General features: G+C 36.7%; 1 protein-coding gene across 1 annotated transcript; it reads left to right on the plus strand.

Annotated features, from left to right (window-relative positions):
• The first annotated feature begins 9083 nt into the window (after window positions 1–9083).
• Window positions 9084–46024, plus strand: Ostn (osteocrin). The gene is made up of 5 exons (XM_036203850.1): window positions 9084–9271; window positions 20805–20903; window positions 23875–24089; window positions 41121–41214; window positions 44873–46024. Exons 2-4 carry the CDS (start codon window positions 20805–20807, stop codon window positions 41200–41202), a joined length of 396 nt encoding a protein of 131 aa, XP_036059743.1. The 5' UTR covers window positions 9084–9271; the 3' UTR covers window positions 41203–41214; window positions 44873–46024.
• The last annotated feature ends 14924 nt before the right edge of the window (window positions 46025–60948 follow it).

Consider the following 60948-nt stretch of genomic DNA (forward strand, 5'->3'; position numbering starts at 1 on the left):
CTTGAGCTTTTGAAGAGGCCTAGGGGATGAAAGAAATACTGCTTATTTCACAAATAAGGAGTTGAGAACCTAGAAAATGAGACAATTGCATACAATTGGTTCTTCATCTGCACACTGGTGCTTATGACCACTGCTCCATTATGTTAGGATATTGTGTACTCAAATCTAATGATTTTAAAGTAGGAACCACTGAAGAGAGAGAACATGTGACATTTGTCTTCCTGGATTTGGGTAACCTCATGCAATACCTTTTTTTCTAGGTCAATCTAATTTACCGGCAAATTTTATTATTTCATTTTACTTTGCAGCTCTGTGTGTGTACATATTCATCATCTATTCATCAGTTGAGTAACGTTTAGATTGTTTCCACTTCCTGGCTATTGTGAATAAGATGTAAAGAACATTACCAAGCAAGCATTGTGGAATAGAATACTGAGTCCTCCAGATACATGCCAACGAATGGTGTAGCTCAGTTATATGGCAGATTTATTTTTATTTTCTTTGAAGATTCTCTGTAGTGATTTCCAGAATGATTGCACTAATATTTATTCCTACAACAGTGAAGGAAAGTTCCTCCCTAACAACCTTGCCAGCATTTGTTTTTAATGTGTTTTGTTGATCTTAGTCATTCTAGCTGGGGTGAGATGAAATCTTAAAGTTGTCTTAATTCGCATTGCCCTGTTTGCTAAGGATGATGAATACTTTTTGAGGTATTTAGCAGTCATTTTTATTTCTCTTACTGAAGACTACCAGGAACGTTCCTTAGCACATTTTTTATCTTGGGTCATTTGTTTCCCATCTCTTTTTTTTATTTAGTTCTTTGTATATTCTTGATATGAACGTTCTGTCGGAGACATAACTGGCAGATCTCTCACATGCTGGGGGTTTCTTTTTTTCACTGGATTGTTTGCTTAGCTGTGCAGAAGAATTTTTAGTCTTATGAGGTCCTAGTTGTCAATTGCTGATCTTAATTCCAGAGCAAATGGAGTCCAGTTAAGAAAATCCTTTCCTTCACCTATGTCTTGCTATGTCTTCTTACAGTTTTAATGTTTCAGGTTTCAAATTGAGGTCCCTGCTGCACTTGAATCTAATTTTTATTCAGGGTAACAGATGCAGGACTAATTTCATCTTTCTGCATGCAGACATCCGGTTTTCCCAGAACCAGTTGCTGGAGATGCTGTCTTTTCTCCAGGATCTATTTTTTGCCTCTTTGTCAATATCACATGGCTGTAGTTACAAGTGCTTGTGTTTGTATCTTCTATTTTATTTCATTGATCTACACGTCTGTTTTGCTCCAGTGTTATGCTGTTCTTTTCTTGCTATAGTGCAATAAAATATTTTGAAATCTCTAGCAGCAATTCTGTCAGTAATTTTTTTTTTTCTCAGCATTTCTTTGACTACCCGTGGTATTTTCTCTTTTGATACAAATTTTAGGATGGTTTTTATACTTCTGTGAAAATGCTGTGGGTATTTTGGTTATAATTGCCTTGAATAAATAAATTGCTCTTGGTAGACAGTCATTTTCAAAATATTAATTCTACCAATCCATGGGTATGGGGTTCTTCCATTTACCAGTGTCTTTCTTGATCTCTTATCTTGTGTTTCTTTTTCTTTTTTCTTTTCTTTTCTTTTTTTTTTTTTTTTTTTTTGAGCTGAGGATCGAACCCAGGGCCTTACGCTTGCTAGGCAAGCGCTCTACCTCTGAGCTAAATCTCCAACCCAAAACAACTTTTTGTTTGTTTGTTTGTTTGTTTGTTTTTTGTTTTTTGTTTTTCGAGACAGAGTTTCTCTGTGTAGCTTTGTGCCTTTCCTGGAACTTACTTGGTAGCCCAGGCTGGCCTCACAGAGATCCGCCTGGCTCTGCCTCCCAAGTGCTGGGATTAAAGGCATGTGCCACCACCACCCAGCCTTATATTGTGTTTTATTGTATTTGATGCTATTGTAAATGGATGCTTGCTCATAATTTTTCTCTTTTCAGTGTGTTTGCTGGTAGTGTACAGAAAAAAGCTACCAATTTTTGTAGGTTGATTTTTGTATGCTGACACTTATATTATCATTTCTTCTGCAAATAGGAATAATTTGACTATTTTATTTTCCTATTTGTGTGCCCCTCTTCTTGTCCCTAAATGCCTGCCCTATGTGACGTTACTAATGCTCGGCATGGTAAGTCTTGACAAAGACCCATTGGTAGGCATGTCACGGACCCTGGAGAGGAATCTACAATAGTTGTTTTACTAAATGGAATGCTGTCTAAATGCCTTCTAAATATTCATTCACATTTTCAATAGGCTAGTGCTTCTATCAGCCTTGTTCGGAGAAGCTCCTTTTTGTGGTGGGTAGTGGGTATGAAAAGACTTGATCAAAGTGCTGATAATAAGTCACAGTTGAGTGCTAATCTCTGTACAGAACATCTATATCATGCCTTTTGATGCACAATGAACATTGCTGAAGAGGGATCAGAAAAAAATGTACATGTTAGAATGTGGGGAGGAATACACTCATGGGTGCACACATGCACTCATGCACACAACCACTAAATTAAATGAAATGTTTTAAAATAATGAGAATTGTGAGGCCAGAAGATGTAAAATTAAAATGTAAAACAATATTGGAAAGGGTACATGAGAGATAATGAATAATATATCCTATGGAATATAGGTGGAGGAAATAGTTATTATTTGAAGGAAGCTTATAGAGATAGACATGCAATAAAGTAAAATATTAACTTATCATAATGTCTGTAAGTTGTAAAATGGGGCTTTTGGAGAGGTGGTTCATTGATTACGAGCACATATTGCTCTTGCAGAGAACCCGAATTTGTTTATCAGTTGCTGGGCAGCATCCTACTGCCTATAACATGAGTTCCAGGGGAACTGATACCTTCTTCTGAACTCTTTAGGTACCTGCATTCACATGCACAAAAACACACAAATATACACATAATCAAAACTAAAATGAAACTTTAAAAAAAAAGTTAAACACATTTGAATAATAATCCAAAGGCAGAATGGGAGCAAAAGAAACATAAAGCAGCTACGATAAAAAGAAACCAATTTTCTATATAGTGGTTATAAAGCCAAGTCAACTATAACACCACTAATGACTAATAGTTAAAATTGAGGTTGAAGAGTTATTGTCATGTTCGGGATATAAGCATGAATCAATTCTATCATTTTATAGGAATCTTTTTTCCAAATAATACATAAATTATTTAAAAGGAACAGGAAAGAAAGTTGTAACATGCTGACAATAAGGGGGGAGAAAGCCACAGGATGAGGTAGGTGGTTTAGCCACTAAAGTGCTCACCTCACAGGTGTGATGATATAAGCTTGACCCCAAGAATTCAAGGCAGGGTACACTTGTAATCCCAGCATTGGGGAGGTAGAGACAGAGTGTTCCTGGGGCTCACTGCTCAAGGGCAGTGTGTGAGACTCTATATTAAGGAAACAGATGGCACTTTTGAGTTTGACACATGAATGCACACACTCACACATGCATACATAACTGCAGACACACACACACACACACACACACACACACACACACACACAGAGTCAAAATGAACAACTTAACTTCAGACAAACTGAGTTTCAAAGGACTGACTCTCAGAGATTAAAAAAAAAAGCAAATTTCATCACAATAAAAAGAAATGTACCTGATCATTAAAAGGCTTAAAAATGTATAAATCAAAATGGAACCAAAAAAGGAAATAGAATTGCAACTTTGCTTATATACATCAGCAGTCTTTTTTCAGTAATTGGGGAAATTAAGTAGATAAAAGTCATTAAAATATAGATTAAAACATACTGGTCTACTAAGTTAAGACTTGTATAACTCTCTATTCAGTGATAATGAGTGAGCACTGTTTTTTAAATCTGCAGGAAATACCACAAAGTATAGCATTGTTAGCTATAAAATGTTTAAAATTATAGAAGAATTAAAATAATAGAAAACATGCTTGACAACAACAAAACAAACTAGAAATCAATAATAAACATGATGAAAAATCACCAAACATTTAAAAAATGAAGGAGATGTTTAAGCAACCAATAATTATTTACTAAAAATTGTTAAACTACATAAGAGTTTTAAACTATATCAAAGGATTTAGAATACCGCTAAAGTGATGATGAGAACTTAAAATGTTTATATTAAGAAAAGAAGAAATGTATAATTAACCATTTCAGCTCCCACCTTAGGAAAATTAAAAATAATATACAAGTTAAATCTGCATATCAAAAGGTAGTAAATTAAGAGTCCACTGAGCCAAGCTCATAGGAACTTAAGAACTTTAGACCGACAGCTGTGGAACCTGCATGGGACTGGACTAGGCCCTCTGCATATGGGAGACAGTTGTGTAGCTGGGTCTGTTTGAGGGGCCCCCTGGCAGTGGGATGGGGATCCATCCCTGGTGCATGAGCTGGATTTCTGGAGCACCTTACCTATGATCAAACAGTGTGCTCACCTTTGATGTAAGGGGAGGCGTTTGGTCCTGCCTCAGCTAAATGTACCAGGCTTAGCTGTCCTCCCTTATGGGAGTACTTACCCTTTTGGAGGAGGGGATGGGGAGTTGGCCAGAGGGGAAGGCAGGGGTGGGGCAGTAGGAGGAGGGATGAGAGGGGGATCTGTGGTTGGTATGCAAAATGAATTTTTAAAAATTTAAATAAAAAATAAATAGATACAAAAAGAAAAAGGAAGTAATATCATAAATAAAGCAGATGTCATCTAATTAAATGATGAAGTAGCAGACAGAAACAAGTGACACCCAAGATTAACTATCCAAATTAATAAAAAGGATGCAACTCCAGATGGCATGATCAAGACCAAAAAAATGCACAAAATATTCCTAGATTCAGAAAGAAAATAGTGACACTGAAGTAGGCCCATAGATAACAAAAGAAAAGAAGTAATCGTATGAATAACATTAACTTGATGATTAAGGAAATGGATGGATATCAATGGCAAAACTGTGACAGTGCCCTAGGGAAAAATGTACAAATGATTGTCATAAATTAAAGAATTTCAAAGTTTAGCAAAATTTCCCCTCAAAGAAACAAATGGCTTAGATGGATTTACTGTTTGGATTTTGTAATTATTTACTGCTGGATTTTCCAAGTTTTTAAGAAAGAAACAATACAAATATTTTGAAGCATTTAAAAAAGTAGGTGAGATTATAACTTTCCCAATTCATTATTTATACCCCAATCATTATAAGACAGGTGTAACAATGACATCAAATTTTGAAATATCCAGTTAAAAAGTAATAAGCCTTCCTATGTCCCTTGTAAATAAACACTATTTGAAGTGTTTTAAAAACCAAGCATCTCTCCCCTCACCGAATGTGGCAGGTGGCAGAGCTGTGGCTACCCCTCACCAACTGCAGCATTCAGGAGAGTGGCCCCTGCACCTCACCTGGGCAACAGAGTAGAGCTGGCCCTGCTGGTCCAGTGCAGATGAGATTACCCTGGGAACTGGCCCTGCCCCTTGCTAATCGTAGAAGAGTTAACCTAGCCCGGGAAATGATGTTGAGGATGGGGTAGAGGTGGAGAGCTGGGAGACTGACCAAGCCTGCAACTACACATCTACGATCTGCAAGAGTGTGTGAAAGGGCTGGTCCTATAGGATCTCCACAACACAGGACAACAGGGTATATATCCAAGAGGAGTTCCAATAAGGGCCCAGCATTCATAGTGTAACAGAAACCAGAGACCTTGAACCAGACCAATGACTCTTTGCAGTGAATACTTACAAGTAAAGATATATGGACAAAAGGGTTTGCTACATGAATCACTGTCACACTACATCTTCCATGACAAGATCTTTCTTTGTTGTTGTTTTTCTTTTATTTTTTCTCTTAAATTTTATTTTATTTGGGTGGTGTTGCAAGGGTAGACAGTGGATATGAAGAAATGGAGAAATGAATGGGATCAAGATGCATTATGTGAAAGACACAAAGAATATATAAAAAGAAAGTTTTAAAAAACATGAGCATGCACAAAGAGCAACAGAAAGATGGCAACATAGCATGATCAAATAGAGCTCATCTCTGGAAACCAAATAGAAATCACTAGGTAAATTAAAAAGAAAACAATCTCAACTGTAAAGGAAAACATGAGAAATACTTAGCAACATGAATAAATCTCTAAAAGTATTGTTCTAAGTGAAAGGAGCCAGAAAATAGAAACATATCTTGTGTTAGTTATTCCTATAGCCTCTAGGAAAGGTATTTTTTCACAGCAGCGATCAGCTCAGTGGGGTCCATGAGTGGAGGTAGAGGTTGACTGAAGAGGGGCATCAGGGAATTTTGATGGGAAGTAGAAATGTGTATGTAAACTTGGCAGCAAAAGGAAGCAGAAGGAAGGATAGGATCTTCTGGTTGTGTTGCAAGTTCCCTTCCCTAGAGGTAGCACTTCACGGGCTTTCTCACTGGCTTTCTTCCTTTTAAAATTGTATTTGGAGTTTGTTTTGTTTTGTTTTTGGATTCCTGGAGATCAAATGCTAGATTTCATAAACACCAGCCAAATGATCTACCCTTGATCTTCATTTATATTCTAAAAGAATTTTTCTTTTAATTAGGGTGTATTAATCGTGCAAAGTAATTGCTTTTGTTGTAACATTTGCATTCATGGATATAATATATGTTGATTATACCATTTTCCTCTTGTATCTCTCCTCCTTTCTCACTGATCCCCTTCCCCTTCCTTAAGAGACCCACTTCTACTCTCATGCAATTTTTCTACACTCTGCGTATAGAAAGGAAACAGGTAAGACCTGTCCGAGTCTGGCTTATTTCACTTATTGTCATGGTCATCTGTGCCACTCATTCTCCTGCAACACTGTAACTTCATTCTTCTTGTGTCTAAATAATATTCCCAGACCTGTCCATGCCACATTGTGTTTACCATCATCCACAGATTTCAGAATTGCCTATTGTAAATAATAATGCATTTAATATGCCTTTGGCTTTTTAGATTTTTTTTTTAATGAAAGATCATAGCCAACTATCTCTACCTAGATTCTTCAGTTTTGGGGTTCCTATAATCAGTAGCATAGTCCTTCAGGACTAGAGGTGTTTGTCTTTTAGTGGATTGCTTATTGACTATCTCTTTTCATATGTGCACAATTCTCAAATCACATTATTCATATTCTTCATTTTCTCAGTTTGAATGTGCCTCCTCTTTACTGCCAGAATCCCAACTGATAAAAATAACAATAGACAATTTCTGATCCCATCACATTCAAGCTATGAGGACTTGGGCTATGTTTTTAAAAGATGTGCTGTGTTTGTTTGCTGTTACTTGTAAATAAATACCCCCTTGACAAGGCTGTTATCCGAATGAAATAAGGATCAGCTCACTGAAAATTTTTCAATAATGTTTCCTCTTTCTTGTCTTAATCCTCCCCAGCTATCACTGGATGCCTGTTTTCTTCATCTCTACATATCTTTGCATGTTCCCTCTCTCCTCTCTTTTGCAAGACAATGTAAAGCACAAAAGCGTGTCCCACAGAAATGTGCAATGTACAGAAGCCTGTACAAATGACTTAAATGTACCATGGCTGTGTTCCTGGAATAAACTGTTGCTATTTTTTCTGCTGCAGAACAGTTAAGTCAAATTTTTGAATTAGGTCAACACAATCCACAAATAGGCTAGAATCTTTGGACTGTGTAACAAGGACAGATCTGGAATAAATCAGCTGTAGATATCACTTGTCAGAATGCTGAGGCAGGTGGGACATGATAGATCCTGGCTGTGATAGCATCATGATGCATCTATTAAAACTATATTGAGAATTTTCCATCATGTGAATTCAAGCTTAACAAATTGTTTTATATTGGTAATGTCTAAACAAGGTTCCACAACTAGGCTGTATTTTTATATTGACTTGTGAACCACTGCTGCCGACTACTCAGATTTCAGGCTTGTTGAGACATATGTTGTCCCTGGAAGCCCTTCATGAAAACGAAGTATTTTACTGTCCCACCAATTCAGTGTGCTCTGGTCAGTTTGCCTGTGTAACTCCAAATTAACCATGCAATAGTTCCCATGCTAGTGAGTAGTATTTTAAATGGCTTGTAAGCAAAACCAAAAAGAACAAATTTATTTCTATTGGGGAAAAATATAATCTGGTTTAGATTCTCTTTGGTGGATTTTGAAATAGACAGAATGCAAGCATGAGCAAAGGACTGGATTTGAAAATAAAATCTGTATTTATAATCTAGTTCAGACAGGGTCCTTAGCTATGTGTCCTCTTTAAGACAGTGAATTTGACCCTTAGTTGCTGGATCTGTAAATGGAGGCCCACAGTGAACCAAACAAGCCCATGATGATCTAATAACATAGCATGCACCTATGAACCCATTCATTTGTTTTTAACAATGTCCATGTGCAGAAAAATGTGATTTCCAGAAGATGAAGCTAAATCAAACCTTCAAAAGAACAAGGAAAGCTTTGGTTGAAATGAAATTAAAATAAAAGAGAACAAGAGCAAGATAAGGGTGTCTATACCTCTCCATTTATAGCCACATGTCACAGTGTGGTATTTGTAGGTTTGTTAGTGACAGGTTTTCTAGTGTAGCCATGTCAATTAAGAATTACATGTCTGCTTCACTGACATATCACAGTGCACCTGAGGCTCAAATTACCCATCATTTGTCTAGAAAGTCAATTATATAAGGGTCTCAAACTACACCCCAAAAAATCAGTTTGTATCTGATTAAAATCTTTTAAAATCTTGCTGTGAAATGCCCTGGTGACTTTTACAAATCTTTGTGTATTTAATTTCCCAAATACAAATCTTAATATTCAAAGCTGTACTAAAACCTCTGGTAGAGATGATGTGTCTGAAGTCGAATGAGAAGCTAAGTGTGTACTTAAGTTTTCCATAGTTAAGCTACTCAAATGTCACAATCAAAGAAATAGATAGAACAAATGTGGAAAGGAAATGAGGAGAGGGAGAAGGGGAGAAGGGGAGTGGGGGTGTTGGAAAGAAAGGAGGGACCAAGGAGGAGGAGGGTGGGTAAAAGAGGAGGGGGGAGGGAGGGAGAGAGAGAGAGAGAGAGAGAGAGAGAGAGAAGAGAATGTGTGTGCTAGGGAAATGTTCCATGGAAAATCTGTAGAACTGATGTAAGAAAAAGCAGCGGCAGGGGTTGGAGCAAGTGAAGTAGAACTGAGACTATAAAAACACGGAAAGAAACTCACCATCAGGGCTAAGTTTGGGATAAACTGCAGACAGGACTCTAAAGTTAGGAGTTCCGTGGACTTCTCACAAGGTAAGCTAAATGTGAAAACTGATAAAAAAAAAAAAATCTCGAGTTTAGGTTTCTCTTTTAACTATTGCATTTATTTTCACATCCCTTTTAAGCTATTTCTTGCATGCCTTGATTCTGCTAAAATTAGAAGTGGTTTCTGATAAATTTTCCTCTCTAAGATGAGTAGTAGAAAACCTAGCATATTTTGTAAAACAAATTAGGGGAAGATAATTGTTAGACCCTTACATTGATCTGTGTTTAGTCTTTTTTGTTTGGCTTTTGTTTCTGTTTTGTTTTCACTTTAAAACCAATGAAAATGAACTCGGGAGAAATGGTCATGGTTTTATTTCTCTTTCATCAATATGTTCAGTATCAAGAAATGTTTTATTGTACAAGTGCTCATGTTTTCATAATTTGGATAGATGAGCAGGTTTTCCTTTTATCTGTATTTTAGAAAAGTAGAGCTTAAGAATAATTCTAAAGAAATCAAATTCTATGTCTGTAAATCCTGGAGCATCCTGTTTTTTCTTACTAGAAAAATTAAATATAATAATAGCAACAAAGTTACAGTAGACTTATGCAAATATTATTATTCAGTATTTGAAATGTTCTTGTATCGACTGAATTGTGTTAATAGTCTAATATATATATATATATATATATATATATATATATATATATATATTGTGCTCTCTTTGAGAGCACATTAAAAATTGTGCTTCGGGTTTTGATCTCTAAAGTAAAATATAAGTATATATTCAATACATTGAGCTCTAACAGTTAGAAGAATACTCTTCCTCTGACTGATATAAGTAGTTTACATACATGTGGGGATAAACTGTTATTTTTTCAGTGATATGAAGACTGTTTCTGGAGATATGACAATTTGGAGATTATGACAATTTAAATGTCCATATAGTTACTGAATTAACAGAATCATCTATAATGCTCTATCCCCAAATCAACAGCGCATTCTGTACTCTCACTTTACTTTGGTACAATTCTACAAACTCTTGAGAAACTCTCTCCAAGAAGACTGTCTGGAGGGATTTCCAGTCTCCCCTACGACTTAATTGCCCTATAGCTTCGTTCAAGCAGTTAAAGGATTGAAGTTCAGCATTTGCTTCCTCCTTTTTCTTTCACAAGGTTTGAAAGGATTGTTATAAAATGCATTATGATCAGCAGAGGAAAAGCCATCTTTGTGTGACTAGATATAGGAACCTCTAGGATATGATTTATTTTGATCTCTTCTTCAAATATTCTCAATGATTTTGTTATTTGTTGAATCAACTTAGATGAATTGGGTTTGTCTCAAAAGAAAATAAATCAAAAGTATCATTCTGCTTCTGTTCCATTTTATTTATATAAACTTCAGGTAAGCCTTGAGCATAAACTAGGACACAACAATATTTTGTTATTGAACAGACAAAATAAATACAAGTCACAAGAACATGGGATGACAGAATGACCAGAAAGCTCCTTTACTTTGCCCACATTAGAGAATAAAAGTCAGTACCACAAAATCTTGAGGCTAATCTTTAGATGTGATATAATTTAACTTCTGCTAATATTTCACCTACTGTATTCCTATATACCCTTAGTCAATTCTTACTTTGATTTATTGGTGCAGCCAAAGGAACACAAACCTTAGATTCTGGACACTGGACTTCTAACACCAGTCCCACCCAACAATTCTCTGAAGCATTCCAGTTCTCTGGGGCTTTCCATAGTAAAAATGAAGTTCATAGAGATGCCTTCAGGGAGCAGGAGTCCCCTCCTAACCCTGGGCCACCCTGTAAGGAGAACACACTTAAGCTGGACAGTTGCTTTCATGTAAGTCAGTCTTCAGATGATACACTCCCCATCCCCTGCTCCAAATAAATCCAGGGATGCACTCCAGAGCAGTGATGGGCATTGCTTGACAGCAGTTGCTCATTCCTTTGAACTGGTTTTTGCTCAGTATTGCCCCTTTCTTCCTCCCAGATATTCCATGAACCCAAGCCTTAGAGCCAAGAAGCCTGCCCTCCACCAACAGTTCCCTGCCTTCCCTCCCCTCCACCAACAGTGCCCTGCCTTCCCTCCCCTCCACCAACAGTGCCCTGCCTTCCCTCCCCTCCACCAACAGTGCCCTGCCTTCCCTCCCCTCCACCAACAGTGCCCTGCCTTCCCTCCCCTCCACCAACAGTGCCCTGCCTTTCCTTCTCCTGCTCACACAGGCATTACTTACCTCCACTCAGATCAAGCTCATTTCATTCTCTCCAAGCCACACTTTCCTAGCTATTGATCATTAAATTCAAGGCCTTCTAACATCTCCCTCTCCTTTTCTAGAATTCCATATTCCTATGAAACTTAAGGCCTTGAATATATGAAAATTCTGCTTTAAAAAATATACAATATTAAAATTTCGCTTTGATTAATATGGTTGGAGCTAGAAGAATAATTATGCTTTGTGTGCAAATGAGGTTTCTTCCCTTTGTATTCTGCCCAGGAGTGTATTATCTAGAACTGGATGCTATTATTTTCATGGAAATAGTACAGCTGAAAGTAAAAAAAAAAAAAATAGTGCATCAGGTGTTACAGTGACTGCTACTTGGAAATAGTGACTCTGATTTCACTCTTCCTTTTTAATTTATTTTTAATTAAAATATAATTATATCCTTTCCTGTCTGTCTTTCCTTCCTTCAGCTGATCCCCTACACCCCCAGCCTTCCTCTTAAATTGATGACCTGGTTTTCTTTAATTATTACCATTGCATATATATATATAAATAAACACATAAATATAAATAAAATCTGCTGAGTTCATTATCGTTGTTTGTGTGCATATGATTGGAGGTCTGACTACTCTATTTGCCTAACTGATTAGCAAGCTCATTCAAGGAAGAGGCTAATTCTCTGTCTTTCAGCACTTGATAGTATTTTCATTATTGTATTTTCATTTCTATTACCATATCATGTTTCTAGACTCCAGGGACTAATTTTGGCCCTTGAATTTCAAGTCCAAGAATTATAGTTTTCATAAAACTGTGTCTAAAAAGTATTTTTACAAGCTGCCACATTTTGAAGAATGATAAAACTATTATTTATTGAATAATTGCCATTGCTGGTGAGCTCACATGAAATATTTCTAATCTTCAAAATAAATCTACAGAGTGAATCTCTGTCTCCTAATCTCTGTCTCCTTCCCAAGTGAAAATATCAAAGAAGGTGACTGAGTAACACCCCTGGAGCTCAGATCCCATGCTGTGTAGGCTGAGAGCCTGCACAGTTCCATTCCTTTCCTCAGTTCTAGTAGGAAGTTCAGGAACAGCACCAGGGTTCAGGAGGTCACAGTCTTGGGTGAAACTCAGCTTATCTCACTTCATCAACTTCAAACATAGGAATTATAATTTGTCCCACACTAATCTAACTTGACTGATGTACACACAAAAGGATGCAAGATAATTGTGAAATTATTAATGCTTTATTACACTATGTAAAGTTCTTTAGAGATTACTCAAACACTGAAGAAAGGATCTGCTTTTGCAAGAGGAAATCTGTGGGCAGAGCAAGCAGGCAACATGGGTTGGGCAGGTGTCCGTTTTTAGATCCCTCATTCCTAACATACAAATATGATTAATGAATGCACCCTGTTGCTAACTAGTATAAAATTCGTATTTATCCTTTTTATGTACATTTTAGAGAGTATTTTTATTGATTATATTGGCTAATTTTATGTCACTTAAAGGTGAGATTAATATTAAATGTTATATGGGTAGAGAAAGGATACAGAATGGAGGAATAATAGACTACTTCATCCTGAAGCTTACTGATATTTAACTTTACTTATGCAACATTTTCTGCTGTATTTCTGAAGCATCAAACCCACATGTTAATGTGCAATTCTGTCAGCTTTTTCTCTATCCACAGTGTCAAAGGTTCTATTTTGTCCCATTGGTGAATATCAGAATTAAACAATTTAAATCCCTTAGAATATTCAGCTACAATCACAAGCTGAAGGTTTTGGGGTTTTTTTTTCTGATTGTGAGTAGCATTGTTTCACATCAATGTTTTGCTATCCAGAGGTCTAACTGTCAAGTTAGAATTTAATACGATGTCTTAAGCTAGGTAGAGAGGTGATTATTGGGGATTATGATGTGCATTGCTTTATACAGATGAGAGTGTGGAGAGGTAACAAATGTGACTGGACTCTAAGATGGATTCAATCAAACTTTATTGTTAGTGCAAAAAAAGCTGTCTATCTTTTCCATAAGCTGACTTAGTTTATTGATATGAGTTATCATTATCCATATCTTTTCAGCTTGGTTATAAAAATATCAACTGTGCATTCATGCTTCCCTACCAACAGCTATGGCTGCTTTATTAAACACATACTGTTGACTGCCAGGCCTTTTGCAGTGCAAACATGGACTGGTTAACACGACACAGCTCCTGCCCTCGAGGACCTCACAAACACAACCCAACTTCTAGTTGGTATTGTTAATGGAATCATTCTTTAGAATGGTAAAAAAATGAAGCTTCTGCTTTCTTCATTTCTTTAAAAAGATTATGACTGAGAAGTTTTTTTTTTAATTTCAGACACATTTAATACAAGTTTTATTGTTCCCAAATTGGAAACTAACAGTAGATGAAAATTGTGTCCAATTAAAGAAAATCAGTTGATACCTACATGCTAGCAAATTACCATTCTTCCAAAATTGTAGCACTCCGGGGAAGTCATTTTAAAATGCTTCCATAAAGACCTCCCTGTAGTTGAAATTTGTTTTGGAGTTGGAAAAGTGTTTTACTATTATACAACTAGGTTACACTTGAAAGCATGAAACTGTCTGAAGATGGGGGCTGCTGCTCTGGCTCTTCCTCCTCTGACTTCTCTGCTCTGGAAAAGTCCTCCTTCCATCTGAACAATGAGGGTGAGAGAGAACGCATCCTGGTGTTTTAATTTTCAAATATGCAGTAAATTATTCATTTGCAGTTTCAATTTGAACTTTTCAGAACAACATCCACAACATGAAGTAAAAGGTGTGTCGCAGCATCGCAGAAACAACTATCTGGTGTTGGTGAACTTATTGCTGGGTTTTACTTTTAAATTATCTATTAATTCATCAGCAACCTTTTGGAATAATATTGTATTGAAAGTACATGTACACATGAGGGTGGAAGGGTCATTGGTGCCTATTCAAATGCTTCAAATTTTCTAATAGAAACCCTCTTAATTATTGGAGCAAATAAGTTAAGTAACTCTGAGGGAATTCTATTGTTTTATTTTTATAGACTGTTTCCTAAATATAGGGGGTTATCCAGTCAACACTTCAAAAGAGACATGGATTTAAAAATTTGTCTCTGAAAAGAAATGAAGCATCATGCTCTCCTTTCCTCTTTAAAGCCTGCGAGGCTGTAACTGTAATGCCAATCAAACGACTCCTCATGCTGTCCTTTCCTCTCAGAACCCAGCAAGGCAGCTGTCACTTAAAAGCCATGGATTCTGGAAATCATTCCAGCTATTTTTGTGTAAAAGCTGTGAGAGGATGAATCGAGAGCTTTATCCATGATCCAAAAGGAGAAAAATAAATAATTTCACAAAGAAACTTTTTTTTGTTTCTGTGTCTGCTGAAATAATGTTTCGTGCCTTCCAGGTTGAAAGTGCAGGCACAAACCACCGTGGCCAGGCTATGTTGTGCTGAGCATTGAACATAGGACTTCCTGTCAGCTAGGCAAGCACCTCACAAACTGAGCTACATCCACAGCTCCACACTTTGAAATAAATAGATATAGCACATCTCATCAACCCTTCCTCGCATTTAAAAATTACTACATCATATTGAGTCTTGCACCTGGCAGAATGTCCATATTAAAGGATAACATTTTTTTTCTAAACTTAAAATGCATTTTAAGAACAGAATCTCATTGGCTGGAGTATAACTCAGTGGTAGAATGAATCCCAGTCCTACATCAGGTTCTAGGTTCTGTCTTCAGCCTTTTAAAATAATTAATTAATAATTCACAGTATAATTAATGTCTTAAAGTCACATTTGGAGGATCTTTTCAGCTAGAAATACTTAAAGTCACAGGGAAGAGTATATACCATAGCCTGCACTTTTGTACATTCCCAAGTGCTGTAAGAACCAGTGCAATGTATCCTTAGTTACACCAACACTGTCAGCAGTGTTTGTCCTTACACAAGCAGACACACACACACACACACACACACACACACACACACACACACACACACACACAAAGCCATTCTCACTCAGTGGCTTCAGAAGAGGGAGAGTAAACAGCATCAGAGGTCAGTTAGTCAAACCCCTTTCCCTTGATATAAAGAGGGAAAGATTTGCCCAAAACCACATTGCTAGGCAGCAGCAGAGGCACAATGAGCCTGGTATTCATGACTCCAGCATCCCCTCTTACTGTTCAGATGAGCCCTGGACTTTGTGTTAATCACTGATCCTATTAGGCTCACTTTCTGAATGAAGAGCTTCCATCACTCTGCTCTCTCTCTTCTCTTCTCTTCTCTTCTCTTCTCTTCTCTTCTCTTCTCTTCTCTTCTCTTCTCTCTCTCTCTCTCTCTCTCTCTCTCTCTCTCTCTCTCTCTCGTTCTCCTGGATTGTTCTATACTAGCAGGAAGACTGCGGCATGGCAGGAAAGAAAGGGGGGACTTTAGGGTTTAGTTAGGGCGGTGCTCACTCACATTTTGCCTGAGGAGTGTCTACAATTCCAGATGAAGAAAACTATAGCAGTTGAGTTGGAAGGCACAACTGGCGTCACATTGGGTCAGAGCTAGTGCTTATTGGCAAAATGTTAAGCCTCATAAATGCAAAAGTTAGTGGATTATTACAAAGTTTGACACTGAAGAGAATTTTAATCACCCAAAGAGTTGACTTCAACACTGGCCTTCAAACACTGACATTTTAAGAGTCTTATTAGTTCAAAAGTGCATCAGATCAGCCATCAGCTCCCTGGGCTTCCCCTTTTACCACTCTACTTTACAGAACACTCCATTACAACAAGTCAGTATAACATGAAGACAATGCACCGATCTCCCCACATTGCACGCATTTTTTTGCTCCCTACCCTGCAACTTTTGCTGATTCCTTGGTTGACTAACTCACAAAATGGAAACACCTTTCTTCACACTCAATTGTCTCTTAATGGGTTCAAATAAAATGAAGACAAGTTTGGCACTGCCAGACATCCACTGTTCATTGTGTTTTAAAGAATGAATAATATATATTGTTTCTCCCATGTGAATGACAACATTTAGTACCTCTCCACATGGATCTACACATGCTCTACTACTCCAGCCTTGGGATGGAGGGTCCTTTCCAGATATAAGATGTCACATATGGAAAGTCTAAAACATAGCTTCAGATATTTCAAAAAGTGAAATGTTTACTTATCTGGATGTATTAAATAGTCTAATTACAATATATAACATAAAATATGGAGTATATACTATAATAATTTTTATTATGATAAATAGTATGTAGAAATATTAAATATAGTATATAAAACAGAATAGTCCAATTGTTTGCAAATAAATCTTAGAAGGATTATTCCAAGCCCTCTGACTGTTTTGGAATTCTTTATTACTCCAAGGAATATAACTCAAAAGCTATTCCATTAAAATGAGGAAGCTAGTATGTTTTACACCCATAATCCTTGCACTAGGGAAGCTAAATCAGAATTATGAGTCCAAGTCTACCCTTGGCTACATGTCTTTAAAGAAAAAAAAAGATAAAAAGTTAATGAGTTAGATTTTGTTTTTAATGTGCAAACACTTCTGCTTTGATGAATTCATATAGCCAAAGAATGTTCTTTAAGGGTTTCTTCTGTGATTTTGAGAGCACTTGGGTCCTAGGAGACTTTTAAATCATGGGCTATATTTATTCACTATCAACAAAATAGAGAAATGAGGCTAAACCTGGTCTTTTCCTGTCCTCCCTATAATTTCCTCTGTTTCTAATTTTGTGGCAATCGAGTTTCAATGAGTTAATCAAATGTCTCTTGTTTGGCAGGTGCCAGAGTGCTTGTTTATATTAGTGTACAAAGTGCCATATTTAGAAACTCAGCTTGTTGGTTTATTGGGTACAAGCATGGCTTTAAGACATTGAATACATGTATTTAAACTCAGCGTTTATTTTTACACCTCCCTATCCAAATGATCAGGATGTGGTCATCTGTTAGAGGATACATTAAAACTGTTTTTTCTATATACACCCAAGCTCCAAAATACACGTGTCAGAAGTCATCATCAATGTTACCAGCGCCATCATTCTGTTACATTTACAAGCCTGTGGGCATGAAGGGAACTTTGGTTAGTAAGATGTTTGTAAAAATAAAGAAAATCCACATGGAAAGACTTATAAAACAGGGCAATTTGGCACTTGGAAAAGCTATTTTTAGCATAATAAAAATGAAGGAAGGTGAACATCACAATTGCAATTTACCTTTGATTTAAATGAGAGCATTACTTTAAAAAGTAGATATATAAGAAATATGAGATTATTTTTTAAATACAGCTATGCTTTTAAAATATCTTCCTGTGTATAGATGAATGTAAAAGAAACATCAGCAAAATCAGTAGAAAAAATATGGACAAAGAATGCCTGATTTTCTAAAGGAAAATCTAATACAGTTTTGGTCAATATTTCAATCAAATGATCACTACTGTCTTCTCTCAAGATACCTGTTTTCTATATTTGAAAATATAATCTTATTTATCGTTTTCCAATACTCACTGAAAACCTCAACTCAACACCAACTTAGCAAACAAAGAACACAAAAATTACTGTTCCTTTTCAAGAGATAGTAGAATACAGGCAAGGAGCTAGTGACTGATATTAGTAACAAGACTCTAAAACAGAGTAATTAATGTCATAATGAACAAATAGTTTAAGCTAAATATTATTACATATGATAAAACAAATGTTGTAGATATGGTAGAGATATTATTCTCCATTTTAAAATCTTAACCAGCACATATAATAGAGATGTTACTCTGCCTATGCAAAATTGCTATGCATGTTGTAGCATATAACACAAATTACTAAAATCTACAGTCAAGTTTTACAACAATAATAAGGAAGTATAATGTTGAGGGACACATCAACACATATGCAGGTACTAAAGATACGTTGAATAATGCCACATAGATGTTCCTCCATGTGCAAAAAATAAACACTGCATGAGATAAGGCATTATGGGTCAATCAACTCCACCCTGGAACTCTTTTGATGGGGGAATTACTTCTCACCTCATACATATGAAAATTGAAGATCAAGATCAATTAAATAATCCCTGTCCAAGGTCACGGCGAATAATAAAGCAAAGTGAGACCCAAAACCAATTCTTCAAAATTCAAAGTCCCTTCCTCTTTGTCCCAGAACATGTTCTGAGAGATAGTTTTTAAAGAAATTAACATCCAAACCTGTTGTCTTCCCTCAATTGGCAATGCCTCTTTCTTCACTATGCCGTATTTTAAGGGAAACAAACCTAATCGAATCAGGGACGAAGCATAATTATCAGCATAGTGCTTTTAATGTAAATGTTCTGAAATTTGTAAATGATGTTGTCATGCTTACTATTCAGAATTAATAAAAATAGTATACTCCTGTGTGTTTGCTTTCTGAAAAATGATTTCTTGTTTCTTCCAAATTTTATTCATTTTTTCCTCTCTTTCCTCCTTCTCAGAGGCAACCATTGTAGATGTAACCGGCTTGTTAAATATGAAACACAGAACCGATTGCAGAGTTAAAAACCACGAGGTCAGAGCAAGAGTGGAAAACCTTACCCTTCACTGCTTCTGCTGTTCTTCCTCTCCGCAAGAGACCTACCTCTCTGAGTCCTATCTTTTTTTATAGATTTCCTGTTCTGTTTTCTCATTGGTTGTAAACCCAGCCACATGACTTCCTCATCACTGCCTGTTTGTACAGACCTCCAGGTCTTCTATGGTTGCTATTGAGATTAAAGGCGTGTGTCTGCCATGCTGGCACAGAGATCTACCTAGCTCTGCCTCCCAAGTGCTGGGATTAAAGGCGTGCACCACTACTGCCCAGTTTCTGCTCTGGCTTGCTCTGACCTCAAGGCAACTTTATTAACATATAAATAAAATCACATTTCAATACAAATAAAATATCACTATAAACCATGATCAAGAAATCAAGAACCAAGTTCTATTGAGATACCCACACACTATATACATAAACACACACACACACACACACACACACACACACACATACATATATATATATATATATATATATATATATATATATATATGATCCTAATACATAGAATTGCTTTGTATATTTACAAATTATTTAGAGAGTTTTATGCCATGTATATATTTCACACTTCCATATCTACCCAAAAGAATTTCTTTGAAATCTACAACTAGAGATAAACACTAAAGTCATCCGTTTTAATAGTAAATATGTATCTAAATCATTTACTCTAAGTCCATAGTTTGAATGCCTGAATTAATCCAGTCTTCTTCTCTTGGATACAGTACATGAACTGATTCTAAATGTTTACTAATAAAACTAGTGAGGTGATAAACTTTCCAAGAGCTGTGTTCTCACAAGCGTGTGGAAGTTTCTCAAGGTTATACATCTAGAAGTGAGACAAAGGTACAGCTGTTAGAACACGGCTGTTTTTGTCCTTCCTTCCACACCAGGTTTCCTCAAACAACTGTCTCCCGTTCCCACTTCACCAAGACTTTCTGTAATTTTGTTTCCAACTACTTCTCTAAAATTATTTCTTGTTAATGTGATGTGTGTAAAATGCTATAGTATTTGTTCTGTGGGGTATTTATTTCCTACTGTGTTGTCTCTTGTCTATGAAATAGCCATTCATGACTCTGGCCCATTTTTGTTTATTTGAGTGTCTGGTTTTTAGATATTACTTATCAGACTAATTATGTGCTCCCATTAGTAGCTTTTTTTCTTATTTGTACATATTGAAAATGTCTCTCACATTACAATTTGTCTCTTGATTTTGTTGTGTTGATTTTGTTGAATTGCACCATACAGAATTTTTTAATTTTAGAATATTAAATTTTGACACTTTAAATAGCATATTCACATTTTGAATCTTGCTTAAGGAATTCTCATCAAACACAAGAATATAAAGATATGACCTTATTGAATGTGTAGTGTTTACAAATTTCTTAATTTAAATACTTTCAGGTGTACCATATATTTTGATTCAGAGACCCAATGCTTTATTCTCTCCCATTTGTCAATACGATGTTGTAATCTCTCTACTATCCCCAAAATAAAGCTATCTGATATTGATTTCTCAGATATTTGGTTAGCTTTAATTAAATTATTATTATGGTTTATATAATGTATGTTTTCATGGAAATGAACCCTTTAGAGACTTCATTACAGGAGATTGACAGAATTTACTAGGCATTATTTAGTTTAGTAGACATGCATTGCAGCACATAGATATGAATGGCTTCTAACAAGCTTCTTTCTCCTTAGCTCCTGTTTTCTGCCTTTATATTTCTAACTAATTAATATCAGCCCTGATGTGTCTGAGCCTAGATGCTGGACCGGAGATTGGCAAGTGCACACTTCATCCTGGTTGTGATTGTGGTGCTGTGGAGCTCAGGAAAGGCGTTCTCTGTGGACTTAGCAACAGAGGTAATGGAAATCCACTTAGGATATTACATGCAAGGGTGAAGGAGATGACTCAACTATAAGACTCTAGCCAAGTAAGCATGAGGATGCCCAGCACCCATGGGCACCCATGGTTCCGATGCTGGGAATGTAAAGACAGAACCTGGGGCTTAAGCTAGCCAGGCTAGCCTGATCAGTGAGCTCTAGATTCAGCTTAAAATCTTAAAATGTATCTTAAAAAATAAGGTAAAGAAAAATACTCAATGACACACACACACACACACACACACACACACACACACTCTCTCTCTCTCTCTCTCTCTCTCTCTCTCTCTCTCTCTCTCTTGAAGACTCACACAGGTACACATGGCCATATTTATATTTTAACAGACATCAGCTGTTTTCACTTCAGCTAGAAGATGCAGCAAACAAAGAAATGTCTTAAGAACACAAAATCAAGAAGATAAACATTTTTCTGTTACCTTACTCTCATCACCAATGATATTCAAAGTTACAAACTTTAAATATGTAAATGATGACAACTATTGAGTTCAGAGAATTCAGATCATGTGACTTAACTAGATATTTTCAAAAGTTTGAAATAGTAAAATCTGTATTCCTCAAACAATAAAAAGCATTAAAAATTAATTTGTTATCATTACAAACATGTTTTAATGTTATCATTACATTAACATGAGATGTTAATACATAAAATGTGAAGTTGGTGGCATGCCAAATTTTATGTAGTTTTGGCCAAACCGTTCATTACAATAGGAAACAAAACTCTAGTTTTTATGTTACACTAGTTGGAAGAATAAAAACACTTTTCAGATGTCTTAATTCCCATTTGTCAGAATATGGCCTTTTGTTCTCCCAAGGAGAAGCTTTCCCATGCTGTGTAGGTTGTGGCCCTTGGCTTCTGACAGTAGCAGAGGCAGCTGACCAGGGTAGTGGTGACTGACCCTAGTGTTCCAACATCCCTGCAGGTCACAGCTGCTAGGATAGTTTCCTTAAGGTGGCCAGTGTTACAGCCCCAGTGCATCCCAGAGATGTTCAGAATCCCCAGCCCTGGACTAGTGGTACAATCCCTGGTTCTAAAGTGCCTGAGATCTTTGATCTTTAAGGCCTGCAATATGTCACTGGTATGATTCCAGTGGCTCCAGTTTTACTTTTCTGGCTGTTTAGCGTTCTCTGTCCTTCAGCCTTGGTTTCCAGATCTTTCTCACGTTCTCTGTACTTCTGCCATTTGTTTTGTGTCTGCCTTGGATGCTCTCCGATTGGAGAACTTTCCAGCCATCTGTTTGCTGTGGCTGTTGGCACAGCTGCCACTGCAGAGAGGGTAGCTGCCATTGCTCTGTGCCTCTGCTGCCACTATCACTGCTACCCCTCTGCTACCAGAGCCTGTCTTTTCTCATGCTGAAATTGTCAGCTGCTTCTGAGGCTCTACCTTGCCCATATAACAGCAAAATCAGGCAGGAAACATGGCTGGAGAAAAGAAGCATTGCATTGGGCCTAATAATGCTACGGGTGGAAGAGGGGACACCACAGCCAGAATGTCTATTGGCTAGTTTACCAAATGAGCTCAGTGAGCTGAGCTACCTGCTTGTACAGCCAGACATACAGACCATTGACAGCAAATCTCCATGCAAATGAAGGCATATTTCACGAATGACAGCATTACTAGTTTTATACCAACTACAACAGTCTTTCTGCTAGGCCACTCCTCTGGCCTGAATAGAAATAGTTGCAGGGAAATTTCAGCCCAGCTTCTGGTCATCAGCATCATCAAGCAGCTACCATGGTCATACAGCTTCCTCCAGTCACCTCTGTAGTATCAGTGGACAAGTACTAGCATAGAGGTAGTCTGGCTGGCCTTTTGACTGATAATCAATCCTTCTTTTTTTTTTTTCAAGGCAACCAAGGTAAAATTTATCAGTTGTCACTTAAAGAATTGAGTTTCTCCATGACCCTATTATTTTGGATAACTCATGGGGAAATAAACATCACAAAGGGTATCTACAAAAAGAAACTATTAAAAATAATTCCAATTTTAAATGTTAACAGCATATTAACGATGCTCAATACTTAGAACAGAAGTTATATTCCTTGACAATAAAGGAGTCTGGTGTTTAATGAGAGCAGTTTTTAAAATTCTGTTACTGGGCTTCAGAAGGGAAAAAGGACTTTCCACCCTAAACGCTCATCCATTTATGATTTGCATGAGGTACAAAGAGAAAGCATACATAGCAGATAAGAAAATATGAAAATGTGCCACTAACAGTATTATTATTGGGGTAGCTCTTCACATTGTTATACTTTTCAATAAATCACATAGACTGAGATATTAATTTCCTTGGGCACAGAAATAAGGGTTTTGATTCTTTTCGCACCCCTGTAACCTAATGCAGAAGATGGAACACAGTGGAGTGTTAATGGCTTACATGGATAAACAGATGGATCATGGAAGTAAAATAGCAGGACATTAAGATTTTTGCTTTCAGAAAAAAAAAAAAGTTCAGAGTTTTTTGTTATGAGAAAAATACTGGAGCAGGCATTGAATAGAAAAAATAAAAGCTTGGGCCCATAGCCCTCAAATTACTAATATTTAATAAAAAATATAAATTTATTTTAACAGATATTATTCAAAGCAAAATGTGGTCAGTGCAATGAGGAAGAAAGGTGTAGGGAAAGCTCCATGGTGGATAGGGAAGGATGCTGCTGATGTTTCTGGGGCTAAATCTGAAAGGCTAATCAGGAAATACATCAAGTTTTAGAAAGAAGCCTGAGGGTTGTTTTGTGCTTTTCTCTTGGGTATATTCCATTTCTGAATGTTCCAGGCCCCCAAATTCTAGCTTTCTTTTAAAACATAACCCTGAGGCTTCATAAAATGAGCAATGGGCATGTCATCTAGTGTTATAAAATGCTTAATGCCAGTTTTGTACCTACTTGTTTTTCATAGTCTAAGTGAATGAGCTCACCTCTCTCTGCCCTGTAGGCCTCTGAGTTTGGAGGAGCAGGCTTGCCATCACCACCCACAGGCAGGGAAGAGAAATCAGCCACTGACCTTGCCTCTAAGCTCCTGCTTCTAGATGAGCTGGTGTCCTTGGAGAATGATGTATTCGAGACCAAGAAGAAGAGGAGCTTCCCAGGCTTTGGGTCACCCCTGGACAGACTCTCAGCTGGATCTGTAGAGCACAAAGGGAAACAGAGGTAGGTGGACAAAAAAAAATTAGCCTATTTCATTCTAGGATCTGCAACAAGATTCTACTCTTAAAACATTGTGGAAAACTTGAATGTGAACAAAAACCAAGTGTGTTGGCCAATTTGTGGGTTAAATGATGATTGGAGAGGTAAATGCTTTGAAAGTATCAGGACTGTGGTAGCTGGATGGAATATCTTACTGTGTTTCCTAAGGAAGGTCTTCTTGCATATAGATTTTAAAAAATTAGTTACTTTAAGATATTATTGCTTGTGGCAGGCAAGGGGCAAGGCTTATGTGATGGGGTACTCCAGGCACTTGAGAGTGATATCTAATCTACTACAGCAAGAAGCAGCAAAGAATGCTCACAATTTGTTACAGAAAACATGTAATAAAATCAAACTTCTCTTTGCTGACCATGTATCTTATACAAGATCCTCTGTAATCCTCTGTTTATTTCTCTCTAAAATGGACATAAGTACTTACCTATATAAATTAAGATGACATAATCCAATGGGAGTGTTTTGTAAGCTACTAATCATTATAGTGGAATTGCAATATATTCTTTGATGTCCTCCCTTAATTAATGATTGATAAATCATTAAATTACTCTCATGACAGCTACACACAATTCATTTTCTACTCCTTATCTGTTCCTCTTGCTGTGTATTTCCCATTATAGTGGCTTAAAGTCCCCTTATACAACATCTAATAGTGACCTTCCATGTTTTCACAGTCTTTTATATTTAGATTACATAAATATGTCTGCCTCACAAAGGCATCTCTGATTCTCACTTAAGTTATTTGTTTTTCATATTGATTCTTCCTCTATTCCTTCTTCATCTCATTCTCTATACCATCCCCAGCATTTTATCACCAACTTGCCCTCTTTTTCTATCCCTTGAAGATGGTCATCTGCATAAAATCATTTGTATGAACATTATCCACTGCTTAGAGCATGAAGATAAACTGCTCAGCAAATCCTGCAGAGGATTTCTGCAATAGTACCTCTTTTTTTTTTTTCATTATCTACATATCCCTTTCCAAAGACTGCTTGGTTTACTCAGTTTCAGGACTTGCTCTCTGTTTGCTGAGTCCATGACTTTGTTGATGATAAAGATGTAGAAAGCAATGTCTCTCTGTCCTGAGAGATTCTTGAAGCTCTAGTAAGAATGAAGCCATACGTTAGAGATTGAAGTCAATCTAACCTGCACTTGAAAACCAATCTCTTACCTATTTTGAAATTTATAGACTCTAATATAGACAAATGTAAATTTAGTGACTTTTAGAGTGTAAATATGATGTTATTATCTAGTGGGAAGGAGAAAATCTCTCTCTCTTTCTCTCTCTCTCTCTCTCTCTCTCTCTCTCTCTCTCACACACACACACACACACACACACACACACACACACACACATGTACTCACAAAAGCACATACACATTTGCACAATAAAAAATATGGATATCACCATAGACAAACTTTATGAGCCAATGAGTTTATTGAGGTTAATTATAGAAACTTGAGTGAAAGGTTATTTACAGGAGCATAAATGTCTCAAGAACAGTTGCATCACCAAAGCCCACTCCAGCATGAAAGACAACACATAAAATCTGGGAATTTGGAATACATTGAACAGCCTACAGGTAGCTAGACAGATTGGAGAGAGTCCTTCTCAGGTCCTTCATTGTCTTGAGCTTCTTCCAGGCAACCCAGCTTGTCTCTGCTTGCCTGCTCTGTGAGTCATCTACCTCAGTGTGTCTTTACTACTTATATACTCCTAGTGAAAGAGGGACCTAGTAAATCTGGTCAGTTTCAGGGACTTCTGATGCTATTTTGAGTTGTTTACCTCATGTCTAGAGAAGCTTTCCTGAGGATGGGATGTTTTCAATCTCAGATAAACAAAACAATCAGAGAGATATTATCATAAGAATTATTCACAGCACTAAGTTGGAGTGGTTATTTTGAGGAAAACAGTATTGTATTACAGTATATAGCATGACATTATTTAAAAAGCATAATTAGCAACCATTCAGAGGTAATGATGATAGCAGATAAAATTCCTAATGAAATTTTATTATTTTATGATTATTAAATTGGAATAAAAGTATATTACAAGGAGATGCTCTGTGACCTGAAAATGAGAAAAATAAGTTTATGAATTATATTTGATGTCTTTTGTCTTTAAGAATAATAGATAGTAACTTAAAAGAGAAAAACTTAAAGTTACATAAAAATATTAGTACTAAAAGCACCATAAAAATAAAACTGATAACTTTCCCATGAAAAATAGAGTTAAAATGGAAACATTCCATAATGTAAAAACCTCATAACCACAACTGCTAAAATATAATCCTAGTCAATCATATCCATCAATGTAAATGAGGACAATATGTCTATTAATACCTAAGTGTCTTCAAGGAATTAGGATATGGCATATGGCAGAGCAAACACCTAGCATATAAGACCCTGTGCCATTCTCCAAAACTGAAAATAAAGTGATAAAATATCAGTCTTCTCAGGTAGAGTGATAAAGGGAAAAATCTAGTCTTGCTTTGTATTAGAAGTAAGATAGTTAAGAAGTGCCAAAAAATGGAACAAATACAAATTATACCATAAAATATATAAGGACTGGAAAGATTTCTCAGTCATTAAGAACACATCCTGCTATTACAGAAGACCTGGGTTTGATTCCCAGTACCTACACAGTAACACCAGTTCTATCAGGTCTGACGCCTTCTTCTGCCCTCTGCAGGCACCAGGAACTCACGTGACACACAGGCACATAAGCAGGCAAAACACCCATCCACAAAACATATTAACTAATTATAATGAAAAGTATTCAGCAGCGTTCACATAGGAGGAAACATAGGAAATAATCAGAAGTAGAAAATTAATGATTAAACCACTAAATTATGCTATGTAAATATTTAAAATATTAATTTAACATATAATTTTAAATGTTATAGATAGTTAATGAAAAACAGATTAAAAAAAAGAGAAACAAAAATCCATTTTGTCTTTAGCTAGATAAAGATTTTCAGCCAACATGAAGTCAGAAGTCCTTCAGAGACACATGGGAAAGGAAGCAAGCACAAAATCCAAACTGTTGAAAACTGAAAAATAAATAGTTTCAATTATCAACAAACAAATTATAAGGATTTATGCAGAAAAAAAAAAGATGGACAGAAAGGAGATAGTAACAATTAGAATAGACTTGAGAGACTCATGGACTATTCCAGTGCCTGTGGGGGTTCCTGATTTGACAATGACATTGTTTAGAGTTGAAATCTACAAGAAGCAATATGAGTGAGAACAGGGGCTATGTAATGATGCCAAGTTGTTATTAGGAAAATTATGGCATGATAGAAAATGACAGAGCTCAAATATTTAAAGATGAAATTATATGTTCCTCTTGAATTGTGATTGGTCATTTCTTTATAAATTCAGAATAAATTGGAAATTCTATCAGTTTTAAATGCATTTAATATGCCTAACCTACTGAACTAAGTGATACAGTATCTGTAGAATATAGGTTGTTGGTCTGGCTAACTGGAACTCCAAAGAATCATAGATTTTTCAGCTCAGGAAAAGGCTAAAATTGAAAGTGCGATTTCTATGAAATCTGCACAGCTTTCTTGCCATCATAAAACCTAAACCTGAAAGTTAAAATATTAAAGGTAAAAATCCATCCATATTTATTCGAAATTTGCTTGAAAATAACACAATTATAGGGACAAACAGGATGAAGCAAGACAAGGGGTTCACTGTACTATTTTATCTTGTCAAGTGTCTTAAATAGTATACCACAATTTTTTTAATTGAATAATAAAACAAATAGTAAATTAGACCTGGCCTATGACAATCTGAGGAAATGACTCTGAATAAAACTAAAAGATATGGAGAACAGAATGAGAAAATTTAACATATATACCAATGTACCAAGAATTTTATGGGAACAAAAGAGTAAAAATAATATTTGAAGATACATTTTCTGGAAGTTTGTCAAAAATAGTAAAAAAAAAAATGCATTCTCAAATAAAACAATAACAATAAATTTTGACAGAAATAGGTAACAATTTTTTGACAGACTACGTGAATTAAGAACATTATTTTTCATGATAGTGCATGCCTGTAATCCCCTCATTTGCCAGACTAAAGGGTATTGTGAATTCAAGAGAAAAAAAAAAAGCCACAGGAACAGAAAGAAATAAATGAGGAACAAACATTGTTCTTACTCTTAGGGTAAACAAAACAAAACAAAACAAAACAAAACAAAACAAAACAAAACAAAAAACAGGATAAGAGGTGACTCAAAGCTTTGGGGGCAAGTTCTTGAGAGGGCGACATGGTACAGTGCAGGGTAGTAAGAACAGGGAGAGTAAAAAGCCACCTGAGGACAAGGGCAGTCACACACAGGCATGCTGTACATCAACAGCCATTCAGACTGCTGGCCTCAGGCTCTGCACTGCAAAGCCTACATAATGTCAGTCAGTATGCCTGGAGCCAGGCTGTGGAGGAAGCGTCCAGTGTTCCCTAAAGTGAAAAAGGATTCTCAGAGAATTGATCATCTTGCAGAGCTAAAAGGGGGTCTTTATCCTTTCCCCTTTTCATGGGCTTACTTTCACCTCCCATTATTTCCAGAAGCTTGGCTGTGCAAAGGAGAAGGAGGCATGTGTTCACACAGTGGCTGACCTTCATGTTTGAGGAATTTGAGAGTTGCTCTAACTTAAAGTATTCAATGTTTCATATTTAATTTGACAGTTGATATTTTATTCATTAGAATTACATATCAAGGGCATTCCCTTTGAGGTTTTTCTGCGTCATCCGCTCTCATAGGTAGGTCACAGGAATTCTTGTTCTTACTCTTCAGTCAAATACAATAAGTGGTTTGTATACTAGACAGCGATACATCATGTAGAAAACTAAGGGAGAGAAACATTTCTATAAACCTGGAGTCTGAAAGGATTTTTTTTTTTTACTCAAACTCAAGGTTTTTATGTGTGACAAAGTTCTGAGCACTTAATACCTCTGCACTGATAAGTGAAGTAAATGTCATGTTTCAGTTTTATGGGTTAATAAAATTGAGAAAGCCATTCTTGTCCACATTTGTAGATTGGGTTTATATGAGTGCATCTCTCTGATTTGAGAGAACAGAGTTATGAGTATATAATACACATTATTTATACCTGCAGTATAATATCTAGAAACAATTGTATTCTTTTGAAAGGTCTACTGAGAGATAAAGTCAGAAGGATGGAGGCATGAACAGCTAAGCCATGAGAATTAAACAGAGCAGGGTATGAAGTAAAGACACATAAATTTGCTGCTATTTGATATATTTTTCATATGAATATGACACCAAACTTACTTTTAGGTGCTTGGGAAAATTACTTTAATTTTAAAGTCAAATTCTATGCTTTGAATTTAAATATTTCCCCCCATTTCAGCACATTTATTTAATGTCTGAAATTAATGAACATCTGTTCCATTTTTTAAATAAGAAGAAGCAGGAGGGTCACATTCCAAGTAAACAGAATGACCCTTTAATATAACTGATGCAGATGACTAGCCTGGAATTTTTCTGAAGAATGGCATCACACATTGTTGAATACACATTGCAAATAGCAGTTATACCACTCTGTATTTGAATATTGTTTGCAAGTATTATGCATACTGTCCTATTCATATTTTGAGGTCAGAAAAGCAAGTAAAATTTTTGTGCCCTCTGTTTTCCAGCAAAAAAAGTTGACCCTTCAGAAATGGAAAAATTTGAAGAGGCTATTTTGCCCGAAGGCTATATATAAACTCTAAATACAGATAGATAATAGTGGATGCACAACAGCCCAAGGCCCTGGCCTGAGGACACACTGAAAGAGATTTCTGCAAATGAGAGCAAAGTTAGAATGCTAGAGTTCATTGGGTTTCATTCTAGAGCATACCTCACCAAAAATGTTCACAAGGGAATTTGAGGAGGACAGGTTAAAAATAATCCCAAGATCTCTCCTGTTCTTCCTTTCTTCTCTCTATCCAAGGCCACCTATTTCTTGACTCAACAGAAAATCAAAAAACACAGGACCATTTATGTAATCCAAAAAGTTCGGTCTCCCAGGGCTGAAAGTTAAAATAGAAAAGATAAGTAAGTCTGGAGAGATGATGAAAGATCCATAATTCATTTAACACACACCCTACAAATCTAGATCAGTAAACATTTTTCTCTGGAACAATATTCTTATAAATTTGAGTCAGAAGAACTCCATAGAAAGGAAAACTTATGCCTTTCCAAGTCAACCTGGGAAGATTTTTCTCCATCCCTCAATTTACATCAAAAGTGACTATGATGCCACCGGTCACATGTATATAACAGGCATGTTTCTTTTCTTTTCACTTTTGTCCTTTTGAAGTCACTGGTTAAAATGTCTATGTATGATCCATCATCCAGCCTTTGGTTTCATAAAAACTTTTCTTTACCCCACTTCAGCCCACGCAAGTAGAGGAGTTGAACTGGGAATTGGCTGTGATCGGTTACTTTTATCCTGTCTCTCCACCACTTGCCCTGCACTTCCCCTGGCCTTTTCTCTCCTCCAACTGAGCAGTCAAGCATTATTAACAGGCTCTATCAAAATCTGGCTTTTCAACACTTCAGGCTTCTTAAATCCCCATAACAGGAGCTGTTTCTGCTGGCCATCACATATCAACCACTGGAATTATCATAAGCAGCCTTGCCTCGAGCAGTGCTTTCCCTCTGGAGAATACTCCTCATCTTCATCTTATCTTCCTGGCTTGTCCATTTGGCAGCACCACCAGCATCCTGTGAAGTTAGCTTCGCCATCACAGCTGGCAGGCAGCCCTCAGGAATGCCCCCATCATACTTAACCTAAGCCACCCACATGCTCCATACTGTTGATTTTGATCACTGAGTCAAGCTGATTCATGTGCGGTCCGCTCCTCACCACATGGAGCCGGATCTCACAGCTCCTTGCTCTTTGGGAGACACCGTTCCATCTGGGCTACCTCAGGCTGACGGTTTTCTCAAAGGCCTTCTCCTCTTGGATGGTAGAAGGAAGGCAATGCTTTTCTCCAATAACTGGAGCTTAAGAAATTTCCCCTGACCCATTCAACAATACTCCTTTTGGGATGGAAGTTTGAAACACTCAGTTGCTGCAGCAGCATCCTTCTAAATATTGTGTACATCTATGACCTTACTCCAGAATGCAAGAGGAAATATTTGCTACCTATTCTGTTTTCAGGTTTTCCTTAGTTTGGGGAAGGTGGTCAAAACCAAATACTAAAATAAAGAATGTCATTCTAAGATGCTGACTCATGATAATCAAGGGAGGGAGATGTTAGGATACTCACTTTCTTGAATGATTTTCAGACAGATAAAATTATATCCCTGACATTGCCTAGTTATAAATTATACACCATCATTTAACTTCAAGTCCAGTACATTCCACTTAAAACTATCTCCTACCCAGAAATTAAAACTCTGTGACTAATGTGCTTATCAAAAGCTGGGAATGATGAAGTTAACTTTGAATTGTATACATCAAATAAATTCTCAGCATTCCATACCAATGAAAATAGGTCTCCTGCCCTGCACCAGTTGGAGGTCCAGACTAAATTGGGAAATAGTGTGTCAGATTCAAGTTACTGATGTGGTTGTCCTTCACAATGGCAGTCCCAAAGACCAAGGTGAACAGCCCAACATTGTATATCCTTTTGGATTCATTATAAAGCACTGTGACAGACTTTGGGCTGGCTGACTCATCCCAGCTTCTATGTGGGGATGTCTGGAGGAGGTAGTTCAAAATGGGCTCTGTTTCAGATGCTAGAACACTGGAAAGTATCCAGAGGGCAGTGCCCCTTTTATGAGCCTCTGTCCTCCTTGTTACAAGGCCTGGCTCTGCACTGGGAAATGCCCTTGAGCGTAATGGTCTTGGGCCACCCTTGCCAGAGCTTGCTCTTCACTGCCAATCTCTTCACACCTCAGTCCAGCACCACATGCCTGTCAACCTTACCTAACTTGTGCATGAAGGTTGCAAACTTTCTCTCCAAAGGATAATACTGAGTTGATAGAGAGTTTGTAATGCACTTTATTCACCCTTCCAGAAATAAATTTATGTGCAGTATTTTAGTGTAAATCTATTTGCTAGGTGGCAGTTGTAAAAGTTCATTAGCTTCTCAAGAAGGTTGTGAGGCAAGCCAGTGAGGATTATGTCTTTGCCTTCCACTCCTTGGAGTGTGCCTAGTGAGTTGTGACTGAGTTCCTTTGGTTACTGAAATCTCACTATTGGACTCAGTGCTTGTGGTTTCTGTCTGAAAGCTTGTTTGTTCACGCAGTTCATTCCTTGGAGAAAATACTTTAGAAAATAATGTTGCAAGGTCAGCACCATCATCACAAATGTAATATAGTTTGCATAAGTTAAAGTACTACCTTTGAGACAGAATGCTAAATCAGATATAACCTTCTCACTGATTCGGTACTTCCCTTTATGACCTAAACTCACCAGTGTCCCCACAACATAAGGAAGTGTTTCTTTTTTTTTTTTCTTAAGAAAATTTTCATTCATTTTACATACAAACCACAGATTCCCCTTCTCTTTTCTTCTCCCGCCCTACCCCCTGGCTTCCTCTCCAAGCCCACTCCCATTTATTCTTCTGAAAAGGTAAAGCACATCTATCAAAAAATGACTGACACTTGGCCCACCCCTTATTCACTCCTTCTTAGGTGAAGAATAGCCTCTAGCTGCTTGCTCATTTTGGCAGAAGAAACAGAACATGCTCATCTACTTCTTTCTTATCTTTATGGGGTAAAAATACCCTTCCATGCAAGTCTATCAAATACAGGGAGGTCTTACTTAGACATGCTGACAAGCCACCATGTTTTCCTTCAAACACCCAGCCATGTTTGTTTTCCTTTTTATACACAGAAAATGTGTGAGAACAAAAGTCTTGGACTACTTCTTTTTTGCCTAGTACATCATTTGCTAATACTGTGAGACTCATAAGACTAGAAGGTATACTCAATTTGAGGGTTCCCTAAACAACCTAGAGAGCATGCTGTACCATATTTATAGTCATGTGGAATCTGGCAATTTTGATTATTGAAATGGAGAATCCAGAAAGGGTGAGGGTCACATTGAAATGTAAATAACTAGCTTGGAATTAACGGCATGACATGTGAAAGAGGACTAAAAAAGACTCCAGAAAGGACTTGAAAAGTATTAAAGAGAATGACCACAACTCATGTTTAGATTTGAAAATAGGCTTCCAAGTTCCACTCCCCCAATGTTAGGTTGAAGAATTCATTTAATTCCAGTGAAGAGTGCTTTAAGTAGTCAGTATATAATGCCTTTTCTTCAAAACCACATTTAGGAATAATAGAAAAATAAGACGTAAATAATCAACTCATGTACTTGGTGTAGCCTCTCCACAAAGGGCTGCAGTCATTTGAGAGGCCCTAGAGACTAGAGCATCTACTTCCAAAATGGCCCACTCATGGCTAGAGTGACTCTGTTTCTCTTAGGCTATTGGCAGGATGTTTCAGTTCTTTGCCATGTGGACTTTTTATGAGGCTCTACGGAAATGGCAACTAGATGCCCCTCAGAACTCATAGTCCAGCTAAGCAAGACAGAAAGCATAGCAGTTTACAGGACTTTGTACTGTGCCTTTTCCACACTGGCTATGGAAGTTGGCTCTGCTCTTCCCAGCATAGGAGACTACACAGTGAGGCAATTCAGAGCCAAAACCACAGCCCGGCTGTCGCACTCTTGTGAAGTTTTTTATTATAATACAATTCCCTGTTTTACTAATCTAAATTATGAACCTATTGAAAAGAATATCCTCTGTGAGTAATCACTGCATCCTCCTTCTGGGTAGTTCTCCATGTTGGTGAGTCAGTGTCTTTTCCTCAAGGAGCCCAGCATTGCAGCAACAAGTCTGGACTACTGTTGTTGGGGAACATTATCCAGTCCCTAAATCCAAGTTCCTTTCCTTGAGATTCCAAACCACAAACAGTTTTGTATTCAACAATTGGCACATTGGAACCAACAGTTACTCGTGAAATTCACGAATGACTAGTCTGAAGAGCCTTAAAATTCATGATAAAACCCCAAAGCAGTATTTCCCTCCCTTGGGAAAAAAAAGATATAATCCTCATCCCATTTAATGAACGTAAAACTTCCTAACTACAAAAAAAATGATATAGAGAATGAACAAGCAAAGAACTTAACATGATAACCTTATTTAGTGACCACAGATGCAACCTTCCTGCAAATATAGCTAAAAGAATCCAGTCAGATATGTGAAACAATACACCTCATCTCATTGGTTTGCTCTATAAAGGTGATTTGCTTTAGAAAATTAAATGATGGAGCCAGGAGGTGGTGGCGCATGCCTTTAATCCCAGCACTTGGGAGGCAGAGGCAGACAGATCTTTGTGAGTTTGATGCCAGCTTGGTCTACAGAGGGAGATCCAGGAAAAGCGCAAAGCTACACAGAGAAAAACAAAACAAAACAACAACAAAAAAAGATATTTAAAAAAAGAAAATTAAATGATGGAATTAACAGTAAGGAAATAAAACATAAATCACAACAGATGCAAGAAAATCACTCCACAAAGTCAACTTCCATTCATGACTAAAGTCAACAATAAATGAACACTAGAAGGAGACTTTTAACTAAATAATATTCCAATATATTTAACACACACATATATACATATATATATGTATATGTATATGCCTAAATCTTATAATCTTATATGATATCACTTCCAACAAATGAAATTCCACAAACTATGTATGGTCTTGGTCTTTATGGAGACAACTATAACACTTCAGCTGAAGACATCAAAGTACCCAAGTGATAAATCATCTGGGACAGCAAGACACATTCACAAAGATTTTAGTTTTCCAAAGATCAACTTACACCATAGAGTCAATCCAAATCTAGTCAAAGCTGCAGTAAGATATTCTAGAAACTCAATAAGCTAAATCTGCTATTTTGAGACAAGAAGAATTCATTAAATAAGATGAAAATGTTGATATTCATTGAGGGAACATTAAAGATTTTCTTACCAAAAAAAAAAAAAAAAAAAAAAAAAAAAACAAGGAAGTTGATAGCAGAAAGTTAATATATAAGACTGACAAACTGTCATATTCAGTGTACACTGAGCCCATCTACCATTAATATTTGAAAGAAAAAATTCCTAAGAAAAAAGACAGTTTTAAGCAGTCACTTCCAAAAGAAGAAATCCAAGTGGGAAATGAGAAGATGAAGGACAGGAGGCTACTTAGCAATATAAGAGTTGAATGCATCCAGTATGTTAGTAGCTGAGAAATGAGACTGTCAAAACTATAAAGACACGTCCCAGGGCCTGGAATACTCTTGAAATAAAAGAAACTATGGTACATGGCTCTCAGGTTTGTAAGTAGGTAAGAATATGGGGAAAAAAGCCTGGTACTAAATAATAAAATTAAATATATTCATAGATGGTAACTCTGTATACAACCCAGAAATCCCTAAACAAAGTTGAAAGATGTGCATAAAGCAGTTTCTACTGAATAGTGTACAACACCACCAAAAACTTAACTCCTCAAGCTTTCCTGGGTTGCAGGATGGATAGATAAATGCTATACATCCATTCAATGGACACTCTAGAGAAGAAAAGGAAATCAGCTGTAGTTACACACATCAGCATGAATGTATTTCAAAACACATAGCTTTACTGAAATAGAGAATTCATATATGATACCTTTTATTTTTTCAGATTTAGTGGGGCATTATTGACAGAGAACAGTTTCTCCTTAGAAATAGACTTGGGCTGGAAAGATGACTCAGAGAATAAAGTTGCTTGCCTGATGTCTTGGGTTGGTTCTTCCACACCGTGAAGAAAAGTGATTCCAAAAACGTGTCCTCTCACATACATCACACACACACACACACACACATACACACACACACACAAAAAAAAAAAAAAAAAAACCAGAAAGAGAGATTGTATATAAAAAATATAAAAATCAAAGATGATATTTGATGAATGTATATGCAATGTAAAATTAATGCAACAGTGAAGCTAGTTGACACATCCATCACCTCACATGGCGCCTGATTTTATAATGAGAGCACAGGACTTACTCTTTTAACACACTTCTAGTGTATCATATGTTCTGTAGGCATAATTAATCATACAGTTATTAGGAGTAACAGTACTATTTACAATAGCAATACTATCAATCATAGCTAGTATTAGGTTGTACATTAGGTCTGAAACACAGAATTGCTTTAAGCAAAATTCTAAAACTGCCAGAACTAAGTCTCAGAGCTTTATACAACACACACAGGAAAGGAGAGGCAAAAACATGATTGGACTAAGCTTGAGTCCACAGAAGACTCCTGGGACTGGGCCCCCAGAGGGACACCACTTGGCAGGGGACAGTGAGATGTTTACTGTGCGGGTCAAGTTCTTTCTCGTTTGCTGGTGCTGCAAGTACAGATGTTTTGTTTTGTTTTGTTTCTTCATTTTCTTTAAACTAGGCAGAGATAATTGATGGATCTCCTGGCATATATGGGGTACTACCCAATAAAATGCTGAAATGCCATTTTTCTACTGCCTTCTAATAATGATAATCCAGCTTTAGAAAGGATAGATATAGATAGACATCAAAGAAAATCCTATTTGACATAAAAAGTCTCTATTTTATTATAGATATAAAAGTCGCATTGAAAACAAATAATCCAAACACTGTGCTTGTATTAATTTGCTAGACAATTCGTCCCTTTACACTTCTCACAGCATATTTTACAATGAAAAGAGAGGATTCTTTCACCTGCATCTAATATCGGTTGTGTAATTACATCATTTTGTCACAAGAGGGACTAGACAGTCAGAAGTCGGGTACATATTTGATATCAGGAAAAAAATGTTAAGAACACTACCAGCTTGCCATTTTATTTCTGAATTTGTGTAAAATATATATACACTCCTTGGATTCATGAGCCATTTTAACTTTCATAGACTTTTTTTTAATATAATTGGGTTTTTTTAATGTGCCAATTTGTTTATATGTTGAACATACTTAGATGTGCAAGCTCAAAATCAATTATTTCTAGATATCTGCAAGTTTTTGTAGCCGATCCCACACGTGATAAAAATGAATCAAAGTAATTAAGATGCTAGAACAAAGTTGTGTGCTACCTGTTTCACACTGAAGTCGCTCAATAGTCTGGAAACAATTCAACTGGACTGGCAAGAGCATCAGCTGAAAATGTGTGTGTGTGTGTATGTGTGTGGTGTGTGTGTGTGTGTGTGTGTGTGTGTGGTGTGTGTGTGTGTATGTGTGTGGTGTGTGTGTGTGTGTGTGTGTGTATGTGTGTGGTGTGGGTGTGTGTGTGTGTGTGTGTGTGTGTGTGTGTGACTTTTAGTTGCCATTTTCAACATGAACTGGGCACTGAGAGATAAAACAAAAACATAAACAAACAGTACCTAACAAGTAAGTATGTTGAATGAATGCACAACTCTGATGGATAGAGACACCGGGTGCTATCTGAATTTCATCAGAAAACAAAGCACTGCTTACAATAACAGAATCTCAGGGGATCCCAGAAACATGAAGTGAAAGTCTTCATCAACAATCAAGTCCTATCTCCTGGTTCCTAACACATTTCAGATCAAACCCGGGAACAGTAAGGGGAGAGGATGATTCTGGGGTTTGGGTGAAAGGAAATTAACGTTTTTGCTTTTTCCACAAGCACGGCCTCTACTCATTTGCTTAAGCAGGGAAACATCAACTACTGCAAAGCAAGAAAAATGTCATTTACATTTATTTTACCTTAGTTTTGGAAAACGATTACAAGAACCAGTGAATGTTCTGTTGTAGTTTATATACTCTATAAGAATAGTGCACTTATGTTTTAAAAACTAAACAAATGAATTTTTTTTCACAGCACTTCAACTAAAAGTGGCTTTGGGAACAGTATGTGGGGCATTTAACCCTCAGCTCTGCTATTTCCTTCCCCTTTTTTAAGGTTTGGGAGGATTTTTTTCTCTACTTCCTTTTCAATTTGTCACCCCTGAGCATTCTCCTCTGTCCAACATTGACTTCTGCTTACACATGTCCTGAAATTTTAATGATGGATAGTCAATGAAGAAATCAATTTAAAGAAATGGAGGACAGCCACATCAATTTAATATCTTGTATGTATTAGCCCCATAGCACTGAGACATAAGCCCTAAATCATACAGGAAAAATGAATTGGCTCTTATTGGTACCATAATAAATTACAATCAATTACTAGCTCATAAATTTTTTTGGTTAAGGTTCAGTATAGCCTTATCACACACAGTCCATCATTTCAGACCATTTTTCCCAGTCTCTTTTTCTGTCAGGTAGAGATGTGGCTGATTTCTGGTTAATGGTGGTGTATAAATTCCTTTTGGTGTGTACCTCCACACACTTGCCTTGTCTTGCTGCTGGACACATATGATATGAGGGTGTTATCAGGCTGCAATCTTCCAACTTTCTCTGGGGGAAGCATTTTCATCTCATTTGAATTGATGACAAAATTCAACTCTTAGGCTTGAAGGACCGAGGTCTCATTTTCCTTGGAAAAAACTCAAGGGGCCACAGCATTCCTTCACTCATGACTCCTTCATCTTCATGCTGTCACTGATAATTATGGTCCTTCTCAGACTGCTCTTATTATCTGATGCCTGGGGCAGCCTTCTGCAACTATCATCTACTTTGAACAACTATTCTGAAAAGATATCAGGTCCACTCAAGTAATTCAGCATAACTTGGAATCTATAAACTTAACCTAATCTGAAACTCATTTTGACTATATTAAATTACATATTATGATTCTGGGAACTGCAATGTGGACACTGGTGGGAAGCCATTATTCTGATTACCACAAGAAAATAATGTTGAATTAAAAAAGTCTATTTATGTGAGTCTTGGTAAAGTCAGTTAATCTAAAACACAGCAGAGAGCCTGTGTAGTGCTGCACATCTTTAATCCTAGCATAGGAAGACAGAAGCAGGTGGATCTCTGTGAATTTGAGGCCAGCCTGGTCTATAGAGTGAGTTCCAGGATAGTCAGGGTTATATAGTAAGACCCTATCTCAAAAAAAAAATTTTTTTTTATTCCAGCACCCATTGTTTATAATTATACCAAACTCTTGAAGCATGACTAGTGTGTCTGGTTTCTTATAACTCTTGTCCATTGATTTTTAAGCTAATTCTACAAATTATGTGTTTCCCATTGTTTGACAAGTTGAAAAATATATGCCCAATTTACATTGAAACAGAAGACAACTCTTAATAGGATGTATTTTCTAAAAATTTGAGTTGAAGTAGGGTTGTGGAATAGCATTGTTGAAAAGGTTGTGAAGTAGTATTATATGCAATAAATATTTTTTTCCAGAGTTACTCTTAACTATTTAATTTTTTTGTTGAGGAAACAATTCCTAAGATAGCATATAGTCAACGCTCATAATTTAATCAACAGCCTAGAGAGTGGGATGATGTGGGTAGGAGAATAATACAACAGGGCTCCATTGTTCTTAAGAATCATGTGAGGGTAAGCACTGCATCCAGCTCTGTATTTGTGCATCTGTGTAGACACAGCCCCTGCTATGTAGAAAGTACTCAGGAAATACTAACTACCCTCAAATTAACGATGCTAAGTAAATTAAGCAGCATTTACATATTTTTATGTGCAAGGTACAATTGTAAAAATCCTTCAGTGTCCTCAGGGATTTTTAATAAATTGATTTTTAAGTAATATTATTAATGAAAAACTTGGGCTCAGTAAAATAGAAGATTTATTCCTGTACTATTTATCTTCAGCTATCACCACGTGTAAGAGTAGCCAAGGCTTTTGAAAACAAATACTACTTCTGATTATGAATCCCAGGACACACAAAAGAAGCTCCTTATACATATAGGGATAAAGTAGATTGTAGAAGAAATATCTATTGAATGATAGTAGAAAAAATGACCATTGAGGTTTTCATTAATTTTTAATATTTTTGGAATGAGACTGGAAGCACAACATAAGTAAGGAAAATAATGAAAGCTGTTGAAGACGTTCTGAAGCAAGTCTTTGTCTTTAGGTCTGAGTGGTTGAACATTAAGTTATCTTATAAGGTAGTGAGTTTCACTTCCCCGAAGTGGTGAGAGCTTGAGTGTGCCCCCTAGGCTCAAATGTTGGAGTATTTGTTCCCCAGTTGGTGGCACTGTTTAGAAGTACAGCTTTGCTGGAGGAGGTGTGTAACTAGGGATGGGCTTTGAGGGGCAAAACTTCTCACAATTCCTAGCACACTCTCACTGCTTGGTGCTTGAAGTTCAAGCTGTTAATTCTCAGCTTGCTGCTCCAGTTGACATGACTACCCACAGCCACCTCCCCACTGTGATGGTAATGAACTGGTATCCCTCTGGAGCCATAAGCCCAAAATAGCCCCTTCCTTCTATAAGTTGTCTTGGCCATGGTGGTTTATCACAGCAGTAAAAAAGTAACTAATATAAAAATCATCAAGCAAGAAATTACGTCATTACAGTTCATTTCTTAAACCAATACTTGACATAGAAAATATCTAAGCAGACACAGATGACCGCATACAAAGAATGTCTACTGGATGTCTAAGTGAAGGCATGAGAAGCAGGCATCTGCCACGTGAGTTTTAGCATCTGTACATTTTCCTTTCTCCAACCATTATCGTTCTTCATAGGATCCATTTAGAGGCATAGGAACAATAAGAGAACGAAATCTGCAGAGGCAGAGGGATTTATCAGCCAGGTCATTAGCATTTTAATATGCTGATAAGACTTGGGTTTTTATGGGGGCTATATGATTTGAATCAGCTTCTCTAAACTTTAATTTTCTTCACAAATGTGCAGAGATAGTAAGTGGTAAATAGTAGCTATCATTTTTTGTTCCCACTTCTGAAAAGAACCCCAGATCTGCATTAAATCAAAAACAACAATAGTGGTTGGTAACTTGGACATTGGTTTAAAATATTATCCATGGTTTGTTACAGGAAAGTAGATCATTCAAAAAAGCGGTTTGGTATCCCCATGGATCGGATTGGTAGAAACCGACTTTCTAGTTCCAGAGGCTGATGGATTCCCATTGTGAGTACAATTCCAACAAGCAGTCAATGGGCAGGTGCTCGAAAACATTTTGCACTAGATGAATGGGTCCATCCTTACTTGTAAATGTCCTTTTTTGTTTTTTGTTTTTTAGAATATATATATTTGAAAATATTTCTTTAGTTAATGTATTGATACTAAATAATTTAGAGGACTTTTTGAAAAAAAACAAACAAACAAACATCCTACCAAGAGTGTCCGAATTTTTGAGATAGCAAGATGACATTTTTATCTATCTTCAAAATTCACACTCAATGTACAATCAAGTTTTAAAATTTCATACATGCACAAAGTCTTATAATAATTCAAGTAAGTTTACAGTTTGTATTGTGCTGCATTCATAGATACCCTGAGGCATATGCAGCTCAAAAGTTGTAGGTTGGGCACACTTGAGGGACACCACATTTTATCTTTCAAATAGAAAAGTCATTCATCCCAACGTTTCATAAAAAATAAATTTAGCAATTTTCACATAATCCTGTGCAATTGTCTAATGTTAATATGCAAGTAAGGATTAAGATTATAACTAATATCTGCCCTCAATAACTTTAACTGTTAACTTTACATTGCAAAAATCTCACTGAGAGGAAAGCCTGACTGAGAAATTACCAGGATCAGATTGGCCTGTGGGCATGTAAGCCAAGCCTACTGTGAAGAATACCATGCCTAGGGGCTTGAACTGTGTAAGAAAAACTAGCTAAGTATGCACATAGGAGCAAACTGGACAGTGGACCAGTAAACGGCACTTCTTGATTTCTACCTTTAGGTTTCTGCCTTGTGTACCTGTCCTGCCTTCCCTCAGGAATGGACTGTGACCTAGAAGTATAAGCCAAGTTTCTTCCCGAAGTAGCTTTTGGCCAGAGAGCGATAGGAAGAAAACTAGAAGAGCACAAAAATCACTTTTTTATTTCATTAAAATATATCATATCATGAACAATAAATGTTTGTTGACATTGAAATAGAGGCAATATGTTTTCTTCCAGTAAAGCTCCTGAAAGGTCTGTCCTTCCTTCCAAATAATTCCAATGACCTGTAACTGCTGTAACCATCTCAGTACAGAGACATGGGAAATCTGTGTTCAGCTTCTTTTACCACATTGGCCTAACCATTTCATAATTTATAATAGTTTTTTGTTCCCTTCAAATACTCTAAAGTCATAATGAGCCTCAAAATTTTATGATAATGACTTAATTAAAAGAAGTATTGATGCCCAAGAATTTGTTGATAGTGATGTTCTGTGGTCATCGAGTCCCCATAAAAACAGGACTATGCACTGACGGCTGAGAAGAACACTGTATTTTGAACAGCACTACCTTCATGGAGCTCTTTACCTCATATCTAGAAATAGACTAAATGTGATCATTCCTTGGGTATGCTAACAACTGCCACATTTGAAGTCGAACAGGAATTAACTATTAGCTAGTAAAAAGCCAAGTACTTTCTGAAATCAAGGGCACATCTTCCAGTTTTCTGATACATTCACATGACCCTGAGATTGATATAATTCTCACTGATTTCATTATCATATGCTTTAATATTTCTGAATTTCCCAAAATGTACATGACAGCCAATATAAGAAATTCGTTTTCACGTGAATATTCACACAATAGGAACTCTGGACAGACAGAAGATAACCCAGGTACTTTCATGTCCAGAAATAGTAATGACTCATTAAGTTTGTGAACTACCGTCCACTTAACAAACGTCACAGTGTCTTTGTAAGTATGGCTCTTCCTAGTCAAACCTGAACACAGCAATATCACATTGAGGCTTAGAAGAAAACTTAAGTTCACATGTTTCTCTCTCCTCCATCTTTCACTATGGATTCATCTTCTCAATCACCATATTTTTGTAATTTCCCACCATTATCACCACAGTTTTTCAAAAATGTATTTCCTTATGTGAAAGTTTGTGATTTTAGTGGATAACAAAACCTATAAAATAATAGATAATTTTCATTCAAATTTCTGTTATTTCTAATACATTTTTTTTTACTGTCACCATATTCCTTTGAATTAAACAGGGGGTGCAATTTGTACAGCATGGCATTTACAAGATAAGAATTTGAGCATTGAATCTGCCAGGTTTTGCTGACTCCCCATGGGATGTCATACCTTTTCAGAGGAGGGGATGAGGGGTGGACTGGGGTGGGGGAGGCAGAGGGGGAGCAGGAGGAGGGATGGGGAAGGAATCTGTGGTTGGTATATATAACAAATAAAAAAAATTTCTTTAAAAATTAATTTGAGCATTGTTAAGTAACATCAAACACTTAAGTAATTCCAGATTTGAGAATATAAAGTTTTGTTTAGCCCAAACAATTCAGGAAATTTGAGTTGTTGACTGACATTGGTGCAATCCACATTTTACAGATTTTGTGCAGAGCAAGGAGGAAACAACAGATATTTTACTCTCTAGGCCAATATCCTCTTTATAACCTACCAAGTTTTCTTGATTCCAGACTATTGAAGTTGATTGAGAGCATAACTCGTCATTTTGGATCAATCAGTTGGTGCCAGGGATCAAATCCAAGGTTTTTCACATGCTAAGCAAGTGTAATGCCCCTAAGCTATACCCCAGCCCTAACTTGTCACAGGGCAGGCCACAGAGAAAGCATACTCTGTCTCTGTTTCAGTTCTGTGGGGGCTGAAGTGCTTTCCCTTGGAGGAGGCTTAGTCGTGGGTTTTTCCCTTCTGGGTTTCACTTTGAGTTTTCACACTAAATGTGAAACTGCTCCCTATTCAAAGAAAATTGGCTTGGTTTAAGGTCAAGCTCACAAACAACTACTAGAAATTAACAAATTTCCAGAGAAAAGGCCAATTTCTTTTCTGCTATATTTTGGAAAGGAATATAATCTGATATTTACATATTTTATTCCAGTCAGCACTATGTTATACTAAAGTTTTGCGGCTGGAGAGGTACTGACTTAAGCAACTCATATTCAACAGATGTTTTGTCAACATGTTTGTAGCTTTTCTAGGTGGACTTAGAAACCAGTATTGAAGTCAGGATTGCCTGCTTCGTGACGTTAGAAACAACCATTGATGCGGCAATCACTTGCTGCTACCTGCATTAAGACTTTCCGCTAATGATGTAAAGCACATATCATTGTTTTAGATCAACAATTTTATCTTAGCATGACGTTGACACATTGTTCATATAAATTAATAGAAACCTGAAATCCAGCAGGAATATCACGTGTAAAAGATAGCGCAAGGTTAAATTCTTATATCAGGAGCAAAATACATAGTTATCAATGTATACCTAAAACTAAAAAATCTCTAGTCAATTTTTCTTTATCCAAATGTTTTTCACGAAACAGCCTTTGAACTAAGATAAAAAAAAAAAAACTGGAGAGAAATTTGATATAGTTGATATTTCAAGAAAGAACTGACAAATACTATAATTTTTACTAAAACTTGAGCATAGGCTCTTAGCTTACTCATCACAAATGCTCTTTTAATTCACTGATACTTGAAATAATTACTTTACATTATGGTATAAAATATGACATGTAATTAATAGGTGACTCAAAGTACCACATGATTAAAGTATTATACCTTCACTGTTGAAACTGTGGAATTTCATCTGATCTGCAGAGTGTCAAAAACCATTTTAACACCTTCAACTTTCACTTTTCTAGATGCGTCTGACTTGCACAGAACTTATAGAAGATGCTTCAGTGAAGTTCTTCATTCCTCCCTGCTGGTTAAATTGTTGAGGAACTAATCTTCTGCAAACCTTCCCAAAGCTTGAGAACCTCAATTCCTCATGTCCTAGTGTTGCTATGGCTTTAGTTAAGTTGTGCAGAGCATTTCAGTGCATGAATATCTTTGAGCATATTGTTGTAATGATTCATAAATTGTAACATGGCCCCTAAACCTACCTTTGAAAACATTTGTCAAGTATTATGCATTCTCTTGCCATTAATGCATTTACAATTCAGCTACCCAATGTGCTTTCTAAAAACCTAGGGTTTAAAGATTTGAAGATGTAAGGAAAGAAACACAAATACAGAATGCATGATGACTTATAGAGGGTTTTTAAATTTTTCTGAAATGTGTCAAATTTCTGAAAATCTTCACTCTAGGCTTAGAGAAAAGGCAGCAAATGAATGTTTGCTTCAAGTGTGGTAGATGGCTGTAACAAAGGGAAATACATCTTGAGAAAGTTGAGTGATAGTATTCTTTAGAAACTAATATCTAAAAGTTAATATAAGGAAAGTCAATATAATTGGCCTATGTGTAATGTTCTTCAGAACTCTGAATTTAATAGATTTATTTGAAAAGAAATTACTGTCTCTGTTGTTTATTTTTCCCAGCTTTGGGGTGGACTATACAAATGTTTCCTGTTAGAAGCTTTGTTTTTGTTTTGTTTTGTTTTTCTTTTTCTCTCTATTAGATGTTTATAAGCTACCAATCCAATCAAGTAGTACTTCATGCCTTGATAAAATACACTGAAATCAATATTAGGCTAAAATATCTCATATTGAAGTTTGAATTTGAGCTGTACAAATAGACTTCCTGCATTATTTAATTTAAAAAATAGGCTATGAGAGCAAGGAATACAGATCAATGGCATTGTGCCTGCCTAGCATGAAAGAGACAAATTTCCTGTCTTATTGGTATCATGGCTTGTGCCTGTGTTCCCAGCACTTGGAGATAAGAGGAGGAAGATCAAGAATTTAAGGCCACCCTCAACAAAGCAGAAAGACTGAGGCTGGGCTGGACAACATGAGACCTCTGTTTCAAAAGAAGAAAGAAACAAGGGAAGAAAAGAAAGGAAGGAAGAGAGGGAGGGAGAGAGGGAGGAAGAAAAGAAAGAGAAAGAGAAGAAAGAAAACATGCAGTCACATCTACTTCGAAGTAAGAGAACATAATGTATTGATTTATGCCCCATTCATATGCAGTTGTCTCACAATGCAAATTTCAATGAAGAAAAGAAGAAAAATACCTTCTCAACATAAAATTACTTTAATTCATTCGTCTTGGTTTTTACTACCACACTGAAAAGAATAGAAATATAAAAAGCATTATTCTAGTTGAAATGGTGTCTTCTTAACTATAAATTAAAACATCAGTTATGTGAATAATGGGATGTCCTATCTCATTTGTTTTTAATACAATGTATAACAGTAGATTCAACTGTGTTTCCCTGGGGAGCCAGCAATTAAAAAACTCATGATTTAAAGCTATGTATATTTTGCCTTTTTCTCCTTGTTTCTAAATAGAGATACATAGAGCAAATGAATATGTAAATAGAATTTCTGAGTTCTAGTGTTAATTACATAACCAACTTTGCATGCAAGGATGTAATTCTAAGCTACACTATCTTCAAATTTACACTACACAAAATTTATCAAATCTCACCTTTAATCTGCATATCATCTGGGGGATTAAATTTCTTAAATTGTTGAAAACTGAATTTAATCTTCTAAAAAGCAACAGTGGCATTGTGTTTGAAGCATTAGTATCAATGTGCTAGAATATTTTCCAAAGTAAATAAATGTGTGATGAAAATAGCTGGAGTCTCAATCTTTATAACAGCCTTGTGTTTGTGTTCACAACTCTTGTAAGTACACAGGAGCATCCTTAATTCTCATCTCCTCTTGCTCATTCCTATGTATTTATGTGGTCCTGAGAAAGTGCATACATTATACACCAGGCATGGTACTTAAGGCTGGTCACTTTGTTTTCTTCTTCTTTTCTATTGTATTTAATGTGAAATCTAGTTTTTTTATTTTTTTCTTTATTATTATGTGTTTTAAATTTTATACATCAGCCATGGGTTCCCCTGTCCTCCCCACTCCTGCACCCACCCCCACCTACTCCCAGCCCCTCCCCTCCATTCCCATGTCCTCCAGGATCAAGGCACCCATGGGGATTCATTTAAACCTGGTGGATTCAGTACAGGCAGGTCCTGTCACCTCCTTCCAGACTGAGCAAAGTGTCCCTGTGTAAGCCCAAGGTTTCAAACAGCCAGCTCATGCACTAAGGACAGATCCTGGTCCCACAAACTGGGTGCCTCCCAAACAGATCAAGCTATTCAATGGTCTCACTTATCCAGAGGGCCTGATCCAGCTGGGGGCTCCACAGCCTTTGGTTCATAATTCATGTGTTTCCATTCGTTTGACTATTTGTCCCTGTGCTTTTTGCAATCTTGGATTCTAGTTTTAATCCAATCTGTCATCTATATTTTCAGATTTTAGATTTTAAGAAGACAACACCATTTGTAGAAAAATCTTCTACCTAAATACAGAGTTAACAAACATTGAAATTTGTTCTCTAGAAGGAAGCCAAGCTCATTCCAGGAGAGATGTAGGTAAGAGCCTTGTGGTCAGATGGACATCACTTGTGTACCACGGCTTGTCCTTGGTGACAGATGAAGGGAAGTGGCATCCTCTGTGGTTTCACGGTGGGAAGTCATATTTCAGAGACTTAAAGCGTGTGCTGGTCTTGTTCTGCTTTCCATCCATCAGGGGAGAGTTTTTCGTTTTTATATTTGTTTCTTTGTTGGCTTAAAATGAAATACCACCCCGTTGTCTTTGCCTTGTAGGTTATAACCCACCTGCCTGACTTATGGCACTTTCATAGGTTTTGCTCACTGCCTACAAGCACATTGACTTTTTTCCTTTTTCAAGGATGTCAAGTCCTTCCTACTTTGGTCTTTGCACTTGCTAGTTCCCCGTTTCTCCAGCACCTTGAGGGCTTGCTCCTTTTCTTCAGTTACTTTGCATGACCTTCCCAGCATTGAAGGTCAGCCCAAATATCACCTTTTCAAAAGGACTTCTGAGATCTTGCTATACATCCAGCTGAGTTCCACTGCCCTACCCCTAATCATTATAATTTCCTTTGTCATTATCTTAAAAGATTTCACTTGAGTCTCTGTTTATTAGGTTGTTACTCCACTAGGCTTTAAGTTGTCTTCATTATCCAGGTATCCTCAGCCTTATCACAGGGCTTTGTTCTTTTTTTTTTTTTTAAATTAAATGCTAGTTTAATAAATTCTGCCATCCTCTTTTATGAAATACTTTGTATCATTAAACCACATGGTAATACATAGATTTAAAAAATGAACTTCTCAATATTGTAAAGAAAAGGGAATGTATGTGGGACACATAATAGTGTAGTCACCAATATTCTTTAATTTAAAAATTTCTTTGAGAATGCCTGTGTCAGAGAGGTTGTCAGGCAAAATTAAGCCTAAACTCTGAGGCTGGAATTAATTAAACAGGCTTGTTCAGCTGTAATAAAAAAAAAAAAAACAAAAAAAAAACAATGTAACCATGGGAAATTAAAATCTAACAAGGAAAAGCCACTGCATTTGGGGAGTTTTGTTTCAGAGCACACAGAGCTCCACCTGTTCTAGGCATGCACAGAGTGTCAAAGAGTTCCTGACGCTCTGGAGGAAGCAAATGTGAGAAATTAGAAACCCCAAAGCAAATTGTTTTATCAACATTTTCTTTACATACTATTTCTGAGAAATCTAGTATTGCTTTCTTCTGTGATTAGGTAAGATATGTATCTCTGTTCCTTAGTAATGTATTTATCCTTAGTGTTCTCCACAGCAACTGCCCCAATTAATCCAAAAGAAGCACAATCCTCAAAATGAGAAAGAGGCATAATGCGTATTTTCCACATGGAGTTGAGACGATATAATTTATTTTCACTTTCTAAGATGCTTTTTAAAATATTTTTATTGACAGCCAACAACAAAGCATTGAAAGCATTGAGAAAGATGGGGGAGAGAAGTTATACAATAAAGTTATACTTTCAGTTTCAGCTCAAAGCCATTTTGGGGGTCAGTTCCATTCCACAGTGTAACCAATGACTCTCTTAACCACATGAGCATTCAGCAACCCATTACCCAGGCAGGAGCAGGTGAGAAAGTGAGAAAAGTGATGTGCAGAATAAGAGCCAATTTCTTAACGCTTGATACAAAGATAAACTTTAAGCAAGAGAATATCAATCTATCTAAGTGTTCTTTTCTTTTGGATATCCAGAGAAGACTCAGACACAGTATTTCCAAAAGCAAGCTAAAAAAGAAAACAAAGCAAATTATTAAAAGGATTTTTTTAACCATCCACTTGAATAAAATAGTATATGTACTTGAAAAAGAGATGGATATCATTAAAAAAAAAACTTATGGTCAATATGGTAGCCACTGGCTTTATATGGGATTAAAATTAAATGAGTTAATAGTTCAGGTTCTTCATTATACAAGTCATATGTCACATTCACAATACCACCCACCCAGAGGTTATGACTACCAGAATGGGTAGTATAAATTAGAGAATGCTCCTACCATGCTAGTTCTATGGATTACCACTATTCTGCATTATAATGCACATAATACAATCCAAGGACCACAGGGCCTGACCTAGGAGACACATACTTCCATTTCACATTTTGCATAACTGAAGTGCTGAAGAAGTCATATAAGTAAAATGTGGGACTAAATGGTCCTCTGTTTATTAAGGGAAGAAAAATAGGAGCTTCATAATCACCTTGCAACCCACCAAATGATATTTAGGTAATTTATTCTTCATCACATTGAGCCTTAATATTCTGAACACATTACACTACCTCAGACAAATAAAAACCAAATTTAGCAGCATTTCAGTCCTCAGACACATGGGTGAGTCATTTTAAATCTTCAGTAGGTAGAGCCGTAGCTCTCCTTCTGAAAAGTTGCATTCAGCTCCTGTGAAGGCAGGAGTCTATTTTCAGATCTGAGCTGAGAACGTGGCCCTTTAATCCAGTCTTCCTTTAATAGTGTGTTATGGAAAGTCATCATCATAGTCCCGTTTGTTCCTGCAGATATCTTTGGATATCTCTGTCTGGCACAAAAATAAAAGCTGACACAGAGCCAAGGTTTAAACCACATAGCAGTGCAGCTAAGTTTGTAGTGGAATATAGTTTGGAGAAATATTTTGGGCCTGGTTGAAAGGGACTGCCATGAGTTATTGGTAGAAATTATTAAGTTAACTCCACGTAGTTAAAAGGGGAGGTTTATTTTGGGGGATATCTTACAACGAGTAAAGGGATAGTATACAGGATCCGGGAGAGGTGAGGTGAAGTCTAACTGGGTTCTCTGTAGAACTCCACTTGGTCTACCATCCAGCATCCAGGATCATCAGGAACCAACAGAACTGGCACATCCAGATTTGGGGTCTTAAGGGTTCTCTTCTGGGCCCCACCTCAGGGACAGGCATGATAGTTACCAGAAGCCTCACTGGGGGTAGTACTTCCAGGTCAAAGCTGGAACAGCTACCCATTACAATGAGTGGCACTATTAATAGAGTCACTTCCTCCATGGATCCAAATCATCTATCTTTTTCAACAAGTTAAATTCCCGCCAGCTTAACCGCTGCTGACCCCTCATGTCTGTCTAATTCACACTTGTGTTCAGTATTGAGCAACTATCTTACAGCAGCTATCTAATGACTATACATTAAATTTTTAAGGAAAATTATTTCAGTAGATGAAAATTATACTGCCTTAAGCTGGATTTGGGAGTTGATTTCACCTCCATACATGGTTGTTCATAATAATTACTTTTTAGATGTGCCAACAGTACTGACTTGTTAAAGAATGTGTATTGTTTCATGAGCCAACCTGGCCATCTATTTCATACAGTCATCGTCACAACACCTTTTTCCTTACCACATGGGAGTATGCTTTCATACCCCTTTGCCTAAGAAAAAAACAACAACGAAACTTTCCATGATGCCTAAATCATTCTAGTACATGTCAAGTGCTCCCACAGAAAAGTGTTCCTCAAAAGACCTATCTATACAGGCAGAACTCTCCAGCTGACTAGCCGGCTGACGTAGCCTAATTGGCAAGCTCACATCCCACTGAGAGACATTGTCTCAAAAAACAAAAATAGGGTTGAGAGTATCTGAGGAATAACAACTGACAATGTCCTCTGGCCTCTACACAAACTGACACTTGTATTTGCATGCACTCACATACACATATACACACTTGAACACATACATACATATAAGACACGTCTGTTGTTTGTGGTTCCAAATGTTTAATTGTACCTCTTTTAATAAAAAGTTGTCCCACTATAGAGGATCTTTGCTTCTGGATTCACTGGCAGGTATCAGTTCTCATCTCACTGGAGCTATCACAGTTCAGATGCACTTAAGTTTCTTGAAACGTGTTTGTTCTTGGCTTCTGTGAATTTTGTTTGGTAGTGCATCCTTCCTTAGTATCTACTTCTAATTAACCCTTTTTACTGATTCTTTCTCATTTTCACATCTGGTTTTTAACTGATCTGAGATTCAGACCTTAGAAAGCTTCTCTCTACATCTAGTATTACCCCATGTATGGTCCCATCAAAATGCCAGAGGTGAATTTGTTGATGAATGTCAATTTTTTTGTTTTGTTTTGTTTTGTTTTGTTTTGAGATGGTTTCTCTGTGTAGCTTTGGCGTCTTTTCTGGAACTCAACTGGTAGCCCAGGCTGGCCTTGAACTCACAGAGATCCACCTGCCTCTGCCTCCTGAGTGCTGGGATTAAAGGCATGTGCCACCAATGCCCGGCCTAATGTCAAATTTATACATCCCATCTGAGCTGCTTTCCTAAATTTCAAAATCATTTATTCATTGAATTCACTGCCTCCACAACTTTGCTGCCCATGATGCAATAAGGTCAAAATGCTAGTGGCGGAGTCAGGATTCGCAACTATTCCTTATGCTTCTTGACAGTCTCAACTTTACCAAGCCTCATTCCATTAGAAGCAGGATCATTCAATAAGTTCTAGAAGGGAAAGGCCTGTTACACTCCTTTAACCCTTTCCTACCTTGCTATAAGGACACTGGACACTGTGCCCCACATACTGTATTGACAAAAATAACTGCCTGGATCGCAAACACTACCAACTGAGATGCTTTTTCCAACTTGTTTGTTTGTTTGTTTGTTTGTTTTTTGAGACAGGGTTTCTCTGTGTAGCTTTGAGCCTTTCCTGGAACTTGCTTTGGAGACCAAGCTGGCCTCGAAGTCATAGAGATCTGCCTGCCTCTGCCTCCTGAGTGCTGGGATTAAAGGCGTGGGCCACCACCTCCGCCGCCGCTACCGCCGCCGCCGCCACCACCCAGCCCAACCTTTTAAGTAAACATTGTGTGTTGGAGTAAGTTTCCATTTAGAGGAAAGTTTGAAATCAGTACAGAGAAATCATGTATGTCCCTTAGCAAATTTCTCATTCTAGTCAGACTAGGTATCATCTAGGGAACAAAAACAGCAACCAAAAAAGTGCTAGATTCAAAACAAGGGGGAAGAGACTTTTATTTGTGGCTGGTAGAAGTGTAAATTCATCTACCTTCTTTGAAAGTCATTATGGAGCCTCCTTAAAAAATTAACAGTAAAGGCTTGTAGCAATGTCTTGGAGATTGAGAGCATTGCTCTTAAAGAAGGCCTGAGCCTGCATTGGACAGCTTACAATAACTTGTATGTTCACATCTTAGGTATTGAATCCCCTCTTCTTGACTGTGAATATGTACAGTACCCCACACTTACACAGTGAGATTCACACATAAAATTTAAAATGCTGAAATAGAACTACAACATGATACAGGCATTCCATAACGGAGTATACATCCAAGAGAATCAAAATGAACATGATATAGAGATGTTTATCACTGTAAGACACAGACACAGACACACACACAGACACACACACACACACACACACACACAGAGAGAGAGAGAGAGAGAGAGAGAGAGAGAGAGAGAGAGAGAGAGAGAGAGAGAGAGAGAGATTTGGAGGGACTAAACTAGGAAATGAGGGAGAAGAAAGAGAATACAGAATTGTACTGAGCCAGAAGGAAATTCTATCATTTCCATATAATGGAAAAAACTGGAGATGATCATTTTATGTGAAATAAACAGATTTTAAAATGACATTAAGTAACAGCTATAATAAAGAGTTCATGGGTAAAATTAAACTAAGAATATTAAGTTTAAGAATCAAGGAAGGTGATATAAGTTGTGGGTGAAAATGCAAAATAATTTAAATGTTTTAAGGAAATATTTGTGCAAAAAATAGTTGACAAGCTTTCTTGATTTCTTTTTCTTTCTTTCTTAAAAAAATACAAAAAACAACAACAAAAAAAGCATACAATAAAACATCATTACAAAAGAAACCTTGACCTCTGAGATGCAAATGGTCTCTGGTAGTTTAAGATGAAATCAAACTTGTGCCTCCAGCTGTAAGAGTTTGAAGAGACCTGGGGAAGCTGTGTAATTCACAAGAAAACATTTCCCTAAGTAAGACATATGTTCACAGTTAAAAGTGGAAAAGCAGAAATCTCAGGAAGAGTGGAACAGGAGTAACAATTCAATAGATGGAGAAATTCTAGAAACTAGCAAGTCCTAAGAAAACCCACTCTCCATTCTCAGAACAGGAAATGCCCTTATTATCTGGCCAGCAAAATTTCAGAACTGCTAGGTATATCACTCCAAGTGTCTGTCTCTTGTTTTCCTTCATGAAGGTGATAAATGATTTCATTTATTCTTTCCCTGTTCCTCTAGAAATTATGGAGTGAATAAGTTCCTTTTTAGTTCAATGTGTAGAATGCTATAAAGAAAGAGTTGCTACATTGCTCCTGATGGAACATACCCTGGAAAGTCATTCATTTATACTTTTGGGTCACTGGAGTTAGAGTTGTACAATGCTGTCAGTAATGGGAAGAGTATAATTTTTTTAAAAGAAAGATCAAAGGATCCAGAGATATGCTAACCAGGACTTTCTGATATTCACCATCCGGACTTGTTGGTGGCAGCCCATGACTAATCCTGGCAGTAGGAGTAGCAAGTACAACTTTGGAATTGAGGTGGTTCAGAAACTGAATGCCTATTCTAGGCTCCTACTCTGCCATGAACACCATGGAAGCAGTTAAAATAGCTCTAGGTGATATAGTGGCAAGACATGAAAATAGAGAGCTATATGCATTGCATATAGCTAAACTAAGTATCTGAGACTCGGATGAATATTACACAGCTCAGTCTAAACCACACAAGTGGAAAGTGCAAACAAGCAATCTCCATTTCTACCCTTCATTAACACTTCTCCCCTTCCAAGCTTTCTCCTCCTTAACCTGTCAGTGGCTTGATAAATGGAAATTACCCCCCACTCTTTCTTCCTTCCTGTCTTTCTTTTCTTTTCTTTCTTTCTTTTTTCTTTCTTTCTTTCTTTCTTTCTTTTTTCTTTTTCTCTCTTTCTTCTTCTCTTTCTTCCTTCCTGTCTTTCTTTCTTCCTTCCTTCCTTTCTTCCTTCCTTCCTTCCTTCCTTTCTTCCTTCCTTCCTGTCTTTCTTTCTTCCTTCCTTCCTTTCTTTCTTTTCTTTCTTTCTTTCTTTTCTTTCTTTCTTCCTTCCTTCCTTTCTTTCTTTTCTTTCTTTCTTTATTTTTTTTCTTTCTCAGAGTGACAGCTGTAGAGTCATTCTAATACCTGCCATTCTTTTACATCTCATAAGTAATTCCACAAAAATTTTTGTTGACATACTGCTTGCTCAATACATGCCCATCGGTAAATCCTTTTGTGATTTGCTTTTGCCCACCTTCTCCTAGCTACACCACTGAAGGAGCCTCCATCCTGCTCCTGTTTCCCTCTCTGCTCTTCTTTTGAAGTATGTGCACCATATGGCAACGGAAATGCTGCTGGTCTGTTCCCTTTTAATTAATCCCTGATTTTCTTAGAATCTTCCATTATTTTCTATGATGCAAAGTAGAAACAAACAATCCTTAATAAAGCTCACATTTCCTTCCCTCCCATCCTTTCTCTACGTTATTTCATACCATTTTCTTCTTCACATTCTTTATCAATTGGGTTGAGGCATATAATCTAATCTTTATAAAAAGCAGTTTTCTCATATATAAAATAGTCATAACAATTATAAAGAATAAAATAATAATTATAGAACAATTACTGGAATGTATTTTAACTTAAGCTCACAGAGTACTTACTGTATAACATGTAGCATTCTAAATTAAGTAAAACAAATTAGTCCTAACAATCCATGAAAATTATTTTATATATTTATGAATAAATAAATATATGTATATGGGCAAAAAATTCAATTCATAAGAATTTAATTGCCTGAGGTCACGGAGATGGGAATTATCAATGTTAAGATTTGAACTCAAGCCATCTGTCTCCAGAGCCTATAGGCTCATTTATTGTATATTGAAATATATATATCAAAATATAAAATGGCTGTTATATTGATAAGAAAAGTAAAATATACCTTAATAAACTTACATCACTAAGAAACACATGGATCTTTACTTTTTCATAAGTAAGAAGCAAGTTGGCAATAAACAAGAAAATCCTAGAAAAGCTATGGAAAACTAGTGGCTCAAAAGAAAAATTTTTCCAGCATTAACTGTCTGAGTCAAATCTTTGTTTATGATAAATGTTGTAGCAATGGGGAGTCTATTTACGTAAAGAAAAAAGTTAAATTGTTTTAAAACTTGGTTATTTCAGTTTTCGTTCTACTGGCTTCAATCTTTAAGCCAAAATAAGAAGAGTAGATGAGAATTTTAAGCAAGGACTTCTTTCATTTAAACGTGAAATGTGTTACCTAGTTGTCCACTGTTTGCCACCATTACAGGCTCGGGTACATTTTGTACTGGGACACTATCATTAGACTTAAAAAAAATAAATAAATAAATAAATAAACAAAATGATCTTTAATCTTTATCTCAACAAGAGAACTGAAAAAATGTCAACATTATCTTTTAATTGAAGTATTTACCAAAAGAATCTTTTGGAAGTCTATTTCACAACTAAAATAAAAGCTTACCTCGTTTATTAGTACGGGAAGAGGATAGATTGGCATCTACAGCATCTACAGCATGGAACAGCTCAGCATTCTTTGCCTTCATAAAGCCCTCTTTCAGCTTCTTTAGCTATGAGAAATTAAGGAAGATCAAAATAAAAAGGAAAAAGAAAGAAAGAAAGATTTAGAAAAAAAGGAGAAAAGAAAAAAAGAAAAGGCATAAGAAAAAAAATAAAGAAAAATAGATACATAAAGGCCCCAAAAGACTGGAATTCAGAAGTTGTCTGGAATAAGAATGAGTGCTAATCAGAGATCATAAAGAAATAGATTGGGGTCATTTGAATAAGAATGCCTTCATAGACTCCTATGTTGGAATGTTTAGGAAGGGTTGAGAGGTGTGGCCTTGTTGGAAGAGATGTTCACTGGAGGTGAACCCTGGGGTTTCAAAAGTACATGTCAGGCCCAGTTTCTCTCTCTCTCTCTCTCTCTCTCTCTCTCTCTCTCTCTCTCTCTTGCTATTTTTGGACCAGGTATGAGCTCTCAGCTACTGGTTCAGTACCATGCCTGCCTGCCTGCTACCATGCTCCCTGAGATGATGTTTATGAACTCACACTTTTGAACTGCAAGCAAGTCCCCAGTTAAATGCTTCCTTTTATAAATTGCCTTGGTCATGCTATCTCTTCTCAGCAGTAGAACTGTTACTAAGACACATATTATCTGTAAATCAAGTCAGTCTATTTAGCTAGATTTAATTTTATGTCCCTCATATGATCAGTCCTCACCAATAAGCTCCAGGGAACTATGTGATTGCTTGGACTTCCAGGAGTCCTTTTCCTTTCTAGAAGAAAAAGAGGTACTTCACCCATCATTTTCACCCAGCATTTAATCCAAACTAAATATTTAACAAGCTCTCCAAACACTTAGCCCCTACAAACCGACTCTATCAATGTTGGGTTGGCCTACATATTGCATGTACCCAGGTTCTTGATCCTCAGAGAGAATGATGGATCTAATTCTGTTTCCAAATGGTCAACCTGTTTACATAATGATGGAAGAGCACTAAGTTGTGTTTGAAGGAGGTTAGAAATTGTATAATTCAGCCATTAAAATACTCTTTGAGATTTTTAAGGAGTAGAGAAAATGAAGCTGATGGAGAAGAGAGGGCTCCCTGTCAAGAGGGCAGAACCGCACTCTCTACAAACCAGCTGCTTGATGCCAAGTTATATGTCTCTTTTTCTGTTTTTACATGGTGAATTTTCGGAAACCACATAACATCTTTAAGAAGGAAATAAACTTCCACTATTTAAAAATTGTAACTTCAGAAAACACAGCTTATATTCTCTGATTTTACAGATGGCAAGTTCAGGGAACGTTAACCATCCCAGTGTCTCATGGTTAGGTCACTGGGATCATCACAATTGCTGTAGTGTGTGTGTGTGTGTGTGTGTGTGTGTGTGTGTGTGTGTGTGTGTGTGTGTGTGTGTGTCTGTGTGTCTGTGTGTGTGTGTGTCGTGTGTGTGTGTGTGTGTGTGTCTGTGAGGTTTTGTCTCAGTATAATTTGTTGTCTGTTTCTTGGAGAATTACTGTACACTTTCTGTAGTAGAAATAGAAGTTTTACACTGTAATGTTAATATTTCTTATCAAAAATGTACCTAATAATAGTCCTTAAAATTGACCATTGAACTGTTTTGCACTCTCACCTTTCTAAGGAATTCTGGTTTGCTGCGCAGATCCACACCTGTAAGAGATGCCGTGAAGTGAGAAACATACCAGAGACAAATACCTTTTCCATATGCTTTGAGGCTGTCCTCCCATTCCTAAAGCAAAACACTAAATCTATTTCTAAGACGTATAATATTGAACTCCAATAACTATAGCATGAAAAAGCACCTATGTCCATCTGTAAGCACAAATATTTTTAAAGTATAATATAGCTCTATCATGAAGTATTATTTATTAAGAATTACAATATTTTACTGACATAGGGAAATTATCATAAAGCAATATAAAATGGAGAAAGAGATTGAACAATAATTCTCCATAAACTCCAAAGCAAGAAGAAAAATTAAAAATATATATTAATGGTAAACCTCCCAGTTTTATTACTTGGGTATGAAGATTTTTCCATTTAATAATTGTACTTGTTTCTCAAATTAAAATATTTTTCAATGTACAATGTTTGTACAATCCTGATTTTTAAAAGTATTAATATTTTTGAGAGTGAACTCAAGCATGCTAAGCTCCAGATCTGCCAGTGAGATACATCCTCACTCCTAATGTGTTTTTTAAACTAATATTTTTCCTGACTAATACAAACAATTTTAAAGATGTATTTGATGATGTCTGAGAGGGAACCATGATGTGATCATTATTTAAGGCTTCTGTATAGCACATAAGTGCTAGTGAAGTCATGGATCTGGGAGGAGAATCTACATACTCCCACTTTACTAACCCGGCATAATCACTAACTACATTCCAAATATTTGTCCTTATACCCAAAGATAAGTGTAGTCCTCACTCCTCAACAAGGAAACTTCTATTTGCAGTGGGCAGAGACGACTGCAGAAAACCACAACCAATCACAATGCAGAGTTACAGAGCCCAATCCCAGGGGTTATTCCTACAAAACACTTCCACACCTAAGATGCAGGGAATTGTGGAAGAGCAGCCAGAAATATTCTAAGAGCCAGATGATCAAGGAGTGTGCTGCGAGACTGTGATTCTGCTGTTTTTAGTGGGCCTTGTTCTTGACTCACCGGCGTGGGAGGGCCTCTGGAAACGGAGACTGTGGCTCAGCAGTGCCTGCAGTAGTTTCTCATGAATTGTGTGTTCCTTAGCTGGAAACAGCTCATGTTCTGTAATAATCAAATGTCAGCGTGTTTAATGAGTCACTGAATATGCTTCCTGGTCACTGGGATTTACAGTATTCGTAACGCATACATACACCAATGTTAGAGGGATACGGAAGTCTATGATTCAAGAGACAAGCCATTCTAAAACCAAGTAGATATGTATGAACTTCCTGAGAGGCAGAGAGTCAGATACACCTGCAATTGCTTTGAACATATGAAGTAAAAACTAAAAGTTGATTTTTAAAAGGAAAGCATAACGTTTCATTCTGTAATTTCATTTGATGCATTACATTTAAATATGAGACAATTTGTGTTCTAGGATTCACTTTAAAGAACTTGAGGTAGGGCAAGTGTCAACTTATTCTATAGAGGCCTCTTTCCACTGCCCTTTATTTACCCCACAGGCATTTAGGGCTTTGGTCTCTACCTGCCTCAGCATTATATGTTTATATTCTGGAGTATAAATTGTGACAACAGACTTCATTCAAGCTGCAAAATATGAGTATTCAAAAACAATTAATTTAAATGAAGGCCTTAAAATCAAAAGTTGGTTCTTATATCCTAAACACTCCATTTTCTCTCCCCATCTCCTCACTCTCGTTGATACTGTGTGGGCAGGAAGTAGATTAACAAGGGTTATCTGCAGCAGCTGTGGGAGCTGAGCCAATCTCAATTGTTGAAAGTGAAGTGTTGTATTATAGTTTCAGTCAAGGAAATGTCCCAGAACACCTGACTGAATAATTTACTAACTACACACACACACACACACACACACACACACACACACACACAGAGAGAGAGAGAGAGAGAGAGAGAGAGAGAGAGAGAGAGAGAGAGAGAGAGCAATATTTTATGTAATACAAATTTTAAAAACATTGTAAAAAGTTGACTAAAAAAAAATTTCATGAAGTGTTGCCACTTTGGGATGTGATATCTTGGGGTAAACAGAATCCTGGGCCATGGTCCCTCATATGCAGTTCAGGATTAAGATCTTGAGAACTGAAGAGATAGTTCAATGATTAGGAGTGCTTGCTGCTCTTACAGAAGACCCACATTCAGTTCCCAGCACCTATACAAGGCTGCTTATGACCTCCTGTGATTCCAGCTCTGGGGAATCTGATGCCGACTTCTGGATTCTACTCACAAAATCATACACTCACTCACTAACTCACTCACTCACTGTCTGTTTGTCTATCTAATGTTTAAAAAATAGAAATGATAAATCTTTAAAAAAATAAAAGAATACTCTTTCTTCTCTTGCTTCTTTGATGGGAAGCTGCGTTTTGCATTGCATTCTGTGGATGTAAGTAGAACATTTTCCAAATTGAGACAGATTGATTGCCTTAACCATTGTTTCCAGTGATTATACCTGCATGATGTTTGTTCTCGGAAATTCTTTCCTGCTTAAGACAACCACCACTTACAGGAATCTCTCAAGAAAGGGAGTTTGGAAAGATTTTTTTTTTAAACATGATGTCTAAAGAAATTAAGATGAAAGCTGGGAAAATATGAAAACAACCACGTTTCTGTTCCAGTGTCTATTTTTAGCTTATAAACTGTAGCTTTAAAAGGAAAAAAAAAAAAAAAGCAAAGATGTTCCTTTAACATACTTCCACCTTAATCAATGAACCATGTTAACATTGAATAAGAAAAGATCTGCATAATAAACATCCGAATGTAAATGTGTTTTGTCACAAAGAAAATAAAATGCTTGCGCAGGAGAGAGTGAATAACAGATAAAATACTGATCCATGACCACTGGGGGCTCAGCACTAACAAATGTTCTCTTTATGCTCACATGAACATGTGAAGCTTTTAATAAACATAAACAAGAAATTCCACCAGAAAGAGACCTAGAAACTTCCCAGATAATAATATAACAGAATAATTTTTTCACAGCCTTCTTGGCTATGCTGTCTTTTGTTCCTTTTCTGGTAAACAATTTCCCAGTTTTGCACTTTTTACTAAGGCATGCTTTAAGAGTTCTCCATGAATAAAAGCTAGCAGCATTGAGCTAGTTGTTATGGAGATTTTATATATATATATATATATATATATATATATATATATATATGATG

Source organism: Onychomys torridus, chromosome 12 (genome assembly GCF_903995425.1).
Source record: "Onychomys torridus chromosome 12, mOncTor1.1, whole genome shotgun sequence".
In the NCBI taxonomy this organism is placed as follows: Eukaryota; Metazoa; Chordata; class Mammalia; order Rodentia; family Cricetidae; genus Onychomys; species Onychomys torridus.

Excerpts from the sequence above, each read along its gene's own strand:
- Ostn (XM_036203850.1), top strand. The coding sequence starts at position 20,805 with ATGCTGGACCGGAGATTGGCAAGTGCACACTTCATCCTGGTTGTGATT. Across the intron at positions 20,904-23,874 it reads CTGTGGACTTAGCAACAGAG|GCCTCTGAGTTTGGAGGAGC; the intron begins GTAATGGAAATC and ends TCTGCCCTGTAG. Across the intron at positions 24,090-41,120 it reads GAGCACAAAGGGAAACAGAG|GAAAGTAGATCATTCAAAAA; the intron begins GTAGGTGGACAA and ends GGTTTGTTACAG.